The 67,419-nt window shown below is 56.3% G+C and overlaps 6 protein-coding genes across 7 annotated transcripts; 4 read left to right on the plus strand and 2 right to left on the minus strand.

Moving 5' to 3' along the window:
• Positions 1-7,957: 7,957 nt before the first annotated feature.
• On the minus strand, positions 7,958-10,012 carry TNFSF9 (TNF superfamily member 9; the record flags this gene model as incomplete). Its single annotated transcript, XM_080821997.1, has 3 exons — positions 7,958-8,409; positions 9,251-9,281; positions 9,752-10,012. The coding sequence occupies 3 exons, from the start codon at positions 10,010-10,012 to the stop codon at positions 7,958-7,960; spliced, it is 744 nt and encodes a 247-aa protein (XP_080678123.1).
• Positions 10,013-24,504: 14,492 nt separating this feature from the next.
• Positions 24,505-29,476, plus strand: TUBB4A (tubulin beta 4A class IVa). Its single transcript, XM_080812889.1, has 4 exons — positions 24,505-24,677; positions 25,205-25,313; positions 25,424-25,534; positions 27,989-29,476. Exons 1-4 carry the CDS (start codon positions 24,621-24,623, stop codon positions 29,044-29,046), a joined length of 1,335 nt encoding a protein of 444 aa, XP_080669015.1. The 5' UTR covers positions 24,505-24,620; the 3' UTR covers positions 29,047-29,476.
• A 4,600-nt stretch (positions 29,477-34,076) lies between these two features.
• DENND1C (DENN domain containing 1C) lies at positions 34,077-42,305 on the plus strand. The gene is made up of 23 exons (XM_080815718.1): positions 34,077-34,194; positions 35,308-35,372; positions 35,454-35,497; positions 35,611-35,660; positions 35,787-35,906; positions 35,988-36,057; positions 36,243-36,317; positions 36,411-36,476; positions 36,566-36,619; positions 36,735-36,845; positions 37,571-37,671; positions 37,775-37,820; positions 37,948-38,049; positions 38,138-38,263; positions 38,663-38,767; positions 39,539-39,629; positions 39,716-39,756; positions 39,985-40,056; positions 40,671-40,715; positions 40,784-40,891; positions 41,091-41,155; positions 41,312-41,519; positions 41,619-42,305. Exons 1-23 carry the CDS (start codon positions 34,178-34,180, stop codon positions 42,231-42,233), a joined length of 2,397 nt encoding a protein of 798 aa, XP_080671844.1. The 5' UTR covers positions 34,077-34,177; the 3' UTR covers positions 42,234-42,305.
• CRB3 (crumbs cell polarity complex component 3) lies at positions 42,291-44,849 on the minus strand. 2 transcript variants are annotated; one of them, XM_080815734.1, is made up of 5 exons: positions 44,736-44,849; positions 44,337-44,513; positions 43,529-43,602; positions 43,163-43,306; positions 42,291-42,814 (listed from the first exon to the last, which is right to left on the minus strand). In XM_080815734.1, the coding sequence occupies exons 2-5, from the start codon at positions 44,416-44,418 to the stop codon at positions 42,743-42,745; spliced, it is 372 nt and encodes a 123-aa protein (XP_080671860.1). In that variant the 5' UTR covers positions 44,419-44,513; positions 44,736-44,849; the 3' UTR covers positions 42,291-42,742. The 2 variants fall into 2 exon arrangements, with proteins under 2 accessions (XP_080671860.1, XP_080671861.1); XM_080815735.1 differs by lacking the exon at positions 44,736-44,849 and having other exon boundaries at positions 44,337-44,608.
• Positions 44,850-47,325: 2,476 nt separating this feature from the next.
• Positions 47,326-58,681, plus strand: SLC25A23 (solute carrier family 25 member 23). Its single transcript, XM_080813540.1, has 11 exons — positions 47,326-47,578; positions 48,726-48,852; positions 49,437-49,524; positions 49,827-49,938; positions 50,981-51,139; positions 51,227-51,379; positions 51,549-51,656; positions 52,621-52,788; positions 55,590-55,740; positions 56,743-56,923; positions 57,116-58,681. Exons 1-11 carry the CDS (start codon positions 47,423-47,425, stop codon positions 57,441-57,443), a joined length of 1,731 nt encoding a protein of 576 aa, XP_080669666.1. The 5' UTR covers positions 47,326-47,422; the 3' UTR covers positions 57,444-58,681.
• Positions 58,682-61,927: 3,246 nt separating this feature from the next.
• On the plus strand, positions 61,928-67,123 carry SLC25A41 (solute carrier family 25 member 41; the record flags this gene model as incomplete). The annotated part of the gene is made up of 7 exons (XM_080803738.1): positions 61,928-62,128; positions 62,322-62,477; positions 62,959-63,111; positions 63,301-63,408; positions 65,780-65,947; positions 66,030-66,177; positions 66,951-67,123. The coding sequence occupies 7 exons, from the start codon at positions 61,928-61,930 to the stop codon at positions 67,121-67,123; spliced, it is 1,107 nt and encodes a 368-aa protein (XP_080659864.1).
• Positions 67,124-67,419: the final 296 nt, after the last annotated feature.

Here is a 67,419-nt window from a genome sequence, read left to right on the forward strand (position 1 = left end):
TATATTCCTTATGCTGTGCCTTTCATTCCACAACTTATTCATTCCATAACTGGGAACCCGTATCTCCCACTCCTCTTCCCCCATTTTGCCCATCCCCCCACCATCTTACATTTCTTTCTAACTAATGACCTTGATAAATACCCCCAAAACTTTCTCCTATTCCTTGAATCCACTCACACCACATTTGGAATTTCCTAGAACTGCCCCAGTCTTTGAGGTTCTGGTTTCCTCTGGTTTTGTTTCTTAATAGTCCTGATCTTGTCTGACTCATCTTAAATAAATACTTGCAACTTATACTCCCATACAAGGACAAGGGGAGAGCAGACGATAAAGCAAATGGGGCAAAATGTGAAAAACTGATGCGTCCTGCATAAAGGGTATGTGGGTGTTCTTTGAACCTTTTTCAATCATGTAACTTTTCTTGAAATTCAAAAGTATTTCAAAATGCTTTTTTAAAAAGAAGCTGCCTGCAGAGGCAATCTCAGAGTCTTCACTTATCACTGGTTTTTCAAGCCACTCTGGTGCAACTTGATTCATTGACGTTCCCCAAAAGAGTTAACCGCTCATGGTTCTGGTAATTCAGAAACTTGTGAGTATTTTTGGTTCTCATCTTTACTGATTCTCAACAGTATCTGATATCACTGACCACTACTTCCTCCTTGAAACAGATTTCTTGGGATCTTGATTCTCCTCTTTCCTGTTTGGCTGTTCTTCTCGGGCTTTCTGGAACACTTGACTTCCTACTGAACCATGGGATATGGTGTATCCTCTGCCCTTGATCTCAGACCCTCTTTACTTTTTATTCTAAGAGAGTTCATCCTTGCCCGAAACATTCTTTATATAAATATACCAATAGCTCTTACAATTCCATCCCAGTCGAAGAGCTTGCATGGTCACAGAATTGACTCAATATTCCCACATGACCACTTCAGAGGAACCTGGAAATTCCTTACCATCCCAGAGTGACCCATGAGCCTCCGGGATCTCCAAATCCCTATGTACTTCTATCCGACCAGTTGCATGAGTCAGAAGTCTTGGCTCCTCTATCTTCTCTCGCTCACCCTTATTTAAAGCTTTGCCAACTCTTGTTCCTTTTATTGTCTATCTCTTGTATGCATAAATTGCCTCTCTGTGTTCAAAGCTAGCACTCCATCCCAAACCTCCTACTCTCTCTCAGCTGAGTAATTCCATGGGCCTCCTCCCGCTACCCGCACACATACTGTCTCTCAAATAAATAAATAAATCTTTTTAAAAAGATACTGTGTTGTGCACTTAAAATGTTGTTAAGAGGGTAGATCTCTGGGGTGCCTGGGTGGCTCAGTGGGTTAAGCCTCTGCCCTCAGCTCAGGTCAGGGTCCTGGGATCGAGCCCCACATCGGGTTCTCTGCTCAGCAGGGAGCCTGCTTCTCTCTCTCTCTCTCTCTGCCTGCCTCTCTGCCCGCCTCTCTGCCTACTTGTGATCTCTCTCTCTCTCTCTATCAAATAAATAAATAAAATCTTAAAAAAAAAGAAACCCCTCTCCAAGGGTTACTCCCGCTTAGATAGTGTGAGTGGGCCATCCCCCTTTGTGACATCCCACCTCTTATCAGTGGCCTCAGTCCACATCCCAGTCCCTCATACAATTTCACAGTCCCCGATCTGTTTGATTAATTTTCTAGAGCTGCTCCCAGCTTGAGCCCTAGACACCAAATATGTTCTGGAATCCAGAACTGACACTGGTAATTACATATATATCTTTGACCTCACCCCCAACACAGGGCTCTTAAACCTTAGCAAATTTCTAAGTGATGAGAACACTAGGAGCATCTTTTGTTCTAATGAGGCGACTCTGGGTGGGCTCCTAGATGACTCCTGGGTGGGAGATGGTCACCAGAAAGACCAAGCCATGATTAGAAGCTTGGCTTTTTCCTTCCCACCCCCATCCTCCAGAGAGGGGAAAGAGGCTAGAAGCAGTGTTTATAGTTGATCATGCCTACGTGAAGAAGCATCCATAACATCCCAATAATAGAGGTTTTGGGGAGTTTCCAGGTTGGCGAATACAACCACATAAGAAAGGTGACACATCCCAGCTCCACGGGGACAGAAGCTCCTGCACTCAGGGTCTTTCCAGACCTCCTCATCTGGTGTTATTCTGTAGCCCTTATCATATTCTTTTATAAATGGTAAACGTGTTTCCCTGAATTCTGGGAGCAGCTCTAGCAAATTAATTAAACCCAAGAAAGACATCATTGCAACCTGCAACCTAGAGCTGGTTGGTCAGAAACCCAGGCGACAACTTAAGATTTCTGACTTGCATTTGAAGCAGGGAACAGTCTTGTGGAAACTGAGCACTTAACCCGTGAGATCTGATGCTCTCTCTGGGCAGATAGTGTCAGAGTTGAGTTGGATCCTTGGACACCTTGCTGGAGGCTGAGAATTGCTTGTTGGTACAAGGAAATGCCTCCACTTGGGGCGCCTGGGTGGCTCAGTGGGTTAAAGCCTCTGCCTTCGGCTCAGGTCATGATCCCGGGGTCCTGGGATGAGCCCCTCATCGGGCTCTCTGCTCAGCAGGGAGCCTGCTTCCTCCCTTCTCTCTCTGCCTGCCTCTCTGCCTACTTGTGATCTGTCTGTCAAATAAATAAATAAAATCTTTAAAAAAAAAAAAAAAAGGAAATGCCTCCACAGATTTGGTGACCAAAGAGAAGTGAAGTGTTTTGTGGGAGTAATGACTCAGACTCATATGCCATATATGTTTTAGATATATATATAGATAGATATATAGATATATATATATCTCATAAGTATGTATTAAAGGGGACTCATACTAATACACATATATTAAGGGGCTTCTGGGACAGTAGCCAATAATCAAGCATATTAACATCCTTATTATATGCATACTTGAGCTGAGGAATAAATGAAAACCACAAACACGTTCACCTGGGTTCAGTCCATTTGGGCTGCTAAAGGAGCTGTGAAATTTTTTCTGTTTGGGGATTGTATGGTTCTGGATGCAAGATTATGAATCTGTGATTGTCTTTGGAACACCATATCTTTCCCAAATTGCCTTTGTAACTCTGTAACCCCCATCTTGGCCAGGGTGTCTTTATGACATCACAGATGTGTCACTGTAACCCCTCTCCTGTGAATCATTGCTTCTTTGCTACACGTCCACGGGACACTGTAGAATTCTATGTGTATGTTGGTGTGAAATGTGCTTACAGAGAGCCTGACTCTGTGTATTCAGTGTGTATTAAATGCATCAACTCCTACAACCATCTGTATTAGTCTGCTAGGGCTATCACAATAAAGTACCACAAACTAGGTGCCTTAAACAAGATGTTTAGTCTCTCACAGTTCTGAAGGCCAGGAGTCCAAAATCAAAGTGTGGTCAGGACTAGTTCTTTCTGAGGCTGCAAAGGAGGGGTCTGTTCCAGATCTGACCCTCCTTGGTTTGTAGATAATCCATCTTCACAATCACATGGCATTTTCTGCATGTGTGTGTGCACAGGTCTATCTCCATATTTCCCTTTTTACAAGGATGCCAATCCTACTGGATTAGGACCCAGCTTAAAACCTCATTTTAACATAACTACTTCTGTAAAGACACTACCAGTCACATTCTGAGGTCCTGGGGTGTAGAGCTTCCGCATATGAATCTGGGAACACACAATTCAGCCCAAACTTGGAAGTAACCAGGGTAGGGGGTGGGGGCACCTGGGTGGCTCAGTTGGTTAGGCGTCTGTCTTCAGCTTGCATCCCAGAGTCCTGGGATCCTAGACTTGAGCCCCACATTGGGCTCCCTGCTCTGTGGGGAGCCTGCTTCTCCCTCTTCCTCTGTCTGTCACCCCACCAACTTGTTCTCTCTTTCTGTCAAATACATACATAAATAAATCTTTAAAAAAGAAGAACTGACCAGGATTCCAGGAAGACCGGCTCTACACTTCACACTGTTGACCACACTACCTATTATTGGCTATGTGACATTGGGCTGACCTCTCTGGGCCTTCATTTCTTTTGCCTACAAAATGGGAATGAAAATAAAATAGCACCTTCTTGTTGGAGTCTTTGCGAAGCAATTACTGCCTGGGACCATTAAGCATTAATAAATTAACAATTCCTGTCCCTATTACAGAATTCCATCTTTGTACCTTGGGTCTTAGTAACATTCCACAACATTATGGGGCCAAGTATCCTTGCTGTGGGACACTTCCAAGCCCGAATAACCCAGGAAGTGGGACAAACTCTCAGATCCCAAAACTACCAAGAAAATCACCGATAGCCTTGAGGGCCTGCATCCTCGGGCAACATGGAGCAGAACCCACCCCAGAAGGAAGTTCATGAAAGGACACTCAGGTTTCTCACGGCCCGTAAGGGTAGATAATAAATGTACTGGGTTGAGCAACCCTCACCAAAAAAAAGAAGAAAAGAAAAGAAAGAAAAAAGAAATTTCATGTCCTTCCTGGAACCTCAGAATATAACCTTATTTGGAAATAGGGTCTTTACCGATGTAACTAGTTAAATTAAGATGAGGTTGTACTGGAGTAATGTAAGTCGTACATCCAGTATGAGAGCAGTGTCCTTATAGGAAGAGGAGAAGAGAGATGAGACACACAGAAGGAAAACAGCGATGCCACAAGGGAGGCACGGGTGGGGGTAATGCGGAACGCGGGGGAACGCCATCCACCAGAAGCTGGAAGAGACAGGGAAGGATTCCTCCCTAGAGCCTTTGGAGAGAGCACGGCCCTGCCAACACCCTGACTTTGGACTTCTGGTAATTATCTGATGCTCTAAGACACCCAGCACACGGTACTTTGTTTTTTTGTTTGTTTTAAGAAGGCTCCTACACCCAGCTTGGAGCACAAGGTGGGGCTTGAACTCACGACCCTGAGATCAACACGGAGCTAAGATCAAGAGTCAGTGGCCCAACCCACTGAGCCACCCAGGTTCCCCTCCTGGTCCGTTACTAGAGCAACTCTAGGAAACTAATGTACTAGCAACCCACGTCACCAAAAGAGGCCAGCAGGCAACATAGGTAGCTCTTCTGCCTCTCTAGGGCGCTATGGTCTCATCTGTGAATCCCCACCCACCTTCCTCCTCCCCCGGCCCCTCCCTCCCTCTCTCTGCGCATGCTCCCTTCCACGCTTGGCTCACAGACAGCCTCCCATTCCTGACCAGGACGGTTGGTAGAGCCAGACCTGCCCCTGTTCCTGTGGAGGAGATCTGATTGGCCCAGCTTGAGTCATGTGTCCGTCCCGGCCCAATCAGCTGCGCCAGAAGAGAGCGTCACCTGGTGCTATTCAAAATAGGCAACAACCCGACCCAGAGTCCTCGGGAGCACCCTTCCCCCCACCAACCCTGGAGGCGAACCAAGTGCAAGGTTTTGGATGGCAAGGGCCCTCCTAGAAGTCCAGAGCAACCATCTAGCAGTGGGGGCGGGGAGGAACAGTCATTTGCCAATATGGGAACCAGACTGAAGTCATCTTGGACAAATGGCCGCGAAGAGCGCTGTGTCCCGAAGCCTTCTAGAGCACAGTACCCCACGCACATCCTTTCCCTTTTATTAACCACATCCTTGAGTATCTTGGGTCCTTATTCTGCTCTGGAGACATGATTGTGACACAACTATTCTCAAACATTCTCCTTCTGAGTGTCCCCTTCTCGGTGGCCCCCATACGGGCTCCCAGCCTGTAGCAGGACTGCTAGGAGGTGGGGGTTTCAGGGACCTGCTCCTCCTGCAGCCACTCAAACCAGGTTTCTGTCTGTAAGTCCCCTTAATAATCCATTTCTCGTCAAGCTTACAGGATTTGTCATTTTGCACATACTTCCTTTTCAAGGGACAACCAAATAGTATGGAACAGTTTGTTTATTTTTTGTGGGTCTTTTAAAGCTTATTTATTATTGTTGTTATTATTATTATTATCTGATTTTTTTTAAGGTAATCTCAACACCCAACGTGGGGCTTGACCTTACAACCCCAAGATCAAGGAGAGCATTCTCTTCTAACTGAGCCAGCCGGGCACCCTTAGAACGAGGTCAATAATTTAATTCTCAATCAGGATGACACTCATAGGGGTCAGCTCAATGTCAGCTCTGCCCACTCAGGAGGAAGTCTTTGAGAAGGAGTAGAGACAGGTTAGACAAAATGGTGTTCACTTCCACATCCCCGTCTTCACTGCCCACCCCACGCCTTCCTGTCTGGCCAGTGCAGGCCACTCTCCCCCTCCCCTTCCCTGGTTCCCATCCCTCCTCCTAAGGCCCATCTAGGTCACTTGCTCTGTGAAGACTTGTCTGCCCACCCCAACCCCTCTCATTCTATGTGAGAAGCCAAGATCCAGCTGGTTTACATAGACCAGTGGGCAGATCAGCGTGGTAGGGAAATTATGGTGCTGGGAGGACTGACTGGTCTGGAGAGTGGGAAACTAACAAATTTCTAACAACCGGCTCTCCAGACAGGGAAAAATGAATATGGGTGTTTATTATAAATTTGGATGGCAAAAATGTGCGGCAGGTATCTACAAAAGATACATAAAATTCTCTCCTTTTCTTTTTTTAAAGAATTAATTAGTTACTTGAGAGAGAGAGCACATGTGTGCACACGCAGTGGGGGGAGCAGAGGGAGAGAGAGAATCCCAAGCAGACTCCTCCCTGAGTGCACAGGGGACACAGATCCCACACCCTTGAGATCATGACCTGAGCTGAAATCAAGAGTCAGATGCCCAACCCACTGAGCCACCCAGGTGCCCCCATAAAATCCTCTCCATTGCAAACTGCATAGTCAATGCTTACAGAACCCAGTCTCTGGTCTTTCCACACTTGCACCCATAGCCCCGCATGGCTCCAAGTGACAAGGTTCACTCAATCATCTTGAGCAACTTCTTTGCTAAATCAGATGAACCGTCTGAAAACACAAGACAAATTCTTCAGTTTCTCATGTGCTCTTCGCAACGTCGCGGCTCAAGACAAGACACGCTGCCGAGTCTAATCTACATGTTTAATCCACGCTCTCCCCGTCACTGTCTTCAACAGGTGATCTGCACACAATCACGTGAAGCCAGCCTGAAGCGTTTGCAGAAGCCCATGGCCAATTTCAAGTTACCAGCCTGAGGTCACCGAACAGAGCTGGCAAGGGAGGTCCTGCGGAATGGAATTACACAGGACTTCTGCCACGCAGATACAAGCGGGTCACGTCACCAGCAGAGAGAATGACAAAACGGGTATGAAGTCCCGAAAGCATAGGGTCGTTATGGCTCAAAGAAGATCACTCACGCTGTCTGACATACGGTACACGTTCAATACTGGGCGGTCACTGAGTATACAAGTGTCCTATTATCCAGTACCACACACCATCGCACAGTCTCCCGCATGGTGCAGCCACACAGGGACATACACTGTCACAGTCCTAGGACCAAGCAGGCATACCAGGGAGCCAGATGGGCAAAAGCTGGGCTGTCTGTCTTGTTCACAGCTGTGTCCCCAACACCTAAAACTGTCCGACACACAGGACATGCTCAGAACAACTTTCACATGTGAAGCTCACACAGCATAGTCACACAGACCCCCGAAGACTAGCCCCCTGGTTGCCAAAATTGGTCTGGGGATGAGTCTTTATTTCTCACATATTAACATAAATAACGATTTTTTTCAAAATCTGTTCTGTTTACTGATGTTTCGCCAGCCCTGGTCAGGCCCTTGCATACAGCAGATATTCAATAAATAGAAATGGAATGGATTAATACAAAGTCCACGGTTGAGCTCAGGCTCAGAATAAATACCAGAAGTCCGACTTGGGGCAGGAACGGGAGAGCGACTTGGAAAGCGACTTGGAGAGTCCTTGAGGAGGGGGTCAGCAGCGCGGACCCCTGCCAAGCCGGGTGAGGTAGAGTAGCTGGGACCCTCTGTCACCAAGAGTCCCAGTGCAAGAAGGCAGCGTTCATTCTCCGTCCAGGGGCCGGGAGCCAGGTCCCGTGTCAATGGGTCACGATGAGGGGAGTCCAGGGGGGACTTTGGTGGCCACCCTGAAGAGGCCCAAGACGGTGGCGCCCTGCGCCAGCTGCCAGGCGAGATGTGTCCCTGCCTCAGGCCGCAGGTGCACACCCAGGCGCTGGCCCGCGTCCAGGTGCAACAGGCTACCCCAGAAACCAGCTGCGGAGTCACGGGCTTCTGAGGATGGAGGAGGCAGGTCCAAGGTCAGGGCCAGGTCTGCAGCCGGGTCACCAAGCGGCTGCAGGCGCAGGGTGGCAGAGACAGAGCCGGAGCCTTGGCTGGATACTACCCGCTGCAGCTTTAGGTGCAAGAAAACATAGTAGACTCCTGGTTCCGCCACCATCAGCTCCCCAGTGTGCTGGTCGTAACTCAGGCCCGGCCCCAGGAACACGCCTGCCAGGCCGGGGTCACTGTGCCAGTGCAAGGGCCCTTCGGTCAGCTGTACTGAGGGAGAAAGAAGAGGGGGAGGTTCCTTGAGCGTGGCTGTGCGGCAGGGGTGCAGCCCTGGGGAGGAGGTGCTGGGGCTCTGAGCTGGAGGGGGACAGAGGGCTCAGAAGGAAGAGGTTTTGAGACAGAGGTGAGGCTGGCGAGGGAAGGGAGGGAGGGAGGACAGGAGTCCGAGGGAGGGGAGGGGAGGACAGTTGGGAAGAGGGAGAGTGGGGGTGCAGGGTGGGAGAAGCAGAAGGAAGCCCGAGGAGGGGATACAATGCCAAAGGTGAGAGGGGCCGTGTGACTGCTGAGAGCCCGGCGCTGAGGAAGGAAGGCAGTAGGCGGGAAGGTGAGGGGAATGGGGGAGGTGGCACAGCCCGGAGGGGACCCGGAGGAGAGTCTGGAAGAGGACTGGGAAGAACAGACAGGTGGGGAGGGGGCAGGAAGGGGGGAAGGGAAGGGAGAGGATAGGGAGGAAGAGTCTGGAAGGGAAGGGAATGAGGAGGAGGTCTCTAAAAGGAGCAAACGGAGGTGGGGGGAGGGGAGACCAGACCCCCCAGAGCCCAGCGGGAGAGACAAGAGCGGGTGGGACCTGTGGGATCAAGCCCAAGGTCGGTGGGGAGTGGGGAGGCTGAGGTAGGTACATTGCAGGGTCCAAGGAGGGAAAGCCAGCGCCCTGAGAGGGTCATGGGAAGGGCAGGAAGATGGAGGAGGTTCGAAGAGGGGAGGGGACCGCTTTCAGAGAGGAGGGGAAGAGGGTCACACGGAGGGAAAAGAGGCCTCCCCATCCCGGGGTTCCTCCAGCTTGTTGCTACCCCGCCCCGAAGCCCAAGGGGAACGCCCGCGGGACACTCACCATCTTGGGCCACCAGCTGCGCGAACACGCCCTGCGGAGAGAGGAAAGGCGGAGAGTGGATGGAGGCTCCCCGTCCCGCTGCCGCAGCCCCCTGGAAAGTGGGGATCCCTGGCGTCTGCGCAGGTCCCGAGACCTCCCCCGTGCTCCATATAACTACGCGAGCATCACGCACACCCGAAGCTCAACCAACCCCTGGGGTCCGCAAGGACAGAACCTCGTGATTCCAGCAGAGAAAGGAGGACCGACTCCCTCCAAGGGCCCTTGGGAAGAAAGGCGGAGACCCCAAGGGCGCAGGAGAAAAGCGAGGTTCCCCGGGAGTTGAGTCCCCTTCACGGCTGGAGATAAAGAAGAGCCCTCGGGGTCCGCGACGGAGAAAGGGTTACCCTCCGGGGCCCGGGACGCAGATGCGGGTCTCACGGGGTGCCCCGCACCGAGGTCCTGGGCAAGGAAGGGGTGCTCCCGGGGGCCCGGAAGGGGGAAGGGGTTCCGGGCGCATCTTACCTGCGGAGCGTCGGGGAGGCGGGCGCCGGCGTCCGGCAGGAACTCGGGGAGCTGGGGGAGCTGCGGGAGCTCGGGGAGCCCCGGGCCCGGCGCGGCGGGGGCCGAGGGCGAGGCCCAGCGGAACGCGCAGGCGGCGCCGGTGCCCGCGAGCAGCAGCAGCGCGGCGCTCAGGGCCCAGGGCAGCGGGCGGCAGGCGCTGCCGGGGGGCGCGGGCGGCAGCTGGGCCTCGGGGTCCGGGGAGGCGTCGGTGCGGGGGCACATGGCCGGCGGCGGGCGGCTGCAGCCGGGCCCGGGGCCCCGCGCTTTATAGAACTCAGGAAGCCGAGCTTTCCGGGGCGGAGCGCGTGGGGATCCCGGCGCCCCGCCCTTCCCGCCTCGCATCTGAAGTTTCCCTAACTTTCTCTTCTCTGAATGTCTCTCCGCTTTCCACCTGCTTTCTCGCCCTCTAAGGCCCACCCCACCGTTTCCTCTTCGTCCCCAGGTCTCCCCCTCCCGTGTCGCTCCGGTTCATCTCTCTCCGCCTCTGCCTCTCTGAGGGTCTTTTTGTAACTCCGCATCGCCTCTTTGTGCCTCTCTCGCTCTTGATCTGTCCCCGTCTCTGTGGACTGTCACCCTGTGAGGTCTCAGGCGGTGTTTCCATCTCTGGTCTTATTATTTCTGTGCGTCTGCGTCTGCCCCTCTGGGTCTCTCTGCGTCTCTCCCTGTCTCTGACTCTCTGGTTTTCGGTTTCTTAGTCTCTCAGTCCTTCTCGTTCCCTTCCTTCTTGCCACTCCCCAGCCCCCCCCCCATTCCTGGGGCTCACCCAGCGCTCCCCTAAATCCAGCATATCTGCAGAGGGGTCAGGAAACAGCCTCCGCCACCTTCTCTGCAGCATAAACACCCCCCCCCCGCCGTTGGAACCCCGAGTGGCAAGCTCAGCACCCCCCTCCCCCTCCCTCACCTTCCCGGGGAGCCCTGGGCCTTTCCTGGCTCGCCCGCACCCACCCACCTGGACGCTTCCCGTCAGGGGCCCCTTCTGGACCCCACAGGCACAAGACTGGAGAGTCCAGGTGGAGAAATCCCCCTTACAGGGAAGGGTCAGTCTTGGCTAAAGCAGAGGAAACTCAAATTTCCCGTTCACTCTCCCCTGGTGGAGGCGAGGTGGGAGGAGGAGCAGAGCAGGGGTGAAAACTCGGACCCAAAAGAGGAAGCGACGTTAAATTGAGAGACAGGCAGCTCTGGGAAAGCCCTGGGCTCCTCCAGAAGCCTGGCTCCGCAGGGATCCCAGCGCTGCCCTGATAGACAGCCGGGAAATGGACGCGGGGTGGGGGGGGGGGCGGGGGGCGGGCGGGATTTGGGTTCAACAGAATCGTTATGGGATGGTTCCCCTGCATTTTATTTCGTTGTATTGGGCCTCCTTGGACAGTGACGGGAAGCACGCAGTGATGCTGCTGGCTGTTGTTGGTGCTAGCAGGTGCGAAATGTTTCCTGTATCTGAACTGTTTATAAAGTGTGACACCCCAGCTCGCGAGGCAGCCGCACCTGGGGATTTGTTACTTATGCAAATTCTAGCACCGCAAACTAGACCTGTTGACGCTCGGGGAGCAGAAGCTCAGTTATCAGTGTGTGGTTGAGCCCTCCAGACCAGGATTCTGGCGCTGGCCTAAGTTAGAGATGCCGCACTGCCTTGTACCAGGGTCCTCCCTTGGCACCTGCCTTCCCTCGGGCTGGGATGGTCTTTCCCAGGCCAGCAGGCAGCACCGCTTTCAGGTCCAGCGCCACCGTGGGTAGACAGAAGGAGCCGAGCACCAGGTTCTACTGGCACTTTCCTGAAAGTCCACCGCGGTGACAGCTAAGCGATTGTTTTGAAACTAAACCGAGATTATTAGCCAGCAGGGCGGGAAACCAAATATCTCCCCAGCGGAATTCCACCATCGGCTTCCCCCCTAGGCTCCCCGACTGTGGGTAACATTCCCACACCCCCCAAACCCCGCCAACTCCAAAAGAGAGTGTGGTGGGTGGCGGTTAACATTGAGGAGTTTGCTTCAAGCTGATCCCCAAAAGAGACGCTAGCTTTTCTCCCCAGTAGGTGGAAAAACAGCCATTTCTAATGTTGCCTTTTGCTCAGGAGAGCCGGAAGGACAGTTTGTGGGCAGTGGAAGCCGTCTGAGAGTAGAAGAATCACAATGGGAAACTGACCCCTGACCCCGAAGGCAGGAGCTGAAATTCTCCCCACCCCAACCCTCATCCCCACTCAGCACTCAGGCCTGGAAAGATGGGATGGTAGAAGACCCCTCTCCTAGGAACCAAGCAGGAACCAGTCCATTTATCATCAAGCCCTACCCCACAGCAGGCCACAGCCAGGGAGCTGACCAAAGGAGGTATTTGGAAGACCACAAGCGTCACCTTCTCTGAGGACCCAAAAGAAAGCGTCCTGCCTCCGGTCCTGGTTCTATGGCCCCGTGGGATAGCATTTCCACCATTGGAAATATGTTCGCTCATTTTGTTTCCTGGCTTGTTTTGCCCAGGAGATTGTTATCTCCTGGAATGTCACACCTCCATCTGCCCTAGAAAACTACCAGCCTCGATAATATTCCCTGAATGAATGAAGTACAGACAGTTGCCAGCATGGGCTCTAGAGATCTACAAATCACAGTCCACCAATGACACATTTTGTGTTTCATCGTTTCTGGTTTTAAGTGGCGGGGAAACGTCGAAAGAAGAAGATTTCATGGTACGTGCAAATGATATGCGATTCAAATGTCAGCGTCCACAAATGAAGTTCTAATGGCACACCCACCCCGCAGTGCCCGTCCATTTCCGTGTCGTACCTTTGCCATAGTATGTCAGGGCTGAGCACTGAAAGAGAGACTGGCCCACAGAGCCCAAAATATTTACTCCCTCTGGTCCATCTTGAAGGCTCAATGGAGGGGAGCTGGCGTCGTCTGGTCTCTGAATCTTCCACAACCCCAGTCCATGGTCCTTCCCAACAGGACCTAAGATGCCAAAGGTTGAAGTCACTTAGCCTCCATGACTCATGGTGACTGTTCGGAACTCCTTACACCCAGGGGCTTGATGGAGATCTCTACATTCCCCCCAAGGAGGGGAAACAGGCGCTGGCAGCCCAGGGAAGGCTCAGGCCACAGCCAGGGAGTGCCATGACGTGCTGCTGTGGTCGGGACATCTGAGCCAGGCAGCCCTGCCCATCACGAGGCTCTCAGCATCACCCCACCTCCAGTGGAGTTGCACCTCTGGGCTCAGCGGTCTCCCCAAGGGGAGCGTGGGCCGTTTTCCTCACCTCTGGGGTAGGACCTGACTCCTCACCCTTACCATCGTAGGGCTCAAGGGAGGGACTGGGCAGGAAGTAGTTGGAGGGAGGAGCCCCTTCCCTCCCCACTAGGAGGCCCTGAGAACAGGTACCTCCTCCAGGAAGTGTGCCTTGATTTTTCCTAGCAAAATTCATCTCCCTTTCCTTGGGTTCCACATGGCCCTCCAGCCCCTACCTGTGGCCCATCCCCCCCACCCCAGCCGCCTCTGTCAACTTCCAGTTGGCCTGGATCCTCCGTCTCGCCCAGGAAAGAGGCAAAGCCTAACAGAGGACATCAGTGATGTTTGCTGAGTAAGTACACAAGTGAGAAGGCGAGCAAGTGAGGAAGGGACTGAATGTGGGTGTGTAAACAAGAAAAGAAGAAAGGGAAGGAAAGAACAGGATCAAATAGAGTTGGTCTCGAGCTATGGCAATGTGTTTTGGGTTTTTTGTTTGTGTGGGATTTTTTTTTTGAAGACTTTATTTATTTATTCAACAGAGAGAGATCACAAGTAGGCAGAGAGGCAGACAGAGAGGAGGGAGCAGGCTCCTGCTGGGCAGAGAGCCCGATGTGCGATGTGGGGCTCGATCCCAGGACCCTGGGATCATGGCCTGAGCCAAAGGCAGAGGCTTTAACCCACTGAGCCCCCCAGGCGCCCCTGTTTGGGATTTTTTTTAAGATTTATTTATTTGACAGAGATCGAGAGAGCACAAGTGGGGGGCGGAGGCGGCAGAGGGAGAAGCAGGCTCCCTGCTGAGCAAGGAGCCCAATACAGGACTTGATCCCAGGACACAGCGATCACAGGCCCCGGGGATCATGAGCTGAAGGTAGACCCTTAACCGACTGAGCCACCCAGGAGCCTCTAGCCATGACCATGTTAACAGGTGTTGAAGGAGGAAAGAAATACCGAGGGAGGAATCGTGTTGTACAAGTTAGCCAAATCTCTGGGAAAGCTGGGTTTGGGCCTCCTCAGCCCTAGATCAGCCAGGAAGGCGTCGGGCCCAGCACGTTGTGTGTACCTGTGGTGTTGTGTATACACTGCAACACACAGCAGTACAAAACAATTATGCTTTGTGGAGTTAGGGGTGCACAACCAGCTGCTTTGGAATTGCATGATTCCAGTGTGATGCTGCATGTTTAGGACTGAGGAAGGGAGGGGTCCCACGTGTGCACAGATGTGTCTCTAACTGAGGAACAACACCGGCACGAGATCCAAACTGCTCCGCTTCGAATCCCAGCTCTGCCCCTTGCTCGTTGTGTGATCCTGAGCACATTCTCCCTTATCTATGCCTCGGTTTTCTCCTCGAAGATGTGTGGCTCACAGCGGTGACCACCTCCTGGGATTATCGTCCAGGATAGGGAGCCAGAACGGTGTCCTACACACAGTAGGGGCCCGGCGAGGTTAGCCATCATTGCTGGCAGTCTGGTTCTCCTTGTGATTCGATGCCAGCGTCGATCTTGAGAACACATCACTAGGCTCCAAAAACGAGGGCAGACATCCCGGACGGAGAAACGGACAGGCGGGAATGTCTTGCAAAAAGTGTTTTCAGGATGCAAATAGCCAAAGTAGTCATTAAAAAAGAAATGGCCAGGGCGCCTGGGTGGCTCAGTGGGTTAAGCCTCTGCCTTCGGCTCGGGTCATGATCTCGGGGTCCTGGGATCGAGCCCCGCATCAGGCTCTCTGCTCAGCAGGGGAGTCTGCTTCTCTCTCTCTCTCTCTCTCTGCCTGCCTCTCTGCCTACTTGTGATCTATCTCTCTCTGTCAAATAAATAAAATCTTTTTAAAAAAATAACAAATTAAAAAATTAAAAAAAAATAAATGGCCAGAATAAGTCTGGCAATCAAGCCATGGAGAAGGTTGAGTCATCTCCTTGGGGCTCGATAAAGATCTCTAAGGGTTAAGTACGCTGCAGGATGCTATGTACCAAGAATGCTGTTTTGTGTTAGAGCGGAGATGTATTTGCCACAGCAGATTTCTAGAAGGTATAGAAAAAAACACAGACACGCACAGGATTTGGGGGTGAGCAATGTGGCTCTTTCACTGTATGTACTTTTGCCCGCTTGCATTTTCCATGTGCTACTGTTTCGCTTTGTTTTGGTTTTTTGATGTTAAGTACGGAATTGTGGTCAGGTGTGCACACACGTAGCCCGAGCTGAAGAAGGGAAAATTTAGCACCAGTGACATCAAAGGCAGGAAATGGTGTTTCCCTGCTGAGAGCAGTAGAAGGACACAGGGATGGGGAAGACCCGGGCAGACCAGGGCCAGCCCCTACGACCCCTGAGAAGGGACTGGCATGAGAAGCCAGATGACTCTGCTGGGAAGCAGGCCCTCCCACCCCAGGAAGGAAGTCCCAGCCCAGCCAACACCTGGAGGGACTCTCCAGCTCACCCAGGAAGGCAGCCACAAGGCAGACAGACATAGGGGTACAATAGGTGCCCCCATTCCAGTCATACACAATCATACAAACCAAGACGCAAATCAAGACACACTCAGACACACCGTATAGACACACACACACACTCTCTTTCTCTCACGCGCACGCGCGCGCGCGCGCGCGCACACACACACACTCTCAGACACATACCTGAACACATAATCATACATACACCAGGGCAGCCACTAAAGCTAGCCCCAGGCACACACAAGGACACGCCCGTGGCCATGGTCACACATACCCACTCACCCATAAACAGCCTCCAAGAGACTCAAACTCTCCGGGATACGCAATCAGAGACTCACAATATCAGACACCCAGAGGCCGCCCGAAGGCACGCAAGTCACACAGTGACACAAGCTGACCCAGAGAGACAGGCAAGACACTCGAAACAAAGGCACAAAGTACAAGGGAACACAACCAAAGGAACCCAGGCCTCATCCTTCAAACCGTCCAGGATCCACCACCCCATCGTGGACCAGGCTCTCAGTGTGGGGCCTGTCCTTCACTTTCTCCAGGAACCTCTAGGTCCTTTGTCTTGGCAGCGGCACCCAGTGTAAGCCGCGGGCGACCCCTGCTGGACCAGGCGCCTCAACCCCGGGCTGCAAGGCGGTGGGGGGAGGGGGCCGTGGGGGCGATCGTGGCGGGGGGTCTAGACTCAGAGAAGGAAAACCTGCTTCGAGGTCTTTGGCATCACATGCAAAGGACAGTGAGGAAAGAGCGTGGCGACCGGAGAGCGGGGAGGCGGGCGGCCGGAGCCTTACCAGGCAGCCCTCGAACACGGGAACGAGTCGGGAAGCCGCAGTGGGACGGAAGACCCTCGCCCGCCCCCTCCACGCAGCCTGCTCCGCGCCCCCTTGGGGTGCTGTTCGCGGTCCTGAGGAAGACCGAGGGGGCGGAGGCGGACTCCTATTGGCCAATGTGACGCGGCCAGGGCGCCCGCCCGGACGGGGCGACCCGTCGGCGCAGAGGGAGGGGTGCCGGTCCGCCTCGCATGGCTCTCAGCCAGAAAGTGCCCACCAAGCAATCACCCACGTTCTGGAATGCCCGGGGCGGAGACTGCCGGCGCGGGAGGATGACCAACCCACTCCAATGTGACTTTGACCCTAAGAAGGGTGAGCCCGCCCCTTCCAGGTCCGACCCTTCTCACAAGCCCTGCCCATTCCCCAGCCCGCCCACTCATTTCCCCAGCCCCGCCCACTCCCCCTCATTCTCCCCAGGCTCCGCCCACTTCCCCTCGGTCATCCTTCCAGGCTTTGCCCCCTCCCCAAGTCCCGCCCACTACTCCGTTATCTCCCTAGGCTCCGCCCACCTCCCCAGCCATTCCCCCTTCCAGGCCTTGCCCCTTCTCCCAGTCCCGCCTACTTCCCAGACGCCCCCCTTTCGGGCCTTGCCCACTCACCAAGTCCCGCCCACTACCCTGTCATCTCCCTAGGCTCCGCCTACTTCTCCAGTCATCAGTCTCCCAATCCCGCCCATTTCTCTGGAATCCTCTAGATTGGGCCCCGTTCCCAGCCAGCAGCCTTCCAATCCCGCCCACTTCGCCGTCATCCTCAGACCCCGCCCACTTGCCCGACTCTCAGACTCCCAGGTCCTGCCCACCCTCAGTCCCGCCCACTTTTCTGTCATTCTCTTTAGCTTCTGCGCGTTTCCCCCCCACCTCAGCCTCCCAGGCAGGCCCTGCCCACTCTGCTGCCCCGCCTACTTTTTTACCTCTCCATCCAGCACCACCTTCTTCCCAGGCTCCGCCCTTTTATTTCCTATCTAAAAAATCCTCTCGCATTTCCTGTGTTCCACTTTCAAGAACCCTGCGCCTCCTTCCCGGGCTAAACCTTTGAACCACCCCCATCCCTAGTCTAACTGCCCTGCCCACAGTGGTCTTCACTGCCCAGGCCCCATCCAGCTCACGAACTCTAACCCCAGGCCGGGTGGGTACACCCACCCTGGTGCCCCCACAGTCGATAAACTCACCACATGCAATCCTGGCCTTGCCCCAGCCGGTGATCTGGGGGCCAGGGCCTGTGGCCTGGGGACCTGCTCAGGACACTCCTGCCCTACCTGGGCCGCACACCTGGACCGCCATGTTGTTGGTGGCTTTGGAATGTTGTGTCTGCTGCTGGGTGAGCCCCTCCCCACCAGCCTTGAGGGCCCCCAGTGCCAACACCCAAAAGTCTGTAGAGGGGGTTCTCTCTGCCTGTTTTTATCCAAGGGTCTCTAGATTGGGGGCTGGCTGCCCGTGTGTGTGTGTGTGTGTGTGTACACAATCATACACACACACACACACACACACACGGGTCAGGTGACTTCACATCCCTGGGCTCATCTGTGTATTTCCGGGATATCTGAGTCAGTGTGAGTCTGTGTGAATCAGGAAGAAAGGGTCTCTCCACAAGTGTGACTTTGGGATGTTTGCCTGTCTTCCTGGGTCTGTGTTCCCAGAAAAGCATCTGGCTGTGTGTCTTTCTCCTTTTTGTCTGTCTTGCATGTGATTTTATTTTCTCCCTTCAACCATTTTTTTCAGTCTTTCATATGATTTTGTTTGCTGTATGTCTCTTTGAGTGGTATCTCTGAGTCTTTCTGTGTGTCTGTGGAGGGGGAGCGTCTGTATTGTGTACCTCTGTGTGTTTGTGGGTCTGTTGTATGTGAGGCTCTGGATCTCTCTGTGTGTCTGAGGTTGGTCTGTGTTGTGCTTATATGCACGTGAGTGTAGGATTCCATGTACACGTGCTCGGGCATGCATGTCACACGTACGTGTGCCTCGGGTCTCTTTCCACATCGGGCTCTGTCTGTACTGAGGTCTGAGTACAAGAGCTTATCTGTGTGTATCAGACGTGGTGGTGTATAATGTGTCTCTGGGCCTCTGTGTTGTGTGTTATGTTATTGTGTTTTCATGCCATGTGTTGTATTGGTTTGGAGAGGTGTGTTCAGTGTGGGTGACCCCTACAATTACACTTGGCTTATAGGCGCCTGACTGTAACTGGGTTGGGGTAGATCTGATGGCATTCGTGTAGCCTGGTGCATGTCTGGGTCTCTATGGGCCTATGTGTGTTGTGGTATATTGTTGCATTGTGTACCTGCGTGTGTATATCTGAATCTGTGAGGTGGTCAGACTGGGTGGTTGTATTGTGTCATCGCGGATGTCAGACTGTGTGCATGGCTGTCTCTCTATGGCCTGAGCTTGCCTGGGGTCTAGATGTGTGGCTGGCATCTCCCCAGTGGCTAGAGCTGGTGACCAGAGCCCCCTCACTGGGAAGGGGAGGGCAGGCTGGGACAGGAGATTTGCCCTCTCAACCCAGGAAGGGAGTTGAGGGGTGCTGTGGGAAGCTGGATTCCAACTCCCTAGTCCCACCAGATTCAGTGGGCAGTAGTATGACAGGGTAGCAGGCCTGGGGGTGGGTCCTCTGACAGACAGCCTCAGACAGCACCCCCTGCCCTCCCTGACGCGTGTCAGACCCTGCGCACACACAGCGTTCACACCAGCATCTCCCAGCTCAGCTACAGAGCCGCAGATACAGGCACGGACACACACATACCACACTTCCGTGAACACACAGGACAGACTGGCCAGAAGGCCTAAGGGGAGTAGGCCCCGGGTCTACCTGCTTAACCTCCCTCTCCACGGTAAGGGGCTGGCCACCTTCACTCCATGCAGGGGGGGCATGTCCTGGGCAAACTGTAGCCCTTCTTCTGGCAAAGTGTGGGCCAGGAGGAGGTACCCACTCTTCCTAATACAATGGGAAGCCTCGCTGCTCCACGACGTAGCACTTTCCTCGACGAAAAGGACAGGCCCACCCTTTGTTGACACAGAGCAGGAAGGCCTGCCTCTCGGCCTGAAGCACACACGAAGCTCAGCCCCTCCCCCGCCCCCAGGCAGGGAAGCCCCCCCCTCACATTCTGCTCCCTTTCCTGGGGAGTCGGGAAACGTCCCTCTTTCAAACCTAGAGGGAACATCCTGCCTCCTTATCCTGGCGAAGGGGGAAGCCCCACCATTTTCAGGCCTGTGGGAGGAAGTCTGCCCGTTTCCGGTGGAGCAGGAAGTCCCGCCCCTTTAGATACGGGACTCCTGCCCGCGTTCGACATAAAATAGGGGGACGTCCCACCCTTTTTCTCGGTGAAATGGAGAGCCATGCCCTTCTGCCCGGTGTAGTGGGAAACCAGCCCCTCCTTTCCACATGAAGTGGGAAATGCAGTCCGTCTGAGACAAAGGGTTGGGGCTTCTCGTGCCCCATGGTGCTGCGCCCTCCCCACTCCAGTGTGGCTCACAGATCCTCCTGGGAGAGATGCTCTGGGTCCAGGACCTGCATCTGACCTCACCAGCCTTCGTGAGCAGCACCCACGTGGCCGTGGTCCCCAGGCACCCGGGCAACTTCGTATTTGGTGGCCCATGGGTCACTTAAGGCCCCACTTCCCGCCCGACCCTGCTTCCTTCAACCAGAAAAGGAGCTACCTTACCAGTGATACCTGCACCTGCACCCGAAGAGGTCCTCAATGTCAGGCAAGGGGGTGGGCAATGAGGGGAACCCAGGAGGCAGCCCCACCACACCCCAGCCCCATCTGAGTTCAGCCATTGCCAGCCCTCCCCCACCCATCTCCCAGAAAGTCCTTCCATTCTGAGCACGCCTCCGTGGGGATGGACTCCACCGTGTATCTGGTGGCGAGTGTTAGTGGGAGGCGGGCCACACACCAGGCAAGGTCAGAGAATGTTCCGTTGTCCTCCTCCCCCCCCACACACACGCTTGGTGCCAGCAGTGCCAGGCACAGCCTCCACAGAGCTTGTGTGTGCCCCTGGAGTTGGGCGGGCAAGAATGGGGAGGGCCCATCTCCTCTTAAGGCTCATTCAGCATCCTTGTCCTAGAACAGCAACTTCCAGAACTCCCTGTCTCCCCCTCTCTGCAGCTGGAGAGGGCCCGTGCCAGGCTGGGTTTTCATGCCCAGGGATGGGCTCTGCCAGGGGCAGGGGGAAGGGAAATCAGACCTGGTGGAGGTGGAGGTCTAAGGTCTGGGCAGTGAAGTGACAGGAGTAGTGAGGGCGGGAGGTGCTGGGGGAAGGGAGCCTCTGGAAAGGAGTCAAGGATTCACAGACCCAGAGGACAAAGCAAGCACAGACTCGAGTGGTGCCATCAGATTGCACACATCGGCGTCAGCCCCGAGCATCTGGGCAACGTGGTGGGCAGACACAATGGCACAGACAGAGGCCAGGCCAAGGAGCACGTCACAGTCACACGGCTCATACCAGCTACTGGTCACGCCAGCAACATTTTCCTCCTGAAAGATAGACCATACAAATACCAGCTCTTTTTCATTTTTCTTTTTTTAAAGACCAAGCAACAAAGTAACTACCGCCTGCCGAAGTGATAAACGATCAGGGGCTTTGGAGCTGGAATGTATGGACTTTATTCCTAGCCTCCACTGTGTATGAGATAGTAAACCCCCTAAAGCCTCCATTTCCGCATCTGTAAAATGGGCTTGCAAACAGCACCTGCCTGCTACGGCTGTGGCTTCATGGGCTCAGACTTGAACGAGCTGACACACTCAAAGCACTTCGAACAGGATCTGGCTTAAACATCACTCTTATCATTACTAATAGACAAAACAGACTGCATCCCCGAGGTGGATCGGGGGTTGGGGTGCATGTCGGCAATGCCTCGAGGCTCACAGATGGGGTGGCAATGTGGCCCCCACGTGGTGGACGGGTCACACAGAACGAGAAGGCGGGCCTTCCCTGGTTTTGCAGACCTCAGAAAGGGTGGTCACTTTAGCGCGCAGAATGTTCTAGGTCTCTGGGAATTCTCCACCTCGTGAGGTTTCCCCAAGTGCTGATGCCAGATTTCTCCCTGAAATGCTCAGCAGCCACGTCCCTATTCCTCCTGCTCATTCCAAGGAAGTAAATTAACCTGGCGTTTTAAAATGGGACTTCTTTTGTTTTCTGTTTTCCATTTCAAAATCGAGAGCCCTATGCCTGCTCTTGGAAGGCTCCCTGATGAGACCAGCTCGTTCAGTTGGAGATGTGACACGGACCAGAGGCGGGAGTACCGGGCCAGGCCACAGGATAAGCCTCCCCATAGGGTCTCACCTGACTGTGCAGGAAACCCTCGGTTCAGCATCCTCTGTTTCTCCCAGCGCTAGCATGTCGTTACTAGCATAGCTCTCCCACAGTGATGGTTTCAGGGGCCAGAGCCAATAAATAGCCTCTTTAGATGCAGAAATCCATTTCCATACAAAATTGGCAAGATAGAACCCCCTACCTCACACCATGGCTGCCCAGGCAGGCAGGTGGGTGCAAAAATGCAGCCACAGGGTGGAGTCCCTGTCCACAGCCACTCCTGGGGCTTCGAGATGCTGCCCACCCGCCCCCCCAGCTCTGTGGACAGGCTGGCACCTGGAGACAGAAAACCCAGTTTTTAACAACCCGCCATCCAGCCCCTTTTCTTGCCCCTGGCTCTATTCACTGGCTACATCCGGATCTTGGGGCTCCTGGCACCACTCGTATAATCTAGTCTCCGGATTCCTGCAGGGAGTCCTGATGGCTTTCTGGGTGGCAGGTGATACCACGCTACCAGGGAGGATCTGTTTGCCTGGAGGCCATGGTACACCCGGCACTTTTTAGCTCCTGGGAAGGAAGCATGGGAGAGGCCAGACCTAGGAGCTGCAGCCATGGGGGACAGACAGATGACATCAGCCCACCCCAACCCTCTCCCCCGCCTCCTCCCAGCAGGCTCTCTCCATCTCTGGCATTGCCAGGTCCCAGCAGCTCCAGGTGCTAGCAGCTCCTTGCTCGCCTTTCTCCCCCTCCCTCTGCTGTTCCAAAGATCACCAGGGAAAGCAAGGGATGCCCCGATGCAGAGAGAGGTCAAGGGCACCTCAGGGCCATACTCTCTGGAAACTGTCCCTTTCCAGGTGGGTTAATCCAGGAAACCCTGCTCTCTGGGGTTCAGTCCATAACCCAGATCAATCCTGCCTTGGTGGGGTGACACGTGAAACCCCATTTTTCTGGGGCTGACCCCCAACTCAGGCCCTCCCAGCAGAGCCATTTCCATTTATATGTTGTTGTTGTTGTTGTTGTTGTTGTTGTTTAGGACTCTCGGTATGTTAAGAAAAAAAAATTTAAGAAATGCCAACGTGGAGTTTATGAACTTTTGATACATATTAACTTGGGCCAGTGAACTTCCATGTCTCCGGGATCAACTGTTAACAACACACTGGGTCATAACCTCAAAGGTCTAAATCAGGGCTTCTCTACTTTGGCCTTACCGACATTTAGGGTTTCGATACTGCTTTGCATTAGGGTGTTGAGCAGCAAGCGACCCCCTGGGTTACAGAATCCCACCGATCCCCACCCCCCCACCAAGAGACACTGCCTTCATGACCTCCTGACCTACTGAGGCCCTAGGCTGCGGCAGGCATTTAAGTACACATCTGAGTGGGGCAGTTAGAGGAAGTGACTCACAGACCCAGGGGAGGGGGTCCCCCTAGTCTATGCCATGTAACAGCTGTCTAACCCACGAGAAATCTATTCTGAGGTCTAGAGTGAGCTAGGGGGTCTCAGTTTTTTCCCACTTGGCAACACAAGGTTTCCCAGAACTCAACACTACTGCCACTGGGTGCCAGATCATTCTTGGGGCGCCGGAGGGATTGTACAGTCCTGGGCACTGTAGAATGTTTTGGCGACATTCATCCACTAGATGCCAGTAGCGCACGTACACATCCCATCCAGGCGTGACATTGCCAAGTGTCCCCTGGGAGGGCAGAATCACCCCCTGTTGAAAACCAAGGGGGGTGGTGTCAAAACCAAAAGCCATGGGCAAATGTGAGGCCCGAGGCACACCGCCAACCCGACTGGTCTCACTCCCACCCCACAGTAGCTGGAAACCACGGGGCATGTGGAGGAGGTGAGGAGGAGGCTTCCTGGGAAAGGCAGAGCTAGAGGTCAGGAGAAGGTGGCCCCAAGAGGTCTGGCCTTCCCTTGAGGGTCAGCACAGGAAGTCTCTCCCAGCCCCTGATCATGACTGTAACACTAATAGCTACAATTTATTGTTTACTCTTCACAGAAAAAACTGGAGCCGGCTTGTTGTTGACTGGGGCCTCTCAGGGGACCCTCGCAGTGGCCCTACAGGCTGGCATCCTTGACTGCCCCATCTTGCAGACAAGGAAATTCAGCCAAAGACAAAGTGGCCTGTGCAAGGTCATACAGCTAACAAGAAATGCGAAGGTAGGGCAGGCCTTGTGATGGATGACAATACTGGAGCAGAGAGGGGTCTATGGTGGGGGGGGCAAGGCAGCCCCCAGAGGCAGGGGGGGGGGCTCATCATCCACCCCTCGTATAGTCCAGCTAGAAGTCTTATTCCTTGATGTTCAACCCCAGGCAAGGCTGGGGCTGGCCCCACCTGCCACGGACCCAAAGCCCAACGGGGGCGGGGGGGGGGGCAGGCGGAGCACAGTGTTCCCTACAACCTCCATCACCTTCCAGAAGCATCCCCAGCCAAACGTGGAAGAAAAATCGTGTTACTTACTATGCAGCTTCAAGACAAGTCCTCGGGGGACTGACCGCCCCCCTCCCAAAACACACCGCACCTCCGGAGCCCCCAGCTCGGCCCCCACTAGGAGTCCTCTCAGTTGACGCAAGGGTTCTGGCAAATAAGACCTAAATGGAATGGGGAGGCGGCCACGGATGAGAAACTGAGGCAGAGCCGCCCTGGGGGTGGGTGGGAGGAGGGTAGGGGAGAGGCCAGCTGTCTCGGGCGCTTGTTTAGCCGGATCTCCGCAGGAGCCGGGTCGCCAGGCCGGGCTGGGAGCCGGCGGGTGGGAGGAGGAGATGGTCCGGTGGAGTTTGGGGGGCTTCATCCCACGGCCCGCGGTGGGGGAGCATGCTGCCCTGGAGTGGCCCAGCCGGTGCCCCCGGAGGTCTCCGGGCGCTGGGCGTGGGGGGGGGATCCCTCCACCCTCTCACCCTCCGTCCCGGGGCGGGACCAGGGGGCGGAGCGGGCCGGTGACCCGCCGTGACGCGGGCCCCGCCCGCTCATATAGAGGCGCCCTGGGGGCTCAGGGACCGTGCTTCGCCGCCGCCGCCGCCGCCGCGTCTGCCTCGCGTCCCGCCGCCGCAGCTCCCCCATCAGCGCCGCCGCCGCGTCCACCATCAGCGCCACCGCCATGCGGGAGATCGTGCACCTGCAGGCCGGCCAGTGCGGCAACCAGATCGGGGCCAAGGTGCGCGGGGGATGGGGCGCCGGAGGCCGCCGGGAGGAGCGGAGCGGGTCCGCGAGCTCTGCAGAGCTCCCCTACCTTGGGCCCTTCGGAGGGTTGGGGTCCCCAGGAGGCCAGCACCCCAGGGACGACGGGGGGAGGAGGGCGGGGGCAGAGCCAGGCCGGGAACAAAGAGGGCGATGGGGGTGGGGCCGAGCCTTCTGTCCGCTGGCCACAGCTGGCTTCACAGGTGGCCCACTGTCCTCTTCATATGCACAAAGAGACCCTGCCCCTCCCCGCGGCTGCAGCCTAGGCGAGCTGACGCCGGCAGGATAGGTTGAGGTGATGACTCTGCCCCACCCCGCCCCCACCTCTCCCTTCTTGCTGCCTCATCCCTGCCTCCCCACCATGCCTCCCGGTCCCCCATTCACCTTGCTGGGGTACAGGTTGGCAGCTAGGGAGGTCGTTGGAGGTCGTGGACCCAGAGAGGCAGGGACAGGCCTGGACGCCTGTTTCCCTTCCCTCGGCCCTTAACACCACCATCCCTCTAGTTTTGGGAGGTGATCAGTGATGAGCACGGCATCGACCCCACCGGCACATACCACGGGGACAGTGATCTGCAGCTGGAGAGAATCAACGTGTACTACAATGAGGCCACAGGTAGGGCTCAGGGGCACCTGCCAGAGTGGGGGCTGGGAGGCCAAGAGGGGACAGGATGCTGGTTCCTGGCACTCCTGCACCCCAGCTGCCCTCCATCTGCTTCCCTGCAGGAGGAAATTACGTTCCCAGAGCCGTGCTGGTGGACCTGGAGCCTGGCACCATGGACTCAGTCCGCTCTGGCCCGTTTGGCCAGATCTTCCGGCCTGACAACTTTGTGTTTGGTGAGTTTTAGGCACGAGAAGCCCCCTCCTTGTTCCTTTTACTTCCAAATGCTTGGTGAAAATTCTCCACATGGCATGGGCGACTCAGTGGTAATCACAGGGACCCACAGCCCGGTGGGAGAGGTGGCAGGGCAGTCAGGGCTGCGACGCGGGACACACAGGCCACTGTGGGAGTCCAGGACAGGCATGTGATATGGGGGAGGGTGCAGAGAAGACTTCCTGGAGGAGGTGGCATTTGAATTTAACAGTATGGACCTGAGCCAGACTGCCTGTGTGAAAATGCCAGCTCTGCCATTTCATGCATTCCACAAATAATTTATCGAGCACCTACCACATACCACAAGCAGTACCCCCAGATGGACAAAGCAGATGAAACTCTCTACCCTAAGGGACCCAACCTCCTGATGGAGGGAGATGGGCCACAGGGAAGATTAATAAGTACAAGTCAGCCACTGATTGAGTCAGCTGGGGGACTTCCGCGGGGCTCTTTAATCCGTGCCCCAGTCTCCACATCTTTAAAACAAGGGTTATAAAAAGACCTACTCATCGGGATCTCAGGATGGCCAGGCTTAAAGCCATTGATATGTGTAAAGCACTTAGAACAATGCCCAGCAGAGAGCAAAAGGTAAATAAGCAAGTGTTGTTTTCACCGTCATCATCAGTTTCTGCAGTCTAAACCAGGAGCAGTGCCAAGAAGCACTGAAGGGAGGAAAGGTGTGCAAGACAGAGGGAACAGCACGTGAAACCAACAAGACACATTTGCAGCACTCAGGCTCAAGGAGCAAGCACACTCCGTGAACAACTTTCTCTGAAACCTTTCCCAGCGCCTCCTAGGTCAGGCTGGCTGCATAATGCGCGCTTGGCCTCAGACCCCAAGCTCCACCCTCTCCCCCCAGCACCCCAGGGTACCCCTCTTCCTCAGAGCCCCTTTATAGAGTCTGAAGTCTAGGCATTCACAGAACAAGCTGTGTGACTTTGGACAAGCGGCTTCCCCTCTCTGGTCTATGTGATGATTCAGCAATCATATCAATAATGATATGTATCAATATCATGATATGATACGATCAGTATGATCAGTATCAATAACGATACTGCGTGGGTATGGCGCACAATATGTCCTGAGGATCTAGCTGTGGAAGGACTAAATAATGTTGGCCAGAGGCTGTGAGGGATTCTAGGATGACCACGGTTGGCTCCATCAGGGCTAAGAGATTCTATGGCCTCTGGGAGAGAGGGTAAGGATGGCAGTGGAACCAGCTTGCCTGGCAATCCTGTTTTCTCTAAGGCAGTGACATGGCACAGAGACCTGAAGGAAGAGTCAACCATGTGAATACCTGGGGGGGGGAGGGCATCCCAGGAAGCAGAACAGCAGGTGCAAAGGTCCTGGGGCGGCATCAGGCCTGGTGTGCTGGAGAAACAGCAAGGAGGCCTGTGTGGCCAGAGCAGAGTGAGCAAGGGGGAGAGAGGGAGGAGGTGAGAGCAGGGAGGTGACAGGGTAGGGGTAGGTTATTCAGAGCCCTGTGGGCTGCAGGGAGAACTTTGCTTGTGTCTTGAGGGGGTGGGAGCCCTGGAGGTTTGTGGGTAGAGGGGGATAGGACCTGACTCGGGTGATCACAGGCACCCTCTGGCGGCTTGGAGGAGAACAGACTTTGTGGGACTAAGAGATAGCGATGAGGGTGGGAACCAGTCCAGGGCAGGGTTGATGAGGTCACACCAGTGTGGAGTCAGAGGCGGGGATGAGAAGAAATGTTACCTTCTTGTGAAAATACCAGCACGAATTCCAATACTAATCCTTGTCCTCCTGGAGCTCACACTTCTCTGTGAGATTACAGACAATAAACATGATTAATAAGACAGCACAGGTTTGTCAGTGTTTGGGGGGAAAAATAATAAGCAGGCAAGAGGGATTAAAAAATGGGAAAGGGTCCAGTTGTTTATAGAGTGATCAGGGAGAGCCTCACTGAGGGTGATAAGGTCCTGAAGGAGGTGAGAGAGCCACATGGGTATCTGCTGGAAGAACATTTCAGGCAGAGGGAATGCATGTGCAAAGGCCCTGGGGCAAGACTGTGCCTGATGTATTGGAGGAACAGCAAGGAGGACCCTGTGGCTGGAGCAGAGTGATGGGGGGGAGGGAGAGAGGTGGGGGCCGGTGAGGAAGTGGCCCGTCCTGCAGGGCCTTGCAGGCTGAGGGGAAGACCTGGGTTTTTACTAAAAAGTGCAGCTGGTTTTTGAGCTGAAGTGGGATGGCTTTGAGCCAAAGTGGGGCATGAATCCCTCTGGCTGCTGGATGAAGAGAGGCAAGGACGGAAGCAGAGAGAAGGACTAACAGTCATAGTAAGGAAATAACAACCTCGTTATCCAACTGCTAGCAGGGCCGGGGGTGGCAAGGAGGGCGAGCTCTCCCCATAACCGCCGGGCATGCCCCCCTCCCCGCCCCTCCCCTCCCCTCCGCAGGCCAGTCGGGAGCCGGCAACAACTGGGCCAAGGGCCACTACACGGAGGGCGCCGAGCTGGTGGACGCCGTCCTGGACGTGGTCCGGAAGGAGGCCGAGAGCTGCGACTGCCTGCAGGGCTTCCAGCTGACCCACTCGCTGGGCGGCGGCACGGGGTCCGGGATGGGCACGCTGCTCATCAGCAAGATCCGCGAGGAGTTCCCGGACCGCATCATGAACACCTTCAGCGTGGTGCCGTCGCCCAAGGTGTCGGACACGGTGGTGGAGCCCTACAACGCCACGCTGTCGGTGCACCAGCTGGTGGAGAACACCGATGAGACCTACTGCATCGACAACGAGGCCCTGTACGACATCTGCTTCCGCACCCTGAAGCTGACCACGCCCACCTACGGCGACCTCAACCACCTGGTGTCGGCCACCATGAGCGGCGTCACCACCTGCCTGCGCTTCCCGGGCCAGCTGAACGCCGACCTGCGCAAGCTGGCCGTGAACATGGTGCCCTTCCCGCGCCTGCACTTCTTCATGCCCGGCTTCGCGCCCCTGACCAGCCGGGGCAGCCAGCAGTACCGGGCCCTGACGGTGCCCGAGCTCACGCAGCAGATGTTCGACGCCAAGAACATGATGGCCGCCTGCGACCCGCGCCACGGCCGCTACCTGACCGTGGCCGCCGTCTTCCGCGGCCGCATGTCCATGAAGGAGGTGGACGAGCAGATGCTGAGCGTGCAGAGCAAGAACAGCAGCTACTTCGTCGAGTGGATCCCCAACAACGTGAAGACGGCCGTGTGCGACATCCCGCCGCGGGGGCTCAAGATGGCCGCCACCTTCATCGGCAACAGCACGGCCATCCAGGAGCTGTTCAAGCGCATCTCCGAGCAGTTCACCGCCATGTTCCGGCGCAAGGCCTTCCTGCACTGGTACACGGGCGAGGGCATGGACGAGATGGAGTTCACCGAGGCCGAGAGCAACATGAACGACCTGGTGTCCGAGTACCAGCAGTACCAGGACGCCACGGCCGAGGAGGGCGAGTTCGAGGAGGAGGCCGAGGAGGAGGTGGCCTAGGGCCGCCGGGAACCTGGAACCTCGCGGCGGCTGCTTCCGCTTCCGCTCGCTTCCGCTTCCGCTTCCGCTCGGCCCTAGCTGACCTTTGACCCGTGAGCCTTCCCTCCCCGCCCCCGCCCGCGCTTCTTCCCCTGGACCGCCCCCAAGAACCCCAGGGGTGCCCCCAGACCTATGAGCCCCAGTTGACTGTCGTGACCTCCTGCTGAGCGTCCCTCACCTCTGATCTCTGGCTCCCCCCCCCCCCTAGCGTCCCTCCCCTCCCCTCCCCTCCCCTCCCCTCCCCTCCAGCTCTCGCCAGCCTCGGTTTCCCCCGCAGGGGTGGTGGAGGGCGGCCGCTGCTGCAGCGTGGGAGCGTGCGTGCCAAAGGCGCTGTGCCCTCGACCCTCCCGCCTCCCTTCCCCTCTGCTTAATAAACGTGTCCTGCCCTGTTTCTGGCCTGTGCATTTTTTCGTCGTCCTGCGCCATCGGCTCGTGAGCCTTTCGGGATGGAAGGCGGTGGGGACGGGGCATCTGATCTGGGGGTGCTGGGGAGCGGGACGGAGGTTTCAGCGTCCCATCCCCGGAGAGCGGGGTAACTGAGTAGGGCAAGCCACTTGCCGTCTCTGAGCCTCGATTTGTTCAGAAGGGGTGGGAGGAGGGCATCACTTCTGCTCTGTGGTCTGCTGGGGGCTCCTCACAGCACGGTGGCTGGTCCCGGCCCCCAGCGACCATCGCAGGAGAGCAAGGCAGAATACACTGCATTTGCCTGACCGACCTTCAGAAGTCAGAGAGTGTCCTCCGGACTCCTAACCAACAGGCTCACGGAGGCCTACCCAGGTTCGAGAGTTTGGGATGTAGACTGGAGGCGAGATTCCAGAAGGGCATATGGGATGGGAGATGTGGCTGTGACCATCTTTGGAATTTGCAGTTTGTCGCAAGGAGTCTCTTGCCCGAAGTCCCATAGCTATGAAGCGGTGAGCCCGAGTTCAAGGGCTGACCCCGTGAAGCCTCGAACTCCGATTCCCCTTTATCAGCCAGAGCTCAGTGCAAGGACCGTGGTAGGCATTTGGAGCAGAAAAGGATTTAATGCAAGGATTTAGGGGCTTGTAACATTGTTGGAGGGACTGAAAGTGGGCTGGAGGCCAGTATTTCTTAAACTTTGATGTGCAAAAGAATCACCAAGAAGGGGCGCCTGGCTGTCTCAGTGGGTAGAACACACTCGTGGTCTTGGGGTCATCAGTTCAAGCCCCAAGCTGGGTGTAGAGCTTACATTTTAAAAAAGGAAATGTAAAAAAAAAAAAAAAAATCAACAGGAAAACTTGGCTAGAGCATGGCTTCCTGGGTTCTACATAGAGTTCCTGGTGTAGTAGGTTGGGGGAGTGGGGCCCAAGACTGCGTTTTTCTTTTAAAGATATTATTTTTATGTAATCTCCCTTACCCAACACAGGGCTCACACCCACATCCCGAGATCAAGACTTGCGCGCTCCACTGACTGAACCATCCAGGCGCCCCCAGACTTTGCATTTTTAACAAGCTCCCAGCTGATGGGGTTGGTGCTGCTCATGAGAGCACATTTTTTAGTAGCCCTGGAATCAGCTGGAACCTCACAGAGCTCGGCCATCAGGGAGCTGCTTCCTCTGCTCAGTGAGAAAGGTGGAGACTGGAGAGGCTGCCCCCAGAATTCCCGAATCCAAGCCCATCTCCCAACACCCGCAAAGCTGGAAATAGGTACACACACACACACAGTTCTGTCTCTCTGCCTTCCAAATTTTATGAGCATTTTTCGTTAGTAGAAATTCATCTGCGACCAGAACTGGAGCTGGGAAGAAGTCTAGGAAGCGTTTTGTTTTGTTTTGTTTTGTTTTGTTTTGTTTTGTTTTGTTTTTAATTTTCTCACTTCTGCAATACCAAAGGCAGGCAAACCAGGAGGAAGAGAAGAAAGGAGGAGAGATGCTGAGAACCAGGCAGCTCTTTCCACCACACTCTCTGCTCGCCCACCACACCGAGACTGGCCTTCCAGCCCCCTGACTGGGTCCCACCGCAGCCAGGCGGAAGAAATGTAGGGACAACAGCGTGGATACCCCACCCCCACCAACCCACAGCTCAGCAGGCACAGCACAGTGATGCGTGGTGGAGCAGAAAGACAATGGATGAGGCAGCGAACTTGGCTCTGTCATCTAAAACCTAACGTGGCCCCAAAAGAACTCCCTCATCTACTCCCAAAACATCCCCTTCTCCAATGAATGGCACCACCCAGTTGCTCAAACCCCAAAGCTAGCAGTCAGCCTTGATTCCTCGTTTCCCATGCCCCGCACGCACTTCCTACCTTTTGCTGAGGCTCACTGTCTGTGTCTCCAAAATGTATCTCAAATTTGACCCCTTCTCCCCACTTGTCTATACCCTGGTCTAAGCCACCATTTTCCACATTCAGAAACCTCCCTGCAATCGCTTTCCTGGACACCCACTGCCAGCCCAGTCACCCTGAAGTGAGTCCTCCTTCCAAAGCAGCCAGAGAGGAGCCTTTATATGCAAATAAGAGACTGTCCCTCCCCAGCTCAATCCTTCCCACCACTCTCCTCACACTCAGGCTGAAACCCAAATTCTCACCTTGGTCTCTACCCGCTGCTGACTCCGTCCGTATCACCCTCCCCCACACTCATTAAGTTGAAGCTGCAGTGACCTTTTGGTGCTCAATCCAATCAAGCTTGATTCAACCTCAGGGCCTTTGTGCATGCCATTCTGCTACTTTTTCCAGAGGTGCTCACGACTGGCCACTTCTGGTCTACAGCTTTCCATTCAAATGTCACCTCCTCAGAGCAGCCTGCCCTTGGCAGACGGAAATTAGCACCCAGCCCCTCTCCATCTGCTATCTTGTTTCATTTCACGGATGGCGCCTATCGCTAACTCACAAATTATCTTGTCTATTTACACACTTGTTTCTTTTGTCTGTCCTCTTGCCTCTCCACTAGCATGTAAGCTCCACAAGGATAGGAATCTCGTCTACCTTGGTCACCACGTGCCTAGAACAGCCTGATGTAACACAGGCCCTCGGTAATTCTTTGTTGCATGAATGAGCAAGTGCGCTGTAGATGTCCTGATTTCCTCCTTCTACAGTGAGAAGAATGAAGGAGAGAGTACAGAAGGCAGCTTCTCAGACTAACCCCCCAGGAGGCCCATCTCCCCTACTCACGCCCTTGGGTGATCCCCTCCCATTGAGTGTGGGCTGGACCTGGTGATGGCTTCTGACCAACAGGGTACATCAGAGGTATTGGGACACCACTTCCAAGATCAGGTTACAAAAGACTGGGACTTCCATCTCGATGAGCTCTGTGGCCTTCTCAGCTTGCTTGCAGTAGTGAAGCGAGCAGCATGTTGGGAAGGTCCACGTGGCAAAGAACCGAGGGTATCCTCCAGCCAGCAGGCAGTGAGGGCCTGAGACGCTCGGTCCAACAATCCGCAATGAACCCAGTCCTGCCAACAACTAAATAGCGAGCTTCAAAGCAGACCCTTCCCCAGCTGGTCCTACAGATGAGACCACAGCCCTTTAGGCTCCTTACTACAGCTAAGAGACCCTGCAATAGAGAATTCTGATAAGCTGTGCCCTGACTCCTGGCCCCCAAAGAAACCATCAGATGACAAATGTATGTTCTCTTATGCCACTGACTCTAGAGTGATTTGTTACACAGCAATAGGTAATTAATACAGAGAAGTCAAATGACTTGCCTAAGGTCATTAAAGAAGGGAGACATTAAGGAATGGAGTCAGGCCTTTGAACTCAGGTCTCTCTGACTCCAAAATCATTTTCTTAAACATTCAGCTGACCTTCCACCCACAATGACAGACAGCGCATATCAAAAGCTTGATTCAGGCCTCATAGTAAACATTTTACATGAATTCTCTCACTGAGACATCACAGGATCTGTGAGACAGGCACCATACCCATTTACATTCCAGATACAGCTCTGAGCTGCCCAGAGAATCCCACTCTGAGTTCACACATCAGGGGTGTAAACACAGTCACAACAGACACGCACAGAATCACCTGCATCTTTACACAGTCTGATGGAGGAGACACAGACCCCACAGCCACACAGACACTCACCTCCAGACTCCCCCAGGACATGCCAGGCATGTGGATTCTTGCCTGCGCACACCTATATGCATGCATACCTTCTCAGTACCTTTCAGGAGGCCAAGGAGTCTTGCGGGGTCTGTTGAGTTTGGACTCCCTCGGTCTGCCTCTGGGGTTTTGTGTGTATGTGCGGGAACATGGGTACCTGTATTGTGTTCTGCCTTTGTGCCTGCAAGTATGTCCTTGTGCTTCCCAAGGACAGGGTGGCCGTCTGTCCACTTGCATTCTGTCTCTTTCCAGGTCTGCAGCTCTGCTTGGGGGTGTCGGGATGGGTCTCTCTCTGCATGCGTGACTATGTCTGGCTGTGACTCTGGCTCGGGACGGGGTTCTGACCATGTCTGTCCCTCTGTTACTGTTCTATCTGTATCGGCGCTCTATGCGCTTCTGTCTCTTGTCCAGATCCGTATCTCCATTGTCCTGTCTGTACCCACAGCTGTGGTCTGTAGTCTTTGTCTGTCACCTCTGCATCTGTCACATGGCTGGGCAAGGACTTCTCCGTGCTGTGCACTTCTCCCTCTGCACTCCTGGATTTGTGTCCCTTAGGACACTCTGTCTGCTGGACGTCTATCTCCCTGGCTCCCCTGTGTCCACTCTCCAGCCTGGCTCCCTCTGGTGGTCCTACAAGGAATGGCCGGTGCTGATGGGCCAAAGGAAGGAAGAGTTGAGGAAAGAGGAAGCATTTCAGGCAAATTGTGAATCTTTGGCTGCCGCAGAGAGAGGAAGGCTTGGGTGTGATGTCAGGGACCAGAGGTGCCTTGGCCTGGCAGAGCAGTGCTGGGGGTATAGCCTCTGAGTCCGCCACCCATGCCCACCCTACCCTCAGAAGGCTAGGAGGCAGGATGCCTGGGTCTCTCACAGTGGGTGGGGGCGGGGGCCTCCCTCCGGGACGTCACCCCGTCAAACTTCCTCTCCCGGCCGCACAGGAAGTTGAGCGGGCTCAGGGCCCAGCCCTGCGCAAGCACAGGCCCCCAGGACCCCTGGGGCAAGGGCCCCGCTGCCGGAGGTGGCCCTGCAGGGACCATGGGATCCAAAGCAGAGTAAGAGCTGCGCCCTTCCCCACTCTCTGGACCACGATTCCCAGAGCGGGCCTGGGCTGGGGCCAAGAGGAGCTGAGCTGGGGCAGGCCCGGGAGGGGCTGTGAGCCACAGCGGCAGGTGGCTGGGACTGGGGCAGGTCTCTCAGTGGGCCTGCAGTGTGAACTTGACTCTCAGGCACTCTCAGGCCACTCTCAGCCCCTCTTCCCTCCCTCTCTCTCTCTTTCGCCTTCCGGCTCGGCTCGCATGACTAAGTCTGTAACTCTGAGCAGGCACCTCTTGGTGTATCAGAGAGATGGGGAACATGGCTTCAGGGGGCCGGCAGGGGACAGAGAGGTGAGAGAAGATGGTGTGGGGCCTCGTGCCCAGGTGCTTGTGTGGGATCGCGTGGGCAGGAGGGTGAAGAGCTCGGGGTGTCCGTGACGGGGTGTCAGAGGCTGTGTGTGTCTGCAGCCAGACCCCATCCGTCCACTGTCTCTCTTCAGGTCTCGCTGTTGCTCCCCCAGAGCCCAAGTCCCAGCATCCTCTGTGGGGTGGGCAGAGTGGGGGGGGGCAAGGGAGCACGGCAGAGAGGGCACGGCTCATAGCCCAGGGCTTGTGGCCCTCCTTGCTCTGATGAGAAGTCTGGGGTCAGCCCCTGGGGCACCATGAAGTCTCCCACTCTGAGAAACACGGGCAAGCCCTCTTGCTCTCGAAACGACCCCGGGCAGGCACACACACACTGACTCGGCCACACTCACAGCCACACAAGAAATTGTGCATGTTATTTGTCCTTGCACTGGCTAGATCACACACACTTGCACTCCCACCTGACACCTACTGGACAGCCAGGCAGACACAGGGTAGAAACACACACACACACACACACACACACACAGTCACACTCTCATTCTGCTCCACACTTCTCAGTCATGCACACACAATCAACACTACTGTTCACACAGCAGCACACGACCTGTACACACCGCCACAAATCACTGAGGGCACACACACACAGTTGCACCTGTCACGCGCACACACACACGTGGCGTTGCAAACACACGTACGCACGACCGCACACACAGAGGCAAGCCCCTGGACTCACTGAGCCCATGTCCCACGTGTCCTGTCCCACAGAGGGGACCCACCTGCTGTGTTCGATTGGTTCTTTGAAGCAGCCTGTCCTGCCTCCCTGCAGGAGGGTGAGTTGGGGGCCTCAGGTGGGAGTGGGGACCTGGAGGATGGGCCTGGGGCCCTGAACTTAGAAGCCTGCTCTCCCGCAGATCCCCCCATCCTGCGGCAGTTCCCCCCGGACTTCAGGGACCAGGTATGCAGGCTGGCTCTTTGCTCCCCTTGGACCCGGGCCAGTCCACCCAAGGCAGAAGACTGTCTTGGCCAGGGGTGGGCTGTCAAGTGGCATGTGCTTCTCTCCACCCCCAGGAGGCTATGCAGATGGTGCCTAAATTCTGCTTCCCTTTTGATGTGGAAAGGTACGGATAGAAGCGGACACCCAGGGACCCAGGAACTCAGACTGGTGGACACAGCACTGGCTGGGGGAGGGGGGCAGATCAGGGAGCCGGGACCCCCAGGTCTCTGAGAGCCCCTCCCACCTGCAGGGAACCCCCGAGTCTAGCTGTGCAGCATTTCACCTTCGCCCTCACCGACCTGAGTGGTACCCGCCGATATGGTTTCTGCCACCTACGGGCTGGTGCCCACAGTTGCCTCTGCATCCTCAGGTGTGGGGTATGGGCTCTGGGGTGGGGGTGGGAAGGGCCCTGGCCTAGGGGTAGTTCATTGAACCTGTCTTCTCCCTATAGTCACCTGCCTTGGTTTGAGGTGTTCTACAAGCTGCTGAACACAGTGGGCGATCTCCTGGCCCAGGACCAAGTGAGACCAGCCCCCCCTTCTTAATCCTGTGCGAGTCCCAGCCCTACCCTCCCAAGCCCCCGGCCAGTCTCAGAAACCCCAGGCCTGACCTGAGACCCTCGGCTCCTCCCAGACCACTCAGCCCCAGTCAAGGTCCTCAGAATCCCCAACCCACGTCCTGGCTCAGACACCCCGCTCCCACCCAGGTCTCTGAGGTTGAGGAACTTCTCCTAAACCTGCTGCAGCAGCCCCTGCCTGGGACTCAGGCGTCAGTCCAGCTGGTGAGTAGTCCCCAGCCTCTGGGGGACCCCCTTGGGTGGATGGGGAAGCTGCACCCCAGCCCTGAGGACCACACAGCCACACCTCTCTCCCAGGGCCGCGGAGTGACTGTCTCCAGTGCGCAAAGCATCCCGCCCCCTGCCCCCGGGAACAGCGGGCCGGTAAGCAGAACCGGGGACCCTGTTAGGTTGGGCACCCAGGTGAGGCCGACCCCTGACTGATCGGTGTCCCGCCCATCGCCCCCCACCAGCTTTCCTGCTTCGTAGCCCCCGACTCCGGCCGCCTGCCATCCATTCCTGAGAACGTGAGTTCGGTCCTGGGGGCGGGGAGTCCGGGGGGCGGGGAGTCCCGATACCCACCCAGAGGGGGCGGTCGGATCCCGCGGTCCCCTGCGCCCAGCGCTCCTCTCCGATCCTCAGAGGAACCTAACGGAGCTGGTGGTGGCCGTGACCGACGAGAACATCGTGGGGCTGTTCGCCGCGCTCCTGGCGGAGAGAAGGGTCCTACTCATCGCCAGCAAGCTGAGCACCGTGAGGCGGGGCCAGCCGGGCCGCGGGTGGGGCCCAGGCCGGGCTTGGTCCCTGGGGGGCGGGACGGCGGGGCGGATTCCTGGTTCTAATTCCACAGCGTGAGAGTCGAGGCAAAGTCCTGGCTCTGCCCGTTTGAAAATCAGGGTTGGTCTGGATCCTGGCTCCGCCCTTCTGGGGGGAATCAGAGTGGGCGGCGCTGTAGTGCCCCCTCTTTGGGAGAGCTTAGTCCAGACCCCACCCACTAGGGGCCGAAACAAGGCTGGCTCCGCCCCGCTGGGGGGGGGTGCACCCAGGGAGCGCTAAATTGTAGTTTCGTCCCTAAGAGGAGGACGGAGGTCGCGGATGCAGGACAAGCGCGAGCTCCATCCCTAGGGCCCGAGGGAGGCTGAACTCTAGCTCCGCCTCTTAGGGGTGGAGTTACTGGGCTGTTCTACCACTGAGGGGAGAGATCCCGAGGGTTGTACATTAGCTCCGCCCCCCTAAAGGGAGCGACTGGGACCCGCTGAGTAGTGGCTCCACCAGCTCCAAACACTCCTAAAGGGATTTGAATTTTCACCTCTTACCCAGTAGTGCGTGGGGAAGGGGCGAGGAGGGGGAGATAGGGACAGAAGCCTGGGGACGTGGGAAATGGAGCCAGGAGAGCCACCATCCCAAAGAGGGTCCCTGGAGCTTGGGGAGGGGGGTATGTCCAGTCCTTGACTCCACGGCCCCCTACGTATCCACAGCTGACATCGTGCGTCCACGCGTCCTGCGCCCTCCTGTACCCCATGCACTGGGAGCACGTGCTGATCCCCACGCTGCCGCCGCACCTGCTAGACTACTGCTGGTGAGGGGCGGAGACTGGGAGCGGCGGGGCTTGGGGAAGAGCCCAGGGGTACCGGAGACTGTGGGGCGGCGTTTGCATGACCTGGCCCCTCGGTTGTCTGCAGTGCGCCCATGCCCTACCTCATCGGAGTGCACTCCAGTCTCGCCGAGGTGAGTGGGGGCGGACCCGGACCGCAGCGGCGGACGGGATTCCCCTCCCCCTGCATTCCCAAAGAACCTCCCGGGCCAGAGATCCTCGGGCTCTGAGCGGCCGTCCCCACCCCACCCCCCAACGCAGAGAGTGCGGGAGAAATCTCTGGAGGAGGTCGTGGTCATGAACGTGGACTCCAATACCTTGGAGACGCCCTTCGACGACGTGCAAGCGTTGCCCCCGGACGTGGTCAGTGTCACCCCCTTCTATGCTCCTGCCCCGTCGCGGAGGCCGAGGCCCCACACCCGCCCGCTCACAGCCTCCCAATGTCCCGCAGGTGTCCCTGCTGAGGCTGCGGCTAAGGAAGGTTGCGCTGGCGCCGGGGGAAGGGGTCTCCCGTCTTTTCCTCAAAACGCAAGCCCTGCTCTTCGGGGGCTACCGCGATGCGCTCATCTGCAGCCCGGTGAGCAGCGGAGAGGCTAAGGGAGAGGCCTGTTGGGTCCTTGAAGGAATAATAATAATAATAATAATAATACCTAGCCTTTATGTAGTGCTAACTCTGAGCCTCTGTGTGTTCATCTGTCAAATGGGATTAATCCCACGAGTACCCGCACAAAAGGGTCATGGGAGTCAGTGAATGGGCATGTGCAAAATATTTGGATAGTGCCTAGCACATCGTTAGCACTCGATAAATGCTGGGTTTTACTGTCACTATATCTCATTTAATGCTCACAACCGTATGATGAGATAGATACCATTCTGGTCCCATTTTAAGCTTGCTGCATAGACATGCGATAGAACGAGGGAGACAGCTGGGGTCCAGGAGAGCCACGGAAGCTCAGATCGCGGGTATTTCTTCTAGGGCCAGCCTGTGACCTTCAGCGAAGAAGCCTTCTTGGCCCAGAAGCCCGGGGCGCCCCTGCAGGCCTTCCATCGACGGGCTGTGCACCTGCAGCTGTTCAAACAGGTGCGCCAGAACCCTGAGGGCGGCGCCGGGGGGAGGGGCGAGAGCGGAAAATCCTGGGTCCCTGGGGGGCGAGCTGGAGCTAGAGGGACGGACGCCTGAGTATTATAGGGGAGACTAGAGGCGGTCCGGCGGCGTCCCACCCTTCAGGGTCCCCGAGTCGGGGAGGCATGACAGAACTACCATTTCCCTAAAGTTGGGAGCCCCTGACTCCTGGGGATAAGATCTACTCCCAGGTTCCTGGGGAGATCGAGGTGGGATTAAATCCCTGGGTCCCTAAGGATAGAGCATCCGGGGCGGGAGTGGGACTCCGGGGTTGTATGGTACGTGCGGGACTCTGAAAGGGGCGGGTCGCGAGTGCGCACTCCCCTTGCTGGGGAGGAGCCGGGCGGGGACTCCGGGGTTGCAGGGACGTGGGGGAGAAGGGGAGCCGGATTCCTGGGTTCTTAGGAGGTGGACTGGACTCTAGGGTCCACCTGTGTTGGGATGGGTTCTTGGGTTCCTGAAGATGAGGTCGACTTCTTCCAGGATCACTGAAAGGAGGGGGGCCGGTCAGCAGTGTCAGAGTCCGACTTCCGGGTCCCTGTGAGGGGCGGGGTCTGGTCCCTGACGGATTCAGACGGGGGGGCGGGGAGAGGGTTGGGCTCCAGACTCCGGAGTCCGAGGGGGTGAGTCCCTGGAGGGGCCAGGGATGGCCTCTGCGTGGGTAGAATCCTGAGTCCCCGAACTCGGATGCGTTGGGGGCAGCCCCAACTGACCTTTGCCCTCCCCCAGTTCATTGAAGGCCGACTGGAGAAGCTGAACACGGGAGAGGGCTTCTCAGATCTCTTTGAGCAGGAGATCACCTGCAGCGAGGGCTCCTCAGGTGAGCCCTGGGCCTAGCCCGGAGCCCCCGCCCCACCAGCCCCCCAGCCACGGCGCACCAGCCATGACCACTTCTCCTCATTGCAGGCGCCCTCCGCTCCTACCAGCTCTGGGCAGACAACCTAAAGGTAGTAACACCGAACACATGTTTAGCGTTTATTTTGGGCTAACTTAGCTCCGTAACAGTCCCCAGGGAGGGTCATCGTTATACTCCTTTATAGACAGAAGTGAAGATACTGAGACTCGCCAAGGGAGAGGGCCTTGTCCAGCATCACACCACCGCTGGGGTGGGGAGGTGGAGTCATGGGTCACCCCAGGGTACCGAGTCTCTCTCCCTTGCTGTTCTCTCTCCCCAGAAAGGTGGTGGTGCCCTCCTGCATTCTGTCAAGGCCAAGACCCAACCAGCTGTCAAAAACATGTACCGCTCGGTGAGGCTACAGTAGACAGACCACTTACCGGGGTGACAAAGACAAGGGGACAAGGCACATGTCAACCCCGCATGGGGGCAGGACATTTTAACCCCCGATTTAAAGTGCAAACATTTTGATCAGAACCGAACCAGCAGTTAAGCCATTAACAAGTTTCCCTGCTTTTATTCTCCATTTGCCTACTTTTGTCAGGATCGTTTCTTCCCTATTTGAAATTGACAACCCAGCTTCATTGGTGAACATCTTCTGTCCGCAGACGCTACGGTCGCAGTCTCTGCCCTTAGGTTTCCTTGTCTCCCAAGCCCCGAAGTGTCCTGTGGCCAATGTCTACAGCTCCAAATTGTCCCTTAGGTTTTATTCACTTGCCTGGTTTTTAATGCCGGTACATTTTTACCATGTTCCATTTTTGCCACTCCCCATTTCATTCAGTGGTTATGTCCCCTGGGAACACTTGGGTTGACTTCTTAGGTGGTGCATGGAGAATTGTGACTGTCTGTGAGGCACAAATGTGAACAGATGGCAAGGCAGTTGTCCTACGGGTTGGAGAGCTGAGTTCTCAAAATGCTCGGGGTCAAATCACCGAGGAGGTTAATTCTCTTTTGGCTCCTCCGCAGGCCAAGAGCGGCTTGAAGGGTGTGCAGAGCCTTCTGATGTACAAGGTAAGGCCAGTAGCCAATGGCTGGGGCAGTGGAAGAAGGGGCTCCTGGCTCACCCACCCTCTTCCTAGGATGGGGACTCTGGCCTGCAAAGGGGGGGTTCCCTGAGAGCCCTGTCCCTCACCAGCCGCTCAGATCGTCTGCAGCAGCGCCTGCCTATCACCCAGCACTTTGGAAAGGTACCTGTGCCCCCCCACCCCACCCCTCACCACAAAGGCTCACACCTGGAATTACCACCTAGTCCTCCTCCCATTCTGTCTCCACCCAGACTTCTCACTCACCTACCCCAATATCCGGAGCCCACTTAACACTCACCCTCCTCCAGAAACCTGATTCTGTAGTTCCTGAGGCCCCGCCCTCCAAATCTGTCCTTTGCAGAACCGGCCCCTGCGCCCTAGCAGGAGAAGGGGGTTGGAGAGCCCTTCTGAGTCCCTGGAGGAGGGGTAAGGCTCAAAGGCCGGGAGTGGGGAGGGGGCAAAGTTGGAAGTGGGAGGCCAGGACCAATGGGGAGGATGGTGCCTAAACTCAAGAACCTGCAGAGGAGTTCGGTCAGGACTGGGGTCTTGGGCAGACATCTGAGGCTGCCCATCCTTACCCAGGGCACCTGCTCTGAGCCCTGAGGATGCCCAGGACCCATGGGCAGAGGAGGCTCTGGACAGCAGTTTCCTGGGGTCCGGAGAAGAGCTGGATTTGCTGAGTGAGATTCTGGACAGTCTAAGCACGGGAGCCAGCAGGACAGGGAGCCTGCGGCCCAGCCAGAGCTTGGACTGCTGCCACAGAAGGGACCCAGACAGCTGCTTCAGCTTGGTGAGAGCCCCCCAGTCCGCGCCCTCCAGTCCATCTTTCTTCCCAGTCCCTCCAGCTTCTGAAGGCCGGTAACTTGCCCATCTCCCCGCCCCTACCCAGCCGGACATCCCAGGAACATCAAGATGGCAACGAGAGGAGGAGAAGCCACCAGAGCCTCAGCCCCTGTCCCTACCTGCTGCCCTGCCAGCCCTGTCAACCCTCCGGCCTCCGGATGCCATGACCTCCTCAAAGGACCCCACTTCCCAGCCGCCCTTGGAGGCCAGCCAAGAAATCATCTTTTCATCCCAGTCCTCACCGGCTTCTGCGGATCCAAGCAGCCAAGGAGATCCTGAGCCCCATCTTCTAATCCTACATCTCTCCCCTTCCCCCGAGGCGGCCACAGATCCCAGAGCCCAGGAGAGCCCCTGCGCCCAGCTCTCCACAGCACCCACCCACTCCAGCCCTCTGGAAAGTCCCCAACTTCTGGTCCCCACAAAGCCCAACTCGGATATTACCTGGACATCCCAACCCCTTGATTCTTCCTCAGATCCTGGTTCCCCAGAGAACCCCAGATCCCAGCCCTCTGAGGTCCCGCAGGCAGAGCACGCTCACCTCCAGCTCCCAGAGGGGCCAGGAGCCCTCAGATCCCCTGCTGCACCTGCCAACAACTGGCAGGAACCCCAGGCTTGGAGCCGGCCCAGAGTCGCTGAGCTTAAAAAGTGTTTTGAAGGTTAAGAATCAGGGATCTGGAAGAGACCCCAGTCCTTCAATAAAGCCACAAGAACCCAAAGCTGGTTTTCCTGGTGAGTTTATCTGGGGGCTCTTTCTCTGCTCAGAAATGTACCCCATCCACTTCCTTCCTCCTGGGGCAGCCTCCAGCTGGTTCTTACGTGTAGCTGAAAGCCCCTCCCTTCCAGGAAGCCCTCCTAGCCCTAGGATCCTTGCAACCTTACGATTCATCTCTCAACAGCCTATGAGCCCTGAGTTTGTTCCCTCCATCTGGGCTAACTCCTGCCCCCATCAGCTCAAAGAGAAAAAGGTTTTACTATATCTCACTACCAAATGTATGTATGTGTGTATGTATATAAAATGTGAGCAGTACACTCTCCCTTGCCCTCAGGGACAGAGTCTTTAAAGCACCTTCTTCCCTGCTATTCTTAAGCACTGGGTAGGTCTGATTGCCCAGAGAGGGCTCTGCCTTCCCCCAAGGTCACACAGCAAGGAAGACGGATAGAAAAGGAGACCTAGATGGGCAGGCAGCCCCGCACTGTCTCCTTGGAGTCCTGGGGAGCCCGGGCCTCGGCTGCATGGTTGAACTGAAAGGAAAGGAGAGGATTTGTCGGGCCCGCGTGGCAGCAGGACAGAAGGCCGAGCGAAGACGATGCAGCAAGCGCGGAGGCGGGCCCCCAGCCCCGGCATCCCCAACTGCAGGCAGAGTCAAGCAGAGGTGGCATGCTTCACCGAGCCCGCCAGGCAGGTGCCCCATGGCCCCCCAAGTCCTCCTGAACCATCAGAGGCTGTTGTCTTGGTGGCAGCTGCTGTGTGTGAGCGAGCACCGGGCGGTCCTGGCCAGTGGTGGTGGCTGCAGCGGGCCCCAGCATTCAGATGAGCCGCTCCTCGGGCGGCAGCTTGAGGTTGGGGGGCGGCGGCACGCGGGCACCCACCTGCTCCTCGCTGCTGGGCCGGTAGGTGCCCTCTGTCTGCCGCTTTTCACGCAGTTTTCGCACCAGCAACACGAGCCCCACGGCCAGAAGCAGGGCAGCCAGGAGGGAGAAGACCACAATGATGGCAGTGATGGCCGCCTGAGACTGCAAAAGAGGGGACAGGTTGCCCACTCGAGCCAGGAGACTGTCCACCCTCATCTGAGACGCATCCAGGGCTCCTAATGTCCCACCACCGCCGCCCACCCCAGGCCTGGGATTCCCCCTCCCAAGCACCTGCCACCTCTGGGAGTCTGGGCCCCTTCACCTGCTACACGTGGGATGCCTGAGTAACTTCCCTGCTGCCCTCCTCCTAAAACCCCAACTCACCGGGGCCCCATCGGAGCCAGAGCCTGGCTCAGCAGGTGTAACGGTGCCGTTCTCATTTATAGGGGGATCCAGCGCTGTAGGGAGGGGGTAGGTAAAAAGTACAAATTAATCCTTATCTATCTTTCCCATCTTGGCACCTTCCTTGGGCATCCCTCGGTGAGAGCTCTGCCTTTCTGAGTCTTCTGTTCTGATAGAGACTGTGGGAGCCCTGCATGCAGGGGCTGGCCCAGTCCTTTCTGCCCCTCTACCCCAAACCAGCAAAGCCCAGCAGTGAGCAATCAGCCTACAGGAGTCTGCTGTTTGTGCTGAGTTGGGGTCTGCTATAACAGATGATGTCTGGAAGCCAGACCCTGCCCTCCCCCCCACCACCTCTCCAGCTGTCCCTGGGCCCTTAAGGATCTGGGTGGATCCTACGTTTCCCTGGAGTGTCTGACTCACACCTCCCCCCGGGGCTCCCGAAACTGAAATACAAGCACTGAACGGCTGGGTCCACACCTATGGCCAGTCTGGTCAACCTGGGATCAGAGGCCCACACAGGCCTCCTCCCGGCTTCCAGTCCGCCCAAAACACTTCAACCACACTGAGACTCAGGCACACAGGCTCCTCTCCCCAGGCCCCAGTACTGCCTTCCTCGGGAACTCGGGAATTTCTACACCAACTCCAATCGTCCAAAGAAGCCCCTACCCTGATCGACCCTGTAGACTCCTCTCAAGGTATCCCATGACCGCTCCCCGGTTCTTGACCTCTCCAGGCCCCAGGTAACCCGCGCTTCCAAGCCCCGCCCCGCGCGCCCTCCACCGGTACCTACTTTGCCCCCGGGCCCGGCCCCAGCGGGCCGGCAGCAGCGGTAGGCCAAGCGCCAGAAGCAGCCCCAGGCCGGGGCTCGCCATGGGCCGGGCGACAGGCTGGTGGCACCGGGGACCGGGCTTCTCGCGCGCGCTGCTTCTACCGCATCTCAGGCCGGGGGGTACCTGCGACCCGGCACCTGGGGCGGGAGAAAGAGAAAGGCATGGGGGAGGGGGCTAGACCCGGGCGCAGGCCCAGGGGAGGGATGACCCGCCCAGGGCACCCCAGAGTCCCGCCCCGCCCCCGCCGCCAGAGGTCAGAGATTAAAGATTAACTCGGGGCGGCGCGTTCCCGGGCTGGGGAAAGGAAAGGGGAAGGGGGGAAGGGGTGGCAGGCCGAGCCGTGCGTCCTACCACCCTACCTGGCCCAGGCGTCCTCGACCTTGCTCAGGTTCCCGGTCCGGGTCCCTGGCTCGAACCCTCGGTGCGTCCGTCGGTAACTCGCACTCCTCCAGCCCCGCCCGCTCACGTGACCCGGAAAGTTTAGTCACTCACCTGGGAGGGGAGCGCACTTCCGGCTTGTGCACCTGAGCCTAAGCGAGAGGGCGGAGCCAAACGGGGGTGGGACCGCGCCAGGAACGCACCTGTAACGGGAACCCTATTCTATAACACCGAAGAGTAAAAAGGGGCGAAAGCGCACAGGGGTAAGAGAGACCTCCCACCGACATTGCTGACGCATCTGTAGGATCGCACAAGGGTGGAGATAAACCCGGCGTGGAGACACGGGTGCATGGGGCATGCCTGCCTGTCTGCGGCGGATCCGAATGGGTGGCCCCTAACAAAAACACACCTGTGCGGTACTCACCTGCCTGGGAGCCAACCTGCATAGAGGACTTGTGCGTGGATATGGAAGAAGAACACCTATGGGAGACATCTGCATTGAATCGCCTCTATTTAGCATATAGCTGAGTACAAGCACACCTGCGCGGAAAACAGCTGTATAGAACACACCTGCATTATAAGAAACACCTGATGGGGCACTCTGGTGTAGGATACCTTTGTTTTCCAAACGCATCTGCGTGGCTCGCACATGAAATGGACACTTGTTTGAGAAGTCCTGTGCGGAAACGTAATGGAAAGATCCGTAGGAGACACACCAACATTTTAGAACATCTTATAGGACCCAGGTATATGGAAACATACCCATACGGGTGTACAATTAACTGCAACATACCTATGTGGGGGGGGGAACAGGCGGAGATGAGCTGTATAATGCATTCCTGGGTGGATTTCTTTTGAGAAACGTACCTGTGAGATGAAGGATATAGCCTCGTATAAAGAACATCTGCAGGGAATTTAGATTAAATGAAAAAAAAAAAAAAAAGAACTGAGAACGTCTGCATGAGGCACATTCATATTGCAGCCCATGGGAGCTTTGCGGGGGTGGGGGGGGGGCAGCAGGACAGAGGCTCACGTGTGTGGAGGCCTACCTCTCAGGGACGTGTCTGTGAGAACACGCCTGTTTGGGGGCATTTCTCTGGGGAAACATCTGTATTCCCCATGTTGTGGGCGGCTGCAAGGACCACCTATGAGGAAACCATCTGTGAGGGGACCTCTGTGAGGCCACTCGGACCTTTGGCCATCAGCCCCTCTCTAAGAGGCCGTTTGTCTGGGACTCACAGGTGTGTCTGAGCACACCTGTCTGGGCAAAAGTAAGCTTGCCCTCATGGCTGTGCTTTTCGATAAAGGACGGTGATAGTGACACCTCCACCCCCTGGGAACTCTAGGGTGAAGAACAATGGTTCAAGGGAAGTGAATCACTTTTAGAGTACAGCGCGATGGGTCTGGTTAACTCCAGGTCTGTTTAAATCCCCGCTTTGCCGCTCACTGGGCATGCGGTCTGGGTAGAGCAGTTTAACCTTCGGTTTCCTCTTCTGTGAAGTGGGAAAGCCAGTCCCACCCACCTTACAAGGTTTGGGCGAGGATGACGCGAGGCGTGAGTAAAAGGCCTGGACTGCGCAACGCCGTGAATCAATGTTAGTTATTATTATTTTTCGCCAAGTGGTCTGGCCTCCCTTCCTCCTAATGGTGACTCGAGAAACTGCGCCCGAAAGTAGTGGGAGGGACTTTCGGCAGGTGCAGCGAGCGCGGCAGGCTGGTGCCCCGCCTCCAGCGCTCGGCTTCCCGGTCCTCATCCGCACTCGCGCCTGGGACACTGAGATGCCTGGGACACTGAGATCCCCAGGTTGGTCTGGAGAGAGCAGTCAGCACGGCGACCGAATCCGGCCGCGGCCTCTTTAAGACTGCCCAGCCCGCCTGAAGCTGCGGGGGCCGGAGGCAGCAGGGGATCGACGCGGAAGCCCCGCCCACGTGGGGTGGGCGGGCGCAGCTCGGGCAGCTCTGGCCAATAGAAAACCGACTCTGCAGCCGCGCCGCATGTTGATCCTGCGTTTCCCAGCCTGAGTGCGACCGAAAAGGAAGGCTCGCGGGCGGGATGTTTCAGGGCGCAAGCAGCGCTTTTTGATTTTCTGTTTCTGTGGCCGAGTGGGGAATGTGAAAAGAGCGCGCGGGAGGATGGAGGGCTGGGTGGCGTAGGGTTGGTTCTTGAGTATGTCTGGGGAAAAAGAGAACCTTGCTGCCTAAAGAGGAATAGTAGGGGAGGGAGGTCAAATGGACACGGATTACGACACCAAATCTGATATCTCTCGACTACGCCCCCTTGGACAGAGGGTAAACTGAGGCACGCAAGGCGGAACTCTGAGAGCAGAATTGAGACCACTGATCTCTCTAGCCCCTCTCCCCAGAATGAACGCTGGTGCTTCCCGCGCACTACCAGAGCATCACCCGGCATTCCGCCCCACACCCGCGGCTCCGCCTCCGGCCCCCTCCTCCCGAGCGGATCGGGGGAGGAGACGCAAGTTCTGGCTCGGGCGGCAACGGCTAGCAGTCGCCGCCTCCTGCAAGTGCCGGAGCCCGGCGGGCGGCGCGGAGGCTGCGGTGGCCGTGGCCGCGGAGCCGGCCCTGCGGGGCCCCGGGGGGGAGGGGGAGCCGCGAAGCCCCCGCCGAGGCCGCCACCGCCGGGCCTCCCCTCCCCCCCCGGGCGGGCGCCATGCGGGGGGGCCCGAGCGATGCGGAGCGGCGGCAGCGCTGGGGTCGCCTCTTCGAGGAGCTGGATAGTAACAAGGATGGCCGCGTGGACGTGCGCGAGTTGCGCCAGGGACTGGCCCGGCTGGGCGGGGGCGACCCGGACCGCGACACCCAACAGGTACCCCCGCCGGGACCCCAGCCTGGCGCGCGGCGCTCCGGCCCCGCCGGCGCCGGTAACCCGAGCCCCTGAATGGAGCGCTGCAGCGGCCGGCGACTGCCTGTGGCTGCGCTCCAGTGCGGGTGCCCAGCCGGGGCATCTCTCTCTCCCTCCCCCTGCCCTGCGTGTCCGGGCCTAACGGACTCGCCCAAGACAGAACCACGGAGGCCCCAGGCCTGCAGTTCAGCTGCCAACACCCGGTCCCCACCCCCTTCGCCGGTGCCTCGAGGGTGGGGGATGTCTTGCCCGCGAAAGGAGCGGGTCCGCTCTCCTGCCCACTGCCCGGGACACACCCTCCTCTGAACTCCTTGCCCATCCAAGACATACCCTGCTCCCCGCCTCAGGAGACACACCCTTTCCCATCCTCCCTCCGCTCCTCTGGGCACCCACTGCCCTCCCAGCCCGCTGCCCCAGCCTCTCTGTGTTTACATTTCCCAGGCGGCCCTTTCCCCGGCCTGGTAGCCCCAAGCTACCCCAGCCCAGAGCCCAATCCCGTCCGAGGCCACCCTCAGCAGGGGATGTAGCAAAGCAGGAACCCTCCCCTAGGCCTGTGCAGGTCTCCTTTACACCTCTAGCCCCAGATGCCACAGGAGTGTCTCTGCAGCCCGCTGAGACCTCCAGGACAACCTCCCACTTTCCAGGTGGGAAACCAGAGGCCCGGTGGGTGCTTAGCTTGGAACTCTCATTGCCCCCACGTTGCCCGGAGCTGTCTCTAACAGGAGCTCCTGAAACTGCCATATGGATGGGGTTTTGGTTTTTTTTTGTTGTTGTTTTGTTTTTTTTAAGAGGCAGCTGGGAGGACAGGCTTTCAGAGACAAGAGCCCAAGGCTACCTACCACTTCCCAGTTCTGTAACCTTGAAAAAGTTACTCGACCTTGGAGAGCCTCAGTTTGCTTGTCAGGAAAACTGGACAACTGCTTTCCACCTCGCAGACCTGCTGTGGCCTTGGGCATTTTGCTGAGAAGTGAGCGGGCAGAGGGAAGGGGGACTTCCCCTGCTCCTGTCCTTTAGGTGCTGGCGGCCCTGAGTTCCTGGACCCTAAGCTTGCCATGCCCCCTGCAGATGGGGAGCGGCCTCCTGGAGCTCCTTGTCCCTTCCCCCCTGCCAGGGCATCTCCCCCGAGGGTGACGCTGACCCAGGTGGTGGGCTGGACCTGGAGGAGTTTTCCCGCTACCTACAGGAGCGGGAACAGCGTCTGCTGCTTCTCTTCCACAGTCTGGACCGGAATCAGGATGGTAAGGCCCAGGGAGAGGCTGCGGGGGCCCTGGAGACACCAATGGGGTTAGAACTGGCAGCGCTAGGAGGAGGGGGGAGGGCCACTTCTCCCTGATGACTCACAGGCTATTTTGGGAGCTCTCCTCACCCCCCAGCTAGGTGGTTGGGCCCGTAGGCCCATCCCACCTACTTTTCCCTTCTGGGATGCGACCCCTATTATTACCCTGAAGTTTCTAAGGGACAGAGATGCCCCACATTGCTTCTGGATTCCCTATGAGGCATAGACACTCCCCCATAGCCTCTTCTGGGTCCCTAATATTGCCTCTCAATCCCCTATGGCATCAAGATCCCCATGATTATCCCTGGATTCATTTTTTCATGCATTCACGGAACAGAGAAACCCCCCCCCCCAACATTGCCCAGTCCCACCTCTCTGATGCCACTGGGTCAGTGACACACCCCCACACCCACCACCAACCCAGCTGCAAATCTCATCCTGGGTTCCTGGATCCCCTGGTCTTCCTAGCCCATCCCAGTTCTGAGCTGTACGGCACCTGGGCTCTGGGGTCCCCCCACACACACCCTTTTCTGGCCCCCTCCCCAGGTCATATTGATGTGTCTGAGATCCAGCAGAGTTTCCGGGCCCTAGGCATTTCCATCTCGCTGGAGCAAGCCGAGAAAATTCTGCACAGGTGAATAGGTGGGGGTCCCAAATCCCAGGTAACTCGGGTCCCCGGGACCCTTTGGCCACCTTGAGTCTCTAGGCGCCAGGCCCAATCCCAGGGCAGGTGGAGCTGAGAGGAGGGCTCGGGAGTCAGGCAAATCCTGGGCCGGGATGCTTCACTTCTCGGAGCCTCAGTTTTCCCCTTTGTAAAATGGTGCGCTCTCAGCACACAGGACGTCAGTCTCCCGCAGACCAACCGAACCTCATTCCAGCACCCGCCGCGCCCAGCCCCAGCACTGATTCTGTCCCCACCTTGCCCTATACCCCCAGCATGGACCGTGACGGCACGATGACCATCGACTGGCAGGAATGGCGCGACCACTTCCTGTTGCATTCGCTGGAGAATGTGGAGGATGTGGTCTATTTCTGGAAGCATTCTACGGTGAGGTGGGGGCTGCTTTCCTAGCGTGGGGGCTGGGCCCTGCTCTGGTTTCCCCTGGGCATGGAGGGGGCTGGCTCAGGAGTCTTGAGAAGGAAGAGCCACTGGCAACAGCCAAGGGAGGAGACTCTAGTCCTCTTTTCCTCTGACTGGGGCTCAGGGCCCTGAGGACCCACTGTGGGAGGTCTGCGATCTGGCTGGAACCCTTCAGACCTGACTTTGGAGTGCCAGGGGCAGGCTTGGGAGGTGGGAGCACAGGGAAGGAAGAGCTCACCAGATGGGGCACCCAGCCTCCAGCCTCTGCCCACAGCTCCCCTTCTGCAGGCTTCTTTTTGCCTTGGTAAATGGTCTGCTGCTGAAGGGACTCATTAGAAATCCTCCTTCTTTGGAAGACACTGGCAGTTGGGGGAGAAGGTGCTCTAAATCCCCCGCTCCTGGGTGGGAATTTCTGAATGATGCTTCTAGTGGGATCTGATGGCATCCGGAAGGGAATCCACCTGTGGGATCTGCCGAGATCCTCCTGGGACATCCAGACATTCCCACCCTGGGGATCCGTGACTTGGTTGGGAGGTCTATAGGTAGATTCTAGGGGAGGGATGATCCCTGGGGGCAGCTTCCCTGTGGGATCTGCGGAGGTCCTGGGAGGGATCCACTGGCCTCCTTATATGGCAGGTCCCTGGTAGGATCTTGTATGACCCTGGAGGGATCTTCTGGAATCCTTCTGCAGGAGATCCTTGGGTACGATCCTTCAAAGGGATCTGATCGGCTCTGGAAGGGATCTTTATATGGTAGATGCTTAAGTAGGCTTCTTTGGGATTGGGCAGAGGTGCCCAGGAGGGATACTGGGATCCTACATGGGAGTCAGGTTGGATGTTTTGCCGGGACCTGGTGGAGTCCAAGAGGGATCTCCTGGGCTCTCCGAGTGAGACTGATGGGTGGATGCTCTGGGTGTCCTGGGATTCATGAGGGAGACACTCTCGTGTAGGGCTGAAGCCCATCTCCCTGCCCCTATGATGGTGTGACACCCCAGGCCCTGCGTCCTCAGGTCTTGGACATTGGTGAGTGCCTGACTGTCCCTGATGAGTTTTCAGAGCAGGAGAAGCTGACTGGCATGTGGTGGAAGCAGCTGGTGGCGGGTGCGGTGGCAGGGGCTGTGTCGCGGACAGGCACGGCCCCTTTGGATCGCCTCAAGGTCTTCATGCAGGTGAGGGGCCCTGGAAAGATCCACCCCCTCTCCCAGGCCTGGGCCCCGGAAGGGGACCCCCAAAGCCACCTTATCTTCCCCGTGCAGGTCCACGCCTCCAAGACCAACAAGTTAAACATCCTGGGGGGCCTCAAAAGCATGATCCAAGAGGGGGGCGTGCGTTCCCTGTGGCGTGGCAATGGGATTAACGTGCTCAAGATTGCACCTGAGTCAGCGATCAAGTTTATGGCCTATGAACAGGTGGGGGCAGGTGTGGGAGATGTGAGCTGGCTGTGAGGGCTGGTAGGATTGGCTTGGGGGCGCCTGGGGGGTTGTCTGCAGAACCCTAGGAGTGGGCATCTGCTCCCCTGGGTGGTGTCCCCAGCAGGGGGACTTGAGGTCCGTCCACCTCTGTGTCTCCCACTCTCAGATCAAGCGGGCCATTCGGGGGCAGCAGGAGACACTGCACGTGCAGGAGCGCTTTGTGGCTGGCTCCCTGGCTGGTGCCACGGCCCAAACCATCATTTATCCCATGGAGGTGAGAAGGTGGGGACTCTGGCCAAGGCCACATTGCAGGGTGGGGGGCTTGCGATGACCACGTCACTCCATGCTGTGATAGGCATTGGGATTGTAACTTTGCCTCTCCCTGACTTGGACTGTGGCTCCTTAGAGAAATGCTGTCTCATGTGTTGTCTGTGTGGGCATTGCAATTTGCGACGTGACTTCTGGGGACAGCGGTACTGATCCTAACGATTTAGGCAGCAACTGTGGGGGCCGGCTGCTTACAGACATGCCTCTTCTAAGGATATGGATCTCCAGGCTGTTTGTTTCCAGGGGAATCATTTCAGGTTTCAGGTTGTGCAGTGTGTCGGGATTCTGATGGAAAACTCAAATCACATAGATGAAGTCTGAGGTAAGCAGTTCAGGGCCGCTATGGTGGCTTCCAAGTGTTAGAGACCGAGGTTCCTGCCGTCTATCTTGTTCTAGCACTTCAGAATATAGCGCCCACCTCATGGACCAAAATGGCTGCGTGTGCTCCAGTCATCACATCCCTATTCCAGTCAATAAGGAAGAATAGACGAAGGAAGGAACACCTCCCTGCCTTTAAAGATACTTTCTGAGAGTCACACATACCTGTTCTCCTGCTGTTTCATTGGCCAAGACTTAGTCACCTGGTCATATATCTAGGGAAAATGAGAAATGTAGTCTTTATTTTGAGGGGCTGTGTCCTTGCTGAAAATTACAGTTTCTATCATTAAGGGGGGGGGAAGGGAACAAGATATTGAGAGACATTGGTGGCCACCATATGCAACTCTGAGAGATGTAACCATTTCTAGGTATAGAGACTTGGGGATAGCAGAAGATTCTCGAGAAAGTGGTGTGTTAAATTCAGTTGCTGTCAGGGTAGAGCCTCCTGGGAGCAGCTGTTCCGAGGCATCTTCACTCCTGGGCGTGGTGTTTCTGGAAGCACTTTGCCCAAGGATAACCGGGGTCCTCCCCAGGTGCTGAAGACGCGGCTGACTTTGCGCCGGACGGGCCAGTACAAGGGGCTGCTGGACTGTGCGAGGCAGATCCTGGAGCGGGAGGGGCCCCGCGCCCTGTACCGAGGCTACCTGCCCAACGTGCTCGGCATCATCCCCTACGCTGGCATCGACCTGGCCGTCTATGAGGTCTGTGGGCGGCCCACGCCTCCCTCCTTCTCTCTCCCCTCTGGGATTTGCCCACAGGACACCCCTTTCCCCTAGGGCTGACTCAGTGAATGGCCACAGCTGGGGTGGAGAAGCGCCACGGGCCTTGGGATTCTGGGGAACCCCTTCGGCTGTCGGACTCCCCGACTTTTCACCTTTACCGTTGTGTGAATTCTTCCTACTTCCGTGGGCAGTTCAGCCTTGCTGGGCCTCGGGCCCCAGCAAGATCAGGGCCTACCATAGCTCACAGAATCGTGGGAGAAAGTGAACGTGAGCTTCAGAAATGCCTGTCTCCCCAGAGCACGTACTGGACCCAGCCGATGTCTTCTTCAGGGACTGCCCCTTTCATAGAAACCACACTCCATGGCCACCATCTCCGATCAAGAGAGGCGGGAGTGGGGGCTGGGACTGGGGTGGGGGGGGCATGATGTCTCTTCCACGGGTCTTGACTTTTCTCTTCTCCTGGTGGGATCACCAGGTTCTTCCAAGTAGCACAGCCCCACATGTCCCCAGGCATCCCCCAAAGTCTCTGTGTCCAGGAGAGAGCCAGCTTCACAGACCAGGGGCCAGTGCAGTCACCAAGGGCCCCATCCTCAGAGGGCCTGGCTCTTGGTTTGATGCCCTGCTGTTGTGATCTTGAAATCCCTAATCGTCTTTGGATGAGGGACCCTACACATTTTTATTTCACGCTGGGCCTCGCCTCCAACACTGCACACCTGCCATCCGTCCCTGACTTGCCCAGCTCCCAGCACCCGGGCAGCCCCACAAGACAAGGCCTCCACTCGTTCATTCACTCGCTCACTCAGCAACGATTTACTGAGCATCCCAAGGCCCTGGGAAGCGTTACATAAAAACGCAGTCCTCACTTTCCTGGGGCACCCACTCCAATGAGCAAGGAATTCAGTCCCCGGGCCAACGAGTAGTTTCAGATCCTGCTAAGTTCTCAGAAGAGGATAAAACAGGATGTGTAATTGAAAGTAACAGTGGGCAGGAGGGCGTCGAGGCAGGCCTCTGAGAGGCAGTGAGTGAGGGTGTGTGAACCAGGCAGAGGGAGCCGGGAGTGCAGGAATCAAGAGTCAGCAGGAGGTTGGTGATGTGGCTGGTTTTTCCTGGGTGCAAGATGCAGCCACTGGGGGGCTGTGCACAGAAATTAGACATAACTTTGTTTGATCCATGCTTCACCCAAAAAGGGAGCTGGGAAGTCTAAGTGGTTTGAGACACCCTGTGCCCTCTTGGAGTTTCAAAATCTATGTTAGTCCCTTAAAGGCTCCCAGAAGTCTGCAGAAAAGTGATTTCACTGGGTTTTTTTGTTGCTGTTGTTTTTGTTTTCGGGGGGATTTGTTGCGCTTTTGTTTTTTGGCCCCGTGTTGGCCATACCTATGCATTCATTAGAACTTCTTTTCAGCAATTCTTAAACACTCGCTCAACACCTCTTTGGCAAATCCTGCTCCAAAGAAGGCTATTAAAATCGCAAAGGCAGTAATGGCAAATGATTGCCTCCTAGGCACCCACTCCTTGCCCGGCCCGGACTTCACTGATCTATCCCAGCCCTGAGTCCCTCTCCACACACTTCCGGGCAGCGGTTACCAAGGGGTTAGAAGTGACATAGGACGTGAAACCTCAGAGCCATCCCAGCCCCAGAGCAAGAAAGAAGGTCCTCCCCGAGAGGCTTCATAAGGGGCTGGCTGCCGGAAAAACCAAACACCCCACTCCCGGCTTGGTGTTAGGACTCCGTCGTATCTTTTGCGGGGATGCAGTCGTGGAACCCTTAAGGGCGTGTTATCAAGCAAGTTAACATGTGGGCAGGTGGAGATCAATCCTGCTCCCAGTGGGGGGCGCGCGCGTGCGCGCTCTGGAGGCAGCGGAGAACACGCCCCACCAGGGACGCAAGGAGGGGGGGAGCGGGGGCATTGATACACCAAGACAGTTGTCCCATCCTTGCTGCTGGGGACAGGGGGGTGCTCATTGCCCAGCACGTTCTGCCCATTCCTGGGTGCTCAGAGCAGCGTCACCTGGGTCCGGCAGGAGTCCTCGGGCAGAACTGTGGCTGCCAGCAGTTGGGAGTCCGCCGGGAGTGGAATGGGATGCAGATGGCGCGTCCACGCTGGGGAGCATGTTAGCTTCCTACGGCTGCCGTCATGAATGGCCACAACCTTAGGGGTTTAAAATAGCACACGTTCACTATCACATAGTGCTGAAAGCCAGAGGTCCGAGATGGGGCTCACCGGGCTATGATGAAGATGTTGGCAGGGTTGCCTTTCTTCCGGAGGCTGCGGGGCAGACGCTGTTGCCTCGTCTATCCCCTTCTCTAGCAGCTGCCCATTTTCCTTGGCCGGTGGGCCCGTCGTCCATCTTCAGAGCCAACTCCCCAGTGTCTTCCCACCTGTCCCCCACCTCTGCTTCTACTACCCCCTCTCCTCTCTTATAAGGAGGCTTGTGATGACATTGGACCTACCTGGATATTCTAGGATTGTGCCCCATCTCAAGGTCCTTAACTTAATCGCATCTGCAAAGTCCTTTTTGCTACGTGAGGTACCATATTCCAGCTTCCAGGGACAAGGGCATGGACAGTGGGGGGTGGAGGGCGTCATCACACATACCATAGAAGGTCGAGGTGGGGCCCGAGTGACAGGACACAGGTACCGTGTCGTGGGGCGCTCAGCATGTCCCGGCCATCGGGGGAGGCAGAGGCCAGTGAGCAGGGCCTCCAAAGCCAGGATCGTGCGTGGTGTTACCCAATTCCAATCCAACCCACACTCTACTCCCTTCTTCGCCCCCACCAGACCCTGAAGAACCGGTGGCTCCAGCAGTATAGCCACGACTCGGCCGACCCGGGCATCCTCGTGCTCCTGGCCTGTGGCACCATCTCCAGCACCTGTGGCCAGATAGCCAGCTACCCCCTGGCCCTGGTCCGGACCCGCATGCAGGCCCAAGGTGAGGCCTGGGCGGGAGGCTGGGGCAGGGAAGAGCATCACCTCTCGGGCCCCACCTCCCCATCCCCAGCTCCTCCTCCTGGCTAGGGAGGGTCCCCAGCGGGCATCCTCCTGGATTTGGATGCCCTTCACTAAAGTCCCTACCTTTCTCTGGGCCTCAGTGTACCCATCAGTTGACACTGGATCAGGAGCCCTTTCCCTGCTCTGAGCGAGGAGAACAGATGAGCGAGTACTGGGAGAGAGCCCTTAGCAAGCTTAGCTGGGAGGGCTGCTAACGAGCTGCGAGCTCCGTTGGCAAGGCTGGGTTACACCGATGGAAGGGGAGGGAGGATCCGGGTAAGAAGGGGCGGGACCAGGCTGGCTATGGGTTTATTGTTTTCCTCTGTAGGTTTCTTTTATGGGTTCGTCCCCCCCACACACACACACACTCCTGAATCTGTTTCTGGAGTTTCCTTGGGAATTTTAGCATTTGTGTTCCGGGATTTTCTCCGGGGCTGTCTTAGTGCATAAACCTGGGTTCTCGTCCTCCAAGAGCTCACAGGCTGGAGAGGAAGCAAGGTGCTGAATAAATCATTCCATGATTCAGTATGGATTTAGGGTTGAATGAAGGAGAAGAGGAAGAGCCAGACTTAGACTGGGGTACCAAGGAGGGCCCCCCAAAGAGCTTGATTTGGCATGAAGGTTGGAAGGAAGAGGAGGGGGAGCTGGGAGGAGAGGCGGGGAAACGAGTTCCAGGCAGAGGAAACGTCTGTCCCCTCTCCCACCACACACATACACGCACCTTCTCTGTTTCTCATTGTCCCCAAACTTGGGCCCTCAGAAGCGGGGTGAAAAGGTGAGCAGCCATTTCCAGAGCCAGGAGAACCCCTGACTCTGAGTACGTCCTGCTGTTGAGCTAATCCTCCTCCCTCGTGCTGCAATGGCCACAGGCCCAGCCCTGGGGAGTAGGAGGGGGAAGTGAGAGGGGCCGCTTGGCCTCACCTGGCCTCCCCACCCCCCCCAGCCTCCATCGAGGGTGCCCCCCAGCTCTCCATGCTGGGTCTGCTCCGTCACATCCTGTCCCAGGAGGGCGTGTGGGGCCTCTACCGGGGCATTGCCCCCAACTTCATGAAGGTTATCCCGGCTGTGAGCATCTCCTATGTGGTCTACGAGAACATGAAGCAGGCCCTGGGGGTCACGTCCAGGTGAGGGACCCAGAGCCTGACCCACCCCAGATCCCTCACCTCAATCATGACATCCCCCACACCCCAGGCACTGGAGACTGATGGCCCAGCCAGTGGATCCCAGGGCTCCCCACACTAAGTCACAGGATCCCCCACTTTATCCACTGGGTCCTGCACCCCTGTATCGCAGCTACTGACCCCCCCCACACACAGGGTCCTGGACCTCCATGACTTAACCATGGGATCCCCCACAACCCGACTAATGGACCCTGACAGCCCAACTACAGAAGCGCACATCACCATACCCAAACAGCCAGCCCCGAGCCCCCGCGGGCCCCAGATCCAGCACTGGGTCCTAGATCCCCAAACCCACTGGCGGATCCCAGATCCCCATGCTTCCAGCCCTGGATCTCCAAGCTCGGCCACTGGATTCTGGATATCAAGAAGCCTCAGCCTCCGGATCCTGACAATGCAATGCCTAGATCCCGGGGCCCCAGCCACTGGATCCCAGATCCCCTCACCCCAACTACTGGATTCCTGAATTCCTTTACCTTGACACTGAGTCCCGGATCCCTCTGCTTGACTACTGGATTCCCTACATTTCAACCACTACACCCTCAACCCCCAACCACCGGATCTCGGATTCCCAAGCCCTGACCAGCTGGATCCTGGCTCCTAAATCCACAATGTGAGCCCAACGGCTGAGCGAGTGGGTCCTGGTGACTGCGACTGTTGGACCCCCAAACCCCTTCACCACAGGCACTGGATGCTGAAACCTCACCCATAGGAGGTAGACACCCCCCCTTCCAAGCACTGGATCCCAGCCCCTTAACCCCTGGATTCTGACCGGAATCCTCCCAGGCACTGGATCCTGAATGCTCAGACTCCAAGTCTGGATAGATCCCAATAAGCCAATGACAGCTTCCTGGATCCCCCGTGCCCCTGTCCCAGACACACCCCAGAGCCTAGGGTCCCATGCCACAAAGCCCAGGGTCTAAGGGGCCTGTTGGAAGCCTAGGTCCTGGCCTCCTGCTTCCAGAAAACCCATGGCACTTGTCCAAAGACCTGACATGACTAGAAGCCAGCCGAAGGGGAAGGAGATGCCCCCTCCCATGCCCTAGGCAGAGGCTGGACACGCCTGCCACCCTCCCAGCATGGCTGTACCTCTGGTCCCTGTGGCAAAACTGCCCCCCACCCCTCACAATGCACTGCGGTGTCTTCCATTCCCTCCCCACCTTTAGGCTGACGATAACCTCCCGTCGCTCTCTCTTGGGGGCTGTCAAGGGGGCAATCTGAGGCCGGGGACACAATACGGGGACTCCCCAAACACATCCCAGCACTGCCAGCCTCTACCCGGGCTTCAGGGTTGGGAGCTGGGAGCAAGTCTACACAGACTAGCCTTCCAGGGAGCCAAGCACCCAGTTATGCAAAACAAACAAGCCAAATCCCCCAAACTCACTCCAGGTCTATTTTTCTACCAGAGAGGAGCAGACATTCCTCCCCCTCAGATAACTCAAGCCCCCCGCACCCCCCCAGGACCCTGTACATTCTGCACTTTATAGTTGGGTTCTGAGCTTAGCATAATTGGGGGACCCCTCCTGTCCCTCCTCCCAAGTCCTTGGGGAACCCCAGGAAAGGACTACAAAAGAGCAACTGGGTTGTTGGGGGGGGGCTGGAGGACCCCCCCCCTTGTAGCTTCCACCCCACCCCCCCACCTACACCGTGTCCCACCTCCCTGCCTGCGTGTGTTATTTCAAAGGAAAAGAACAAAGGAATACACTTTCTAAGCTCTTTCCTTGTGGTTTTTCCTGAAAGGGGGTGGGTCAACGTGGGACCACCTCAAACTACCCCCAGGGAAGGGACATGGGCCAGCCTCTGTCGCACACAGCTCCAGGAGAACGGGAAGTGATTTCCTCAGTGTCCGTAGCTGTGAATGGGGGTGGGGCAGGGAAAAGCCCACATTCATGCGCCCTTTTTATGTTTCCCAGGGCCGCTGTAACAAATTACCACAAACTGGGGGCTTAAAATGACACAGTTTTTAGATTGACACGTTTTTTTTTTACTGTGGTAAACCGGACAGCACGTAAAATACGCCGTCTTAACCATCTCTAAGCGGCACGAAGCACAATCACATTGTCTTGGAACCACCCCCGCCCTCCGTCTCCAGAACTTTCCATCTCCCCAAACGGAGACTCTGTCCCCACGAAGCATGGACTCCCCACCCCCTGTCCCAGCCCTGGCTCCCACCCTCTCCTCTCTGTGTGGACGGGACTCCTCTGGGCCCTCCTGGGAGTGGGGTCCTGCGGGATGGATCCTTCTGGGTCTGGCTCCTCTCAGTGGGCCCAGTGTCCCCCGGGGGTCCCTCCATGTCGTGGCAGGTATCAGGATGTTCTCCCTTTTTAAGGCTGAATAATATTCCAGGGTGTGGATGGACCATATTCTGTTTATTCATTTACCCATGGACAGACACTTGGCTTGCTTCCACCTTTGGCTATGGTGAATAAAAAACAACAGGAATTTTTGTCTGCCAGTTCCGAAGGCCAGAAGTCTGAAATCAAAGTGTCGATGGGGCTATGGTCCCTCTGAAGATTCTACGGGAGGATCTTTTCTGCCTCTTCCAGCTTCTGGTAGTCACCGGCACTCGGCAATCCTCAGCCTGTAGACCCAATCGGTCTGATTTCTGCCTGCCTTCAAATGACCAAACTTTCTCCTTTTACCATCCTGTTTGTGTTTTAAGCTGTTACATTTGGGGTAATTTGTTACGCAGCAACAGCTAACTGATATGCACACAGAGATATGATTTTCCACCCACTCGAAGATGGACTCAAGCCGTGCTAACTATTTTGTATTTTTACTTCCTTTAAATTATGTCCTGAGGATCGTTTTCCCGGAAGCGGGATTGCTAGGTCAAAGGGTATGACGATTTCAGCGTCCCGCCACCAGAGAAATCGTCTGTGATATGCACAGCTGCCAACGAGGAATTAGCGTTCTTATTTTTACTGCGGTCATACCAGCATGGGGTGTTACCACTTTGATTTTATTGTATCAGGCCAGTCAACAACTATTTTCCGGTCCACCTTCTCACATCCCTTTCCACCACTGGGGCCTTGGGAACTGACATGTGCTGTAATACCACACAGACCACTTTTCTCTTTTGGAGTCTCCCCACCCACAAAACAGGGGACGTTATCACTGACATCTTTAAAGGGAGAAGAACATATTTATTGAGCAAGTACTCAATACGTTGACTCTGTGCTGAGCCTTTTGCCGTGTTATCTCCTTCCCTTACTCATCTATTTACCGGACCCCTGCTTTGTGCCAGACCCGGTTTTGTGCAACACACAACAATCACTGCCCTCAAAGACTCCCCATTCCAGTGCGGAGAGACAAACAATGAGTAACACACGTGAGTGAATGTGTAGCTGGGTAGGAAGCAAAGGTGCTATGAATAAAAACAAAATGGGGAAGCAGAGTTTACATCTCAAATAGAGTGGTCAGAGGAAGCACGGGGGAGAGGGGGATAATTGCATGAAGATTTAAAGACAGTGAGGGAGGGAGCCATGGTGATGTCCAGGAAAACAGCACTCTAGGCAGAGGGAACAGCCAGTGCAAAGGTTCTGGGGCAGCACTGTGCCTGGCGTCTTGGAGGAACAGGGAGGGGGCCCATGTGGCTGGAGCAGGGCAGAGCTGGAATGGGCCAGGAGGAGAAAGGGAGGAGGGAAGGTCAGGAAGGGGACCGGGCAGTCATGCAGGGTGTTGTGGGCAAAAGGGAGGACTTGTGCTTCTACCCCAGGGAGATGGGAGCCCTGGAGGACTGTGGGCAGAGGAGGGCAGGACAGGACTGAGGTGCTCACGGGTGCTCTCTGGTGGTTATTGTGGGGAGCACAGACCAGGGGCAAGAGTGGGCGGGCCCACTGCTGCACTGGTCCGGGTAATCCATCATGGGGCTGGACCAGGGTGGAGGCCATGGACATCGTGAGCAGCAGCCAGATTCCGAGTATATGTTAAAAGTTAAGCCAGGATTTGATAACAGAATGTGGGCATGAGAGAAAGAGAAGAATCATGGATGACATCAAGATTTTTGAACAAAACCACATAGAGGACGGACACGCTCTCCGTGAAAACTCATTGCAACCTCTTGACACGATGTGGTACAGTTTATCATCACTTCCAATTAACACATAGGGAAACTGAAGCTCAGAGAGGTAGGGCGATTACCCCCAAGGTCACACAGCAGGAGTTGTCCTAGATGGGATTCAAACCCAGGTTGCCTCCAAAGCTATGCTTGTCTCACCTTGGGGACCAACTGGGTCTCTCCCTCCCAGAGCTCCAGAACCTTCCCATTCTCCCTCACTTCTATCTCCCATTGCCACAACGACGACACACAGTGCATTCGTTTCCTACGGCTGCTGTAACAAATGACCACAAACATGGTGGCTTCAAACAACACAGATGTACTATTCCAGAGGTCAGAAGCCTGACACGGATCTCACCGAGCTAAAATCACGCTCCTTCTGGAGGCTCCAGGGGAGAACCTGCTTTCTGGCCTTTTCCAGCCTCGAGGGTCTGCCTGCCTGCATTCCACGCCTCGTGGTTCCCTCCTCCATCTGCAAAGCCAGCAATGGTCGGTTGAGTCTTTCTCACGTTGAATCCTTTTGACGCTGACAGTCCTGCTTCCCTCTTCACCGTTTAAGGACTCATGAGGTTAGACTGGGCCCACGCGATGAGTCCAGAATAATCTCCCCATCTCCCATCAGCCGGTTAGTGTCCTTAAATCCTTGGGCAAATTTACTTTCCCCTTTGCCACATAACATGGCCAGTCCACGGTTTTAGAGGGATCTGGATATGGACATTTTGTAGGGGACACTCTTGTTCTGCCCACCACATCCAGTGAGGTCACAAGGGCCTCTATGACGTCATTGTGCCCCAGTACCCAAATTTACAAGCTGGCCCCCCCAACATGGTTGCTGGATGGGCAAACCTGTCACCAGGGATTTGAACTGGTGTCCTGACCCTCCGGCTGCCATGGGAGATCAGCCTGAGGAAGCTCAGAAGCCTTGCTTGAGTGTCCAGACCCTGTTTAAGAGGGTCAAGGCCTTTCTCACCAAAGCCCCACCTCTGAACCTGCCCCCGCCCCCCTCCCGGAATCCGGGTTGTACACATGTGTATGGGTATGTGTTTGGGCACGTGCGTGAAAATGACCTGGAGCATCTCCCATCACAGCAGGTGAGTCTGAGAACGGCAGGTGGGCCGGCACCTCCGGCCCCCTCTGCATGACCCACTCCCCTCCAAGTAGACCTGGATTTCCACCTTGAAGCAGTGGGGGCCAGGGTGGGCCTTCACCAGAGGGGCTTCTGGAAGTTCAGGGAAGGAGCTCCAGCCTGGCTGAGTACGGGTGGGAGCTGGGTCTGCCTTGCAGGTGCTGGACACGGGAGAGCAGCTGATGGTTCCCGTGGATGTCCTCGAAGTGGATAACGAGGGCGCCCTGTGGAAGTTTCTGCTCTCAGGGGCCATGGCTGGGGCGGTATCCCGCACGGGCACGGCCCCTCTGGACCGAGCCAAGGTGTATATGCAGGTGCGCGGGGAACCCAGCACTGGAGCCTTTAGGGTAGGGCTGGACGGAGGCAGAGCTGATGGGGTTCAGGATTGGGGGGGGGAGGGTGGGGCTGGGATGTGGGTTGGAGTCAGGAGGAGGCTGAATGGAGACAAGGGTGGGGGCTGGAGTTGAGGATGATGCTGGAGCCAATGGGGTTGAAGTTGGAGGAGCCCAGAGAACGGTAGGAGGGACAGGGTGGGGTTGCGGATAAGGGAATTGAGGACAGGGTCTTTGGATGGCTTTGAAGGCAAACTAGAACAGGTAAGGAGAGGAAGATGAGGACGGAGATGGGCACCTGGGTCTGCGTGGGTTACAGCGCTGTGAGGCCAGCTGGTGGGGGGGGAGCAGGAGGAGGAATGGGGTTGGGTGGCTAGGGACAGGATGGGGTTGAGCTCCAGGCTGGGATGGAGGCGATCGGGTGGGAGGCTCCTCACAGGGCCAGTGGCCTCCCTATCCCCAGGTCTACTCCTCCAAGACTAACTTCATGAACCTGCTGGGGGGGCTCCGAAGCATGGTCCAGGAAGGGGGCTTCCGCTCCCTGTGGCGGGGCAATGGCATCAACGTCCTCAAGATTGCCCCTGAGTACGCCATCAAGTTCTCCGTCTTTGAACAGGTGGGCAGGGGGCGGCGGGGGGGGGGTCCCACTTTGCCCAGCCCCCGCCCTTCAACCCAAACTTCTCCTACACCCCCTCGCAAGCCCAGATCCTTACCCAAGACACACTTTCACGCTCTGGCCCCAGACCCAGGGTGGGTTTCGGCTAGGAAGGTTAGCCGTTCTCTCTGGTCCTCTCTCCTGCTCCAGTGTAAGAATTACTTCTGCGGAGTGCACGGGTCCCCACCCTTTCAGGAACGTCTCCTTGCTGGCTCCCTGGCTGTGGCCACCTCCCAGACGCTCATCAACCCCATGGAGGTAAGAGAACACCTGCCCCATGGAAGATGAAACAAGGTGAAAATTAGCTACCAGCTGCTACCGCTTCCTCCTCCTCGTCTTCCCCCTCCCCTCCTCCTCCACGTGAGGTGGGTGTCCCACTTGTATGCCGGATGGCTCCCAGGTTATCTCAACACCTATGTATTGGATGGGTCCTGTCCTTTTCCTCAATGAGCCAAGATGCAACCGGTGTTATTTACTAAATTCCCGTGCATATCTGAGAGTATTTTTGGCCTTTCTCTTACTCTGCTGTGTCTGTCCAAGCACTAGTGTCTCCCCCCACTTTTCTTGCAGGGGGTAACAATTAGATTTTTTGTACAGCAGTCTTAGATTTACAGAAAAACCGAGCAGGAACTGCGGGAGTTCTCATACACCTCTCCCCACATATACAGTTTCTGCTATTAACGTCTTGTGTGGGGGAGGGGGGGTTTGTTGCAACCGATGAGCCAATATGGATACATTATTACTAAAGCCCGTAGTTGCCATTCTTGGATTTGTACACATGTATATGGACACGCACTCACCATTAGGGTGTCATATAGAGTAGTTTCACTGCCCTAAAAATCCTGTGTTCTGCCTACTCACCCTTCTTTTTTTCTAAGATTTTATTTATTTATTTGACAGAGAGAGAGAGAGATCACAAGCAGGCAGACAGGCAGGCAGAGAGAAAGGGGGAAGCAGACTCCCTGCCAAGCAGAGAGCCCGATGCAGGGCTCGATCCCAGGGCCCTGGGATCATGACCTGAGCCAAAGGCAGAGGCTTTAACACACTGAGCCACCCAGGTGCCCCCCTACTCACCCCTTCTTGCTTCTCCTGAGTCCCTGACAACCCCAGGTCGTTTCATTGTTTATACAGTTTTACTTTAATTTTAAAGTGATCTCTACATCCAATGCAGGGCTGGAACTCATGACCCTGCGGGAGTCACAAGCTCTTTTGACTGAGCCAGCGGGGCGCCCCTATAGTTTTATCATCTTTAATGTTTCAGGCTTCATCTTACGCTTTCTCATCCCCCATCCCTGCTCTTTATCGGTTTTCCGGGTTACTCCCCATGTGGTTTCCCATATGAACTTTAGAAGTAACTTGTCTAGTTCAGAAAACAAAGTCACCTATTGGTATTTTTTTTTACTGGGATGGTATTCAATTTATAAAGAAGTTTAGAGATGCCTGCCATCTATATGAGGCTGGGTCTGCTGTCCAAGATCATTTCCATGGGTTCAAGTCTCTTTTTATGGACTTTAATGGTCTTTTTAAAGTTGTTTTTTTTTTTTTTCATATAATTCTTGCCCTCGACCAGTTAAATTTCATCTTTAGTGTATTTGTTCTATTGCTGTGTAACAAATGGCCAGACTCAGTAGCTTAAAATGATACAGATTTATTATCTCCTTTGTTGGTGGGTCATGCCTGGGCACTGGCTAGTCAGGTCCTCTGCTCAGGGTTTCATCAGGCCAAAATCAAGGTGTTGGCTGGGCTACAGTGAACCTACCTGAGGCCTGGGTCCTCTGCCAAGTTCCTTGGTTGCTGGCAGGATTCGGTTTCTACTGGTTGTAGGACTGAGGTTCTCAGCTCCTAGAGGCCATGTACTGTCCCTGCCGGGTGGTCCTCTCCACAATAGTCTGCTTGTTTAAGACCAACTGAAGGGTGTCCTGGATGCTCCCCATCACTCTGATTTCTTCTGTCTCTGGCAACAGACTCATTTAAAAGGATCACCTGATTTGGCCAGGCCCACCTAGGACAATCGGTCTTGCTTCACTTAAAATCAAGTGCTTCAGGACCTCCAATACATCTGCACAATCCCTTCACCTTCGTCATGTAACTTGACGAGGGGAGTGACACCCCATCATAGTCACGGGCCTAGCAACCCTCTCAAGGTCAGGGGGGCGGGCATTATATGAAGCATACATATCAGGGGTGGGAAACTTGGGGACCACCTCAGAATTCTGCCTATCTCACTTGGCGTTTGGTCTTACGGGCAACTGTAGAGCTGCCAATATTTTGATGTTTGGGGCATTTCATACAAATTATGTCTGGCTTCTCTTGGAAAATTGGCAAACCTGGCCACCTAGGGTCTGCAGCCCCCATGGCATTACATCTGGTGCCCGCCAGGTATAGGCCGCGACTCCGCTCAGTCCACGCCACTTCCCTTATCCTCTTGCCTCTGTCAGCACCGCGGCTTCTGAACCCTGGGTGGAGGGCACACACAGGCCAAGGGATCGCACAGCTCTGGGTTCGAAACTCCGCTCTCTGGACTCCTCAGCTTCTGCTTCCTCAGCCGGAGGACAGAAACGCCGGCTGCCACTGAGGGCTGATGAGAGCTTTCCATCGGATGAGCCCCCTCCCTCTTCACCCTCCCCAGGTGCTGAAGACGCGGCTGACCTTGCGCCGGACGGGCCAGTACAAGGGGCTGCTGGACTGTGCAAGGCAGATCCTGAAGCAGGAGGGCACCCGCGCCCTGTACCGCGGCTACCTGCCCAACATGCTCGGCATCATCCCCTATGCCTGCACGGACCTGGCCGTCTATGAGGTGCGGGTCCCACAGAGGGGTGCCAGGGCTGGTGTGGACGTAGGCCCGCAGTGAGTGTCCTCCTGACCCCCTTCTCTTGCAGACGCTCAGGTGTTTCTGGTTGAAGTCAGGCAGGGACATGGAGGATCCCAGTGGCCTGGTCAGTTTGTCATCGGTGACACTGTCCACGACCTGTGGCCAAATGGCCAGTTACCCGCTGACGCTGGTGCGCACCCGGATGCAGGCCCAAGGTCAGAAGAGCCCCAGTGGCCACCGTGCATGCCCCTCCCCTCAGCCTTGACTCTGAACTTTCTCATCCCCCCAAACTGACTCCCAAACTCTCCACATCTGATCCTGGCCACCTGTGCTGAGCTCTAAACTCACCAAGACTCACCCCCAAATATGACCCCAGCCCCCAAATTAACCCTACAAACCAGTGAAATGAACATCTCCCAACTGATCCCCGTAAACGCCCCCCCAATGCGACTCAGGCCCCCACACCATACTTCAAGACACAGAGTCCCCAAATGGTCTCCCAACTTCCCCAAAACAGACCCACCCGGTATTCCTAAAATTCCTAAATTTGCTAAAACCAACGTTTAGGCCTCCCAGTGTCATAATCATTTCCCCCACTAAGTTGGGTACTCCCCAAATGGACTCTCAGCCCCTAAACCAATCCACAAACACCCAAACAAGTCCTTGGTCCACTACCCGAATCTTGAAGATATCCCCAAACCACCCCTTAGCACACTCCCCAAATCTCTGGCAGATCTTCGAAGTTCCCTCCCAAATAAGTGTGAATGCTTTCTAAGATGTTCCCGAAAACAAATCCTGAAAACTCTTGTCTGGGTTGACTTCACTCTCCCACAGACTGACCAATTTCCTCTAAAAGTCTTCCAAGCTCCTTCCCAACTGACCCCCAGACTCCGGCCCCTGGCTTCACCCAACCCAACATTCCAGCCCCCTCCCCCAGGTGGCCAGATCATCTCTGCCAGAAGCCCTGAGCTTGCCCCTGTTCCCACAGACACTGTGGAGGGCTCGAACCCCACCATGTGCGGAGTCTTCAGGCGGATCCTGGCCCAGCAGGGTTGGCCAGGGCTGTACCGAGGCATGACTCCCACTTTACTGAAGGTGTTGCCAGCAGGTGGCATCAGCTACGTGGTGTATGAAGCCATGAAGAAAACCCTGGGTGTATAGGCGATGGCGAGTTGACACACTCTGGGCAGAAATGGACAGGAGGATCCAGGGTCTCCTGGCCCAAAGAGCCCTCCAGGCTCAGGCCCACGGGGCAGTTTGTCGGGAGAAGCAGTCTGGGGGCCTGGCCAGAAGATCCCTGGGGATCCTTCCCAAGGGTGCGGCCAGGGACTAGTCTGGACTCCAGGTTGGCTCGTTGTGGCTTGTCCTGGCTTCAGGGTGAAACGGTGAACATGGAGACAATCGGAAATAAAGAGACAGTTTCTGCTGGGTGTCTGGGATACCTGTGTCCAGGAGGG

Source organism: Martes martes, assembly GCF_963455335.1.
Source record: "Martes martes genome assembly, chromosome: 1".
In the NCBI taxonomy this organism is placed as follows: domain Eukaryota; kingdom Metazoa; phylum Chordata; class Mammalia; order Carnivora; family Mustelidae; genus Martes; species Martes martes.

Bases quoted from the DNA above. Each gene is read 5' to 3' on its own strand.
- TUBB4A (XM_080812889.1), top strand. From the start codon at position 24,621: ATGCGGGAGATCGTGCACCTGCAGGCCGGCCAGTGCGGCAACCAGATC. The intron at 24,678-25,204 runs GTGCGCGGGGGA...CCATCCCTCTAG, and splicing joins GCAACCAGATCGGGGCCAAG to TTTTGGGAGGTGATCAGTGA. The intron at 25,314-25,423 runs GTAGGGCTCAGG...GCTTCCCTGCAG, and splicing joins GTACTACAATGAGGCCACAG to GAGGAAATTACGTTCCCAGA.
- DENND1C (XM_080815718.1), top strand. The intron at 35,661-35,786 runs GTACGGATAGAA...TCCCACCTGCAG, and splicing joins TTCCCTTTTGATGTGGAAAG to GGAACCCCCGAGTCTAGCTG. The intron at 40,892-41,090 runs GTACCTGTGCCC...TGTCCTTTGCAG, and splicing joins TCACCCAGCACTTTGGAAAG to AACCGGCCCCTGCGCCCTAG.
- CRB3 (XM_080815734.1), bottom strand. From the start codon at position 44,418: ATGGCGAGCCCCGGCCTGGGGCTGCTTCTGGCGCTTGGCCTACCGCTG. The intron at 43,603-44,336 runs GTAGGTACCGGT...CCCTCCCTACAG, and splicing joins GGGCCGGGCCCGGGGGCAAA to CGCTGGATCCCCCTATAAAT. The intron at 42,815-43,162 runs GTGGGTGCCCGC...CTTTCCTTTCAG, and splicing joins GGCCCAGCAGCGAGGAGCAG to TTCAACCATGCAGCCGAGGC.
- SLC25A23 (XM_080813540.1), top strand. From the start codon at position 47,423: ATGCGGGGGGGCCCGAGCGATGCGGAGCGGCGGCAGCGCTGGGGTCGC. The intron at 52,789-55,589 runs GTCTGTGGGCGG...CGCCCCCACCAG, and splicing joins TCGACCTGGCCGTCTATGAG to ACCCTGAAGAACCGGTGGCT. The intron at 56,924-57,115 runs GTGAGGGACCCA...CCCCACACACAG, and splicing joins GCCCTGGGGGTCACGTCCAG to GGTCCTGGACCTCCATGACT.